The sequence below is a fragment of the Prenolepis imparis genome, unplaced genomic scaffold, assembly GCF_030444845.1.
Source record: "Prenolepis imparis isolate NDT839.2.m4 unplaced genomic scaffold, iyPreImpa1.0 SCAF_2, whole genome shotgun sequence".
In the NCBI taxonomy this organism is placed as follows: domain Eukaryota; kingdom Metazoa; phylum Arthropoda; class Insecta; order Hymenoptera; family Formicidae; genus Prenolepis; species Prenolepis imparis.
The window spans coordinates 7943729-7999387 of record NW_028141160.1 but is presented as its reverse complement, the minus strand read 5'-3'; the positions used below and the strand labels follow the sequence as shown (position 1 = coordinate 7999387).

At 35.4% G+C, this 55659-nt stretch overlaps 2 protein-coding genes across 10 annotated transcripts; both read right to left on the bottom strand.

The window, feature by feature from the left end:
- Positions 1-8756: 8756 nt before the first annotated feature.
- Galk (N-acetylgalactosamine kinase) lies at positions 8757-20327 on the bottom strand. Of its 8 annotated transcripts, none has more exons than XM_083056796.1 (11): positions 20182-20327; positions 17236-17416; positions 16919-17093; positions 16309-16476; positions 14899-15106; positions 13826-13934; positions 13444-13601; positions 12534-12674; positions 12018-12132; positions 10980-11184; positions 8757-9911 (listed from the first exon to the last, which is right to left on the bottom strand). In XM_083056796.1, exons 3-11 carry the CDS (start codon positions 17077-17079, stop codon positions 9734-9736), a joined length of 1443 nt encoding a protein of 480 aa, XP_082912922.1. In that variant the 5' UTR covers positions 17080-17093; positions 17236-17416; positions 20182-20327; the 3' UTR covers positions 8757-9733. The 8 variants fall into 8 exon arrangements, with proteins under 8 accessions (XP_082912922.1, XP_082912928.1, XP_082912932.1 ...); XM_083056802.1 differs by lacking the exon at positions 20182-20327 and adding an exon at positions 19855-20077; XM_083056806.1 differs by lacking the exon at positions 20182-20327 and adding an exon at positions 17798-18052.
- Positions 20328-29161: 8834 nt separating this feature from the next.
- On the bottom strand, positions 29162-51691 carry Exex (motor neuron and pancreas homeobox extra-extra). Of its 2 annotated transcripts, none has more exons than XM_083058473.1 (3): positions 49957-51691; positions 35060-35244; positions 29162-30726 (listed from the first exon to the last, which is right to left on the bottom strand). In XM_083058473.1, the coding sequence occupies exons 1-3, from the start codon at positions 51191-51193 to the stop codon at positions 30484-30486; spliced, it is 1665 nt and encodes a 554-aa protein (XP_082914599.1). In that variant the 5' UTR covers positions 51194-51691; the 3' UTR covers positions 29162-30483. The 2 variants fall into 2 exon arrangements, with proteins under 2 accessions (XP_082914599.1, XP_082914600.1); XM_083058474.1 differs by having other exon boundaries at positions 35060-35223.
- Between the last annotated feature and the right edge of the window lie 3968 nt (positions 51692-55659).

Here is a 55659-nt window from a genome sequence, read left to right as displayed (position 1 = left end):
GTCCGGCAGTCCGACACTCGACGTCAGTATTGCTGTTGCTAGGTACATTTTCGATTGTTCGCGATCGACGTTTGCGCGCTCATCGCCAGTCCGTGACAGTACGAGCGTGAATTTAGTGTTGTTTAAGTGCTTAATTATCATATAAATCCGATCGCGTCGCGAAATGGTGTACCGACATCGTGGTCGCGATCGCACGAGCGAGTCTATTACATGGGCGAGTTTACTACACGGGCGGATCGAATTATCTGCTGCGACGCTTTCGACGCGAATTTCCCGAGGTTTTTCGGCGTTGGCGATCCGCGATTTCTACGTCGTTGAATTGTGAAATATCAAAACTCTTGGAATATCGACGACTCTTGACATAACCTAACCTAACCTAAGTGCGTCGTGAAGTAGTCGCCGCTTCATTGTCGTTCGATGAGGCCTTCCGATAAGTGGGCCTAGAAAAAAACGGCGACGCGAAAACAGAGCATCGGTTCTATTCGCGTGCGAATAAGCTCTCGCGATTCTCACGTTTTAGCGAAACGCGTGGAAAATGTGACATCTAAAATCCGGGCGTCGCCGCGCGTTGCAAACGCAAAAAAGTACGAAGCTTCTTCTACGAGAAGGAGACCCGGGGGGCATCGGGCGACACTGGGGCAACTGGTGAGGTTAAGCAAAATAATATTATATAATAACATTTTTTTAAGAAACAATTCTTGTTTAAGTATCTCTATATATATGCGTATATATTTTATTTGTTACAGATATAGCATTGCTGATAAGCTGCACGCGAGTTTGACGTTGATTCGTATACGATTATTATTTTCGCATCGTATTTTTCTCATTGTGCAATGTACGCGAAATACGCGTCGCGTCGGGAGTGCCGTGTAAAGTGTCGGGCGATCGTAATTATTCGTGTTTTCGCGAGTGCTACCATGGACCAAGAGAGGAGGAGGAGGTCTGGAGGCATCGGGCGACAGCGAGGCATCTGTGAGGTAAAAACAAAATAGAAACACTTTCTTCTAAATTGTATTGTTTATGAAATATTCAATCGTTTCCAGATTTTCAAAACGCTCTGTACACACACGCACATACACATAATATATATGTATATACATATATATATATATATAATTTGAATATTTTGTTTTCAGATCGATGAGTCGTGTACTACAACTCCGTTATTGCAGATATCGGTGAGTCAGAAATTGTGTATTTTATAACATTTCAGTAGTGATAATAGCGATATGTGTGAAGCATCTCATATTTCGTGGAAACTCATACATATTAATTAAGAGTTCTGGGTTTATTTTCAATAGTTGTAGAACTATTGAAAATAAAGTTAGAACTCACCTATTTATGATCTTCTACGAAATGGTGTGCTAGCTTTACACACACGAAAAATACGCGAATATAAATCTCGCGAAATATACGTATTATTATTATCAAATTTTTATGTATTTTGAATTTTTCCATTACTTAAATTACTCGATCTGGCGAGCCATCCTTTTAAACCAAAAAATGACGAGCGTATTATATACTTAAATAGATGAAAAATTTAAAGCGCGATACGAAAATTTATATTTGACTTCAATGTCATATTTATAATTTCTATTTCTGTCGCATCGATTCCTACATTAAATAATTATATCTTCTTTGAGATCAATAATTATCTCCGCGATAATTAATCGCGTGAGTCGATAACTTTTAATTTTAATTGTTGGTGAGAATAATTACGTTTGACATCTAACATTTGTCGATTATATTTTAAGAGATAAATGGGACGATACACAAAACTACTCGTATCGTTACCCGCCTGTTCGAACCTATCGTGCGAATGACAACAAAGTGTTTATTTATAAACAATATACGCTATATGTACATATACGTGCTACTACCTCTCTTCTCCTCTTACAGAGAAAATATTTAACACACTACAAAATAAATACGAAATATTGATAGACTTTGAGGAGAGCCAAAAAGTTGTTCGTGCATATAATTAAAAGTAAAATTAAAAGTAATGAGTAATTATTCATATTTTAATCAATTATAGAAATTAATTACTAAGACTTTAATAAGATTCTTAGTGTGACAATTATATTTAAATTTAAACGCCAAATAAAAGCCAGACGCGGATGATAAAGCGTCGATTTCAAGAAAAAAATAATTTTCATGATCTGATATCGAGAAATAAATAAATCTCATTTCAAGATTTTTATTTATTTTTTGATATCAGACCAAGAAAAATCAGCACTCTATGCACGAATAATCAGTTTCGACGAAAATGATTTCTTTCTTGAAACCGACGTATATTATCATCCACACTATCATTTTGATTCTTGTTTGAATCCTCTTTAGTTAAAATTTGTAATAGAAATAAGCGAAATATATACAGAGAAAATCAATTTATTACAAAGCGACAAAGAATTAAAGTCTTGCTGATGGAAATTCCTGGGATGTCACGAGTATAATTCAAAGGCTATCAATTTTATTATTTAATAATTCTGTTCTTTGAAAATTTCAAATTAATATTAATAAACGATAATACATCACGATTTTTCATTACTTAAATCTCTCGATTCGATGATTCATCGATCAATATAAAATTAATTATTTCCCGCATTCAATCCGAAAGTATAATTGGCAACTTACATTTAGATTGGCGAAAGTTTTAAAGCGAGATGAGTGATAAGTTTGAATCCAAATATCGAACAAATAATTATCTTCTTAAATAGAACTGGAATAAAGTAGTAATTTTTATATCGAATTCTATTTCGAATGAATATATACATATATGTGTATTGCGTGAAATAAATAATCTTGCTTTAATATATATAATCGTCACAATTAAAAATTGCTCTTATCAAAATTAATTAATCGCGCGGATCGATAATAATTGTTAATAATTATAATAATTATAATTGTAGGAAATGATCACAAATTTTTGATATTTCTTTCAATATTTATGCAATCGCATTTCTCGAAAAAATGTAATAAAGCAAAAATACACAAAGTGTTTCTTGCTCGAGTCTCATCCCGCGAATGGCAATAATAGCGTGTTTATACGCCGCAGAGAAAATAAGCTACGAAAAATTATTACATGGTATTTTTTACGCTTATCATAATTATAAGCATGATAGAAACAATTCTTTATTACAACGTAATACTGCTTTTATTCCGAAATAATTATTTATATCTTTTTCTCGTATAGTTAATTTACGGTTTCTTTATGAGGTACATATTTCAATGGAAACTTCCTTTTCCGCATTGCGTTTTCTTCCCCATTTTGACCATAATAAGACAAGGTATTAAGTCTTCGAGATAAATAAACGATATTTTTCAGTGTCGCATCTTCCAGGCTGTACAGGTTTTTCATGCTCTCATTATTTACACAGTTTTCTTTCTATTTTTCATGTTTATATGTTTGTACTACATTAACCCTACGATAATAAATCGTTATTTTGAAATATATCAAGGTAACGATTTTTGAAATATGATAGTATTTCAGAGAAATGTGTGATTATTATAAATTATTTTGTCAAAGATAAAAGAAACATATTCTTGTAATTATTTGTTGTATTTGAGAAATTCCTCTTTTCCAAAATTTCTTATAAATAGCTACACAAATGTTTTATTTTAGTTGATTGACTTGAAAACCTTTCACATGAAATTCAAAGATTATTCTAACAATTCGATTGTCATAATAAAATTTACTTTTTTGAATTTGACGTACGCTCTTTCAGTAATGATTGATTCATTCAATTATAAATATAAAAGCATATCTATCGTATATTGAATCGTTATTTTATTTTTTCCCTTTCTCTCTCTCTCTCTCTCTCTCTCTCTCTCTCTCTCTCTCTCTCTCTCTTTCTCTTTGCGATATTATCTAGCGATTTTCTTACAACTATGTTAAAGACAATTTTTGGAAGCTTAAAACTTAAAACTTAGAATGTATAGAATTATCTTATACTTAAAACAATTAAAAGAATTCTTGTCTTATTGTTAATTTTTTTTTAAATTTTGAGTGTATATATTTTATGTGAATTTTGATGAAATTTAAAATTTTTTTAAGAGAGAGAAAGAGAGAGAAAGAGAGAGAGAGAGAGAGAGAGAGAGAGAGAGAGAGAGAGAGAGAGAGAGAGAGAGAGAGAGAGAGAGAGAGAGAGAGAGAAAATTGTAAAATTGTATATGGCAAAATAAATGCACGAAATTTTTCAAGTTTTACGTAAAAAAATTTATATAATGAATAAATATCTTGCAAGCTACTTTCAGAATATGTGAGTCTGAAACTTTAAAAGTTTGTATTCTTAGTTTCTTAGAGAAGTCTCGCGAAAGTAGCGAGACGATTGAATAGAGTATTAAACATCTTACTAGCTTTGTACTTTCCCAACAAAAGCTTGCTCTCCATTTATTTCTTTTATGTTGAGGCATTTCACTAAGTTTAAAGCCTTCAAACGCGATCATTGGCAAGCTATTCATATAAAAATAAATTGTACTTTCTTAATTAGTTACTTAGTAGTTTTTCAATACATATCAAAAACTTATAAATTTATCATCTATATAGAAAAAAAGATAGGTATGTGAAAAGTATTGAATATTGAATTACTTTACATAATAATAATAATAATCACAAAAACATATAGTTATTAGGATTAGTTTGAACGATAAAAAATATTTAAATTATAATATTAAGAAATTATTCATATAGAAAAATTTTATTTGCTTTTCTTAGAGAAACTTTCTTTTCTTAGGGAAACTTTACGACGCTTAACGTATTTGTCAAGAAGACACATCCGACTTCTTTTTTATTTAGGGACACATAATACCAGTGAACTCATAAACGCGGTGAGAACATGAATCCTTACAATATGCATTTCAGGGGCAGAGGTCTTTTGAATAAATTGACTGAATCTTTCGCGACAGACGCGTGACAAATGCTGACATATCAAGCTGTGATATATGCATAGAGAGAATTTTTTTTTAGAATTTACCTTGAAAATTATAGTAATACAACAATATGATATGGAAAGAATTTTATGAGAATTTCTATGATTAATATTTTTATCACAATAAAAAATAATAACATCTATCACAATAAAATATAAAATTGTTTGATTAATTTTACTAAAAGTATGGTAAAATTAATCAAACATATTTTTAAAAATTCTTTCCATACTATATTGTTCCACGATTACCATGATTTTCAGGGTAAATAAGAGAAAATTCTCTCTGTGTAGTATAAATAACCGTGATATATAGAGTGTTAAATTTTCGGGAAACAAAATGCCACGTGGCAGGCTAAGTTTTAATTCTTCCGGATCGCGATCTTTCACGTTGATATACGTACGTGCGGAATATATATTCACACCGAGATGATTCTTGAGTCTTCTTTAGGATTAAATCTGTCACTTTGGCATCGTTTATACATATAGTCGTGCTTCTCCCTTTAATTCCAACAAATAAGGGTTCAATATAATAACCTGAAAGCGGTCTACGTGTTTAGCACTCCGTGATATCAATAGCCACGCGTGTTATCGTTAACGATGTTGATCTGCCGAGGGATATATATTGTATGGTCGGACGTGTATAGGCGAGGCAGGATACATTCTGGAAATGGATTCGATCTGGTTTCTGTCCCTCATCTTCTCTTCCCTTATAATATTAGGATTTAAAATAAGCTGCTGTTCGTTTCTATAGCTTTCAATCGCTCTAAAAGAATACACGTATATACATATATATATGTATGTATATCACCCCATGTAAGCGATAGCGCGCATTTTCCACCATGTTATCGAGAAAAATGGAATAAAATTCGCCTCTGTTTAGATGGAACGGGTGGTTGGCATGAAATATTCATATCTTCCGTTCTATCGAACACAATAAAATCTGCAAAAAACACAATAGAGTGGTATTTCTACCAAAAAGAAAAAAGAACTGATTTTATTCATCACTATTTATGCTAGAAATAATAGCGAGAATTTTGGGATAGAAAAATGGAAAATCGACGTTATATCGTGAATAGCGTGCACGTACTTCTAGAAACCTGATCTATATATCGATGAAAAAGATAAAAAAAGAACAAACTATCCCCTCTCCCTCCCCCCCTTTCTCCCGAAGTGTGAACAATGGACAAAACGTGTGGTGCGATGCGTGGTTTAAAGGTGCTGTATCGAGATGTCGAACTTTCCTCTCGTATATTCAGACGTGATTCTTGTCGATATCAGCTGCTGACATTCAATAGTCATCGATATATTTGAATTCTTATATTTGCGTCGTAATAAAGCAAATATAGTTTCTGACATGTTATTATGCAGGAGATGAAAAGTCGATGATGTGTGTCAAATTTATATATATAATTGTATTAGCATCGTTAAATAAAAAATAGCAAACTGATTAGCTTTGTTCTTTCTGTTAGAAGATTTGAAACATATATATTTAATTAATTATATCCTTTTTAATGTACATTTATGCTAAATATATTTCTGTAATATAGGAGAGGGAAGAAGATTGATGAAATGTGATGTATAAAAATATATAAATGACCACTGAAGAATTCTGAGTCATATATTGGAGTAAATTCATAATTTATAGAAAGCCCACTTTATATAGGATTCTCTTTTTATTCTTATTCGTATAAATTATGAACTTTAACCTTCTCAATTGCAACGGATACCCGCTGATCGATATTCGAATAAAATTGAAGAAAAATAAATGTCAAGTTTCTTTTGCCAGAGCGCGATGGTTCTTATATAGATCGCAACGTCTCAATATTCTGCTCTAATGGAACAGTCGCTCCGACTTTAACTTTGGTTACTCTATGGGACTGGTCAAATGCACGCTTGTCTGACCATTTTGTCGCATCTATAGAGATAAACAGGATAAACCGGCAAGTTTAATTCAACTCTGCGAATAAACGAGAAAGTGCAGATAACTGCGAAATAATTTACGCGAATATTTTATCTGTCTATCGATTATTCTCTCTCTTTCGCGCGCGCGTGTGAAATATTAATTCAAATTAATTGACTCTCTTTCCGAAGATAGAACTGGAAAAGAGATAGACGATTGGTCGAGCTTAACTGATACTGACTAATATAATCGCGCATATACAAATACAAAATGGAGAGCAAAAGGTTAAAAATGTGGGAGAAAAGTCTGTTAAAAGAGCTTCACACACACATACATACACATTTTAGTTTGTAATTTGACTTCTGACTTTGATCTATCTGCGCAAACCGAACTTGTCTCTGGTAAGAGCCCATGTCTTGAGATAAAAATATTGTGATATCTCTTTTTAAGCAACTATATGATTTAGTAAAACTGTATCTTCGTCGTCATTCTTTCGTTCCTTTTTCTTTGTGTACGACAGTAATATCACAGGTATAATTTGCAAGTATGCGGTACATGTCGCGCCATTATACCACCTTCACTACTACATGCGTGCTCTCGTTGCATGGTTGACCTTAAGTAGAACTAGTATTCACGCTACAACAGTCATTAAAGCTACGTATTAATGTCTGACGCGAAATTACGGGCGTAATGAGCGTGAATGTGAAACAAACGTGGAGTTTCTAGTATAATAGATATTACTACGTCGTACATATATGTATAGTTCATTTATATTAAATGTTACATTTGCGTTAAATTAGAATTGCGCAACAAAATTTTCGCATTTAAATATTTACGATTTTAATAGATACTGAGAAGTAGGTATTTCTCTTTAATATCGTTAAAACATTGCAAAATATCTGTTTAAAATGTAATATTTTTATAATTAAATATTTTTCATATTTTTTTCGAACCTTGTTAGACATTTTTCCGCTGCAAAAGAGAGTGCATAGCTGAGATCTTGCATATCACACATTTCATTAAAATAGTGTTATGTAAAGGATATATTAGGAAAATGAAGTCTAGGTATGCTCGTTAACTATTCTTGGAATTTTCAGAGAGACACGTTTTCTCTGAGAAAATGTATAAGGAGACCTGGCTGAAAAAGCATATTCTAAATATATTCAATATATTTTACAATAATGACAATAAACACATTTATGTTTCAGAAAAACATAAAAATTTATTTTTCTAATTAGTTATTAAGAGAAATTATTTTACTAAAAAGCTATAAAAATTAATCTAAATTTAAATAATTAAAAACTTTTAAAAATTTAACTGTTTTGATTGATATATACATATATGTATATCAAATATATCGATTTACTTATAATATGATTTAAATAACAATTCTGTAATTTGAATATCTCGTAAAATAAATAGATATAATCATATTGCAATTACGAGTGTAAAATTGCTATATCAATATATGTATATTGTTTGACGCAAAGTTTTATTCGATACCTCTAGTTAGGATTTTGATTTCTATCGAATATCTTCCTCATCCGGGGTTGATCGTTTTATTGAAGCAATAACAACGCGATTGAAGTCGAAAGTAACTTCTGAAGGAGCGGTATGCCGATGATTACTTGTCGTAAAATTTATCGACATGGACAGACGGTGGAAAATCAATATCCGTGTTGGACTTTAGGACGGTATAGGTGCAGCATCCCATCTCGCGAATAGAAATTTCTTATACGTTTTTTTTTAAACACAGTTATGTATACTAAAGTAATGCACATATTTAATGACAATTTCATTATTTTATATTTTTATGTAATAGTAATTGCTAGTAAAGTTATTAAAAAAAACAATATTTTACGTTATACTTTATCATACTCGTCGCATATTATGATTAGATACAACGTAGAACGTGATAAAATAATGAGTATAAGTTATGATCATATATTTTATAAATATATTAGACTATACACTTTAGTATGCAACACGCAATGGTGGCAATTTAACGTGAGAGTTTCAGTGAAATTTTGCTGCGATATATTCCACTTTATCTCTCGTTATTCATTAGCTTAACTTTCGCCGTATATCTCATTAGAAAGTTTATTAGAGATTTTTATCTTAAAGTTTGACGTAGAAAAAAATATAATCAAAAAAAGAAAAAATTAATAAATTATTTATACATTCAAAATTTTTAACTTGTGTTATTACCTCTTTATTGGTTTGAAATTACATATTCGCTAAGAGTAATATATTTCACTGCAAATTGTTTATTCATTATTATCTCATGTAAAAACTGTTACAATATATAATTATCATATATAAATAATTATTTATATTAATTATTAAATATTGCATATCTCGAGGCATATCTTTATTAGAATAGTAATAGACTTCTCATATTTATACAATAGTGATTTATATAATTCTTTTCACATATTATAATTATGTTTTCATATGCAATATAGCTGTAGAAAAGAGATAAAAATCAATATGTTAATTTTTGACATAATTATGTTGAAGGATCAGTCTTCGAGAATGTAGTATGCTATTATAAAACACTACATTTGGAGATTTAATTTATATTATAATTGATAAATAGAATTCATATATGTACAGTAATTAAAACAAGAGGCAAGAGGTTTTAAAATAAATTCTATTTGTTTGGTAGCTGATTTAGGCTCGAACGCCAACAAAGGGACATTATGAATGGCACAAGTGGTATTCTTTTATCAATTAGAATTTGTGGTGAAAGACAAAAAAAGCAGGTCAGAGAGAGAGAGAGAGAAAGAGGCACGTAAAGTAAAGCGAGGTGAGGAGAAAATAATGGAATGTCAATAAAGGGACGGCGTAACGACGCGAGCCAAGGGAAGCCGCAATATTTATTATATACCGCGGGCTTTACGATTCAAAACGGTGTTGACATAGTGTAAATAACAGCACCCTGGTTCGGTGCCGTCGGAAATACCATATCCTTGAGCTCCGTCCGGTCCTTTGTGCTGTTCTGATAGAGATATGTTCGGAGAGCGTCCACGAATTGTTGAACTTCATTTTTATCAATGATTGCCACGATGCAACCGCCCCAGCTGTGTGCAACACGTGAATAGCAATTTGTTTTACTTTTCTTACGGAACGACGAAGAAAAAAAAATTAATTAATTAAATTGATACAATATATTATAAAATAATTTTTCAATAGAATTAATTTTTATATTATAAATTAATTCATATATTAATAATTATATATTAATTTAATATACGGAGAGAATTTTCTCTTAGAATTTACCCTGAAAATCATATGGTAATCGTGGGACAATATGGTACGGAAAAAATTTTATGAGAATTTCTCTATAAATCGGTAATAGATAGGCTATTCGAGCCGTACGCGGATGTCGGTGCGTCGATTCCAACGAAAATTAATTTTTCGTTGGAATTAACTAATTGTGCACGGGGCACACATTTTGCTTGGTACACCGCCAAGACTTTATTAAGGAACAATCTCAATTCGAGATTTTTAATTCCAAAAATCCCCTCTAACCCCTCTACAGAATTATAGGCGAGAAAAATATAGATCCGAAAGTCTCTGATTAATATTTATTACAATAAAATATAATAATATCTATCACAATAAAATATAAAACATGTTTGATTAATTTTACTAAATTGCATAGTAAAATTAATGAAATATGTTTCATATTTTATTATTTTATTATGATAGATATTATTTTTATTGTGATAAATATTAATCAGAGAAATTCTCATAAAATTCTTTCCATATACCATATATTGTCCCACGATTACCATGATTTTCAGCGTAAATTCTAAGAGAAAATTCTCTCTAAATTAATTATAAAATAATTTTTCAACAGAAATCTTAACACACTATTGTCTAATAAATTCTTTATTGTAAGAAGGATTTTGCATCTGATAGACTAGAGAATAGAGAATTTGATTTAAAGGGAGTTTCATATTTTCTCTACCGCCTGTGCAGATTATTATTGCTTTAACAGGGCATGTATTAATCATATCACGTTATATGTATAATGTATATGGTGTACGCGTCGATATTAGAGATAAGCGGGTGGAAGCTCCCGATGCCTTTGCAGCTCTATATTTATCTCGCACTTTCAGAGGTATTAAATACTATATACTTACCCAGCTCCCGTGAGTCTGGCACCGTATGCACCGCAACGCATAGCTCTTTCGACGAGCGAGTCCACGCTGGGATGGCTGCATTCGTACAATTTATGAAGACTGGCGTGGCTCTTTGACATCAGACTGCCCAGATGTTGAAGCTTCTCGAGTTCTATTATGCCGCTTTCCTCGTTTATACGGCGAAACGCGAGCACTCTGCTAGCCTCTGTAAAATCAAGTTGATCGGGGCGAGTTTACTGGCTGTCATAATAATAAAGACGCTTTTTAATCTGACGATGACGTAATGTGACAGCTAAGAGCGGAGTGTTTAATCAGACGCCAATAGATTTAATATTATTTAATATGTGGCGTCTTATCATAGAATTTGTTGTTGCATTGGAAAGACAAATAATTATAAAATATAAAGTTAACAACTATAATACTTATAAAGAGGAGAAAATTAAAAACTCGAATAAAAAATTATTTCGCAACTATAGAACGTCAATTTTTTTTCTTGTACGGTTAATTTTTTCTCTCTTTTCTGCAACATTTAATTTGAAAATGCGAGCTCAAATTGACTTCGAAATCATTTAAGAGGATATATGTCCATCGAGATCATTTATAGCTTCATAGAACAATGCACGCATATATGATTGATCACTATGGTATATTTTTACGTGCACAAAGCCGGATTGTACGCGGTGATTTCTACTTCGTATAGAACGATTATTCAATTTGTAACTTTTGATGCTTCTTTTTGCTAGCGATGATAACATCAAGAGATAGGACAAAAAAACGATTTACATACTTTTATAATTGGAACAATAAATGGAAACAGAATAACGCGCGCGCTTCTAACTTTTTTAATAGTGCACTTTCGAATGTTTCTTTTTTAACGAGCGTAAAGTTTGCAAAATTCAACTGTAGCGAGATCTTCGCTTGCGCGAAACAATTAAGTTAATGCATTAGGTTGGAAAACGAGAGGGTAAGCTCTCTTGATTTATCGGATTTAAACTGCGTTTTACGATTTACCAGCGCATGAAAATTGATGTTTTTTACCTTGAAAAACGTGCAAAGCCCGTTGCTGCAGCTTGAACGTTTGCGAGGTATTAAAGAAACTGATGAGAGACGTTTTCTTCAAGCGTTCATGGTCCGTACCAAGGCTCTCACAGATCTGTGGAAGAGAAGAATTTATTTCGTCGATAAAATATATAGACCTTTAATTCCATCGACGACGAGAATTTCGTTCAATAGCAAGTTATTTGGCACGATCGGACAGATTAATAATAATTATAATACTTGAAATGTGTGTGTGTGTGTGTGTATAGCTTTTTATTATTTTTTAAAAATTTCTTCAACAATGAGAAATTCGTTTAATAGAACGCTAATATGACTGAATAGCTTAATAAGTATACATTTGAAATATATGAATAGCCTTTTATCATTTTTTATAGGGAAGTTTATAAAGTTTATTTTGTCCCGATGTGCTTTTTTAATAATTTCTAGGAAGATTCATGTCAAGATATTGTGCAAAAGAGAAATCTCGGTTTCTTTTTATAGCGCAACAATGTATACCTCATCAAGAGTATACGGCTGCTCGTGCAGGTCTGTCATTACTACAGTAACCATCTCGTCCAAGTCAAAGGCGAGTCTCTCTTGAATGTCAATTAATCTTTGAACATGTTCCCAATCCTTATTTCGCTTCTTAGCTATCATCTAAATAAAAAAAAAGAAGTTTCATTGCTCATTTCTTTGGGTAATGATAGAGTAATATCGCGAAAGAAATAATTGCGTACTTTCGTAAAATTTATATCTCTCTGTTTTTGAGTAAAGAAGAATGTTTTCAGAAAGCGAAGGGAAAATAAAAGTAAGGAAGGCGTAAGAGAGAGAGAGAGAGAGAGAGAGAGAGAGAGAGAGAGAGAGAGAGAGAGAGAGAGAGAGAGAGAGAGTTAGAAAATATTCTGAATAAATGCATAAGGTGCATCGATCAATGTCAATCGACGAGAGCGTAGAAGCGTAATTGAAAAACGAGTTTTGTTACTCTTCTCGGAGAGTCTTTTTGCGAATATATTTACAGATCTTTAAAGAGTTCAACGTTGTTCAAACTAAAAAAGAGTTAAGTATTTGCGAATATTTACAGATCTTTAAAGAGTTCAAAATTATTTGAAAAGATAAATCGAATTGAGCCGTTTAACAATTACGTTTTATTTTAAATCGATATTCGCGGGTAATAATATATTTGCAAATGTAGTGAGCAAGTGTTAGAGATGCGTATAACGAGCAAAAGAGTATCAAGAGAAAGTCCGAGGTGGCTTATACAATTAGTGGTAACAGCAGTTGTCTGATAAATTGATAGACCCGAATTCGATTCTCGCTTTAATCATTTGTGTCTTGGTATTCTTCTAGCTCGTATTCTTCTCGTATTTTCGCCTTCGTAATAATTTTTTTTTTTTTTTTTTAAATACGGCATTAATGCTAACAATACCTGTGCAGCTAATCGGCATTCTGCGACTCTGAGATTGTAGTCGGTAGTCGAGACTTTGTTGTGATAAGCTTGACTGTGCGCTATTACGAAGACTGCGTTCTCTGGCAATGTTACATCGACGGCACGTAAAGGGTTAAATTCTATCAATTTAGCAGAACCTTTGCAAATAAATAAGAAATGAGATATTAAAGTTTTTATAACATTATTCGAGAATTTTAAATTTTATATTTTTATATTTATATATTTAATTTTACGGCTAAACAATTGCTATTAATTACTTTGAATAGATTTAATTTTATTATATATATAATTCAAAATTTTTTATAGTAGCTAGTTTGATTTACACAAAGCATCTAATAATAAATAATAAAATCGTAATCACCAGCTTTTCCGAGAAAAGCGATAGCTTGATCCATTCCTCCACCTTGAGTTCCGATATGTCTCTCTGCTCGAGCACTGATAGTAGCCAATTCATGCTTCGATAACTGATGCTACAATACCAATACGAATTACAGAATGGAATGATAATATCGGGGCGTGATTCTAATTTATGTCGATAAGTTATAAAACATGGCTAATAATATCCAGAATCTGAGTAAGATTAAAGGTAACTTTCTCTTTTTCTTGCGAAACAAACTTGAAGATGAAAACTGTCGAGCCGAGAAATATGAACATAACATCTACAAGAAGTTAAGAGAGACAAGATAATGACGCACAAAGACGAAGTATTAAAGAAGTATCTTAAAAATCTGCGGTGACTAACGTCGCGTCCGATATTCATTCGAGCAAATACGAAACTGTCCAAAGAAATAAGATCTATATTTGAAGACACCAACGAAGAAATGAAAAAGAATGTTTTTAAGGATAGTGATCGGTAGTTCTTGATCCACTTGGAAACACAATACACATATCTTCCTAGTCGATAACAAATACGTTATTTCATCTCTATCCCATTCGTACAAGTCCATAAAAGTCTGATTGGGAACTCGTACACAGAGAGAATTTTCTCTTAGAATTTACCCTGAAAATCATGGTAATCGTGGGACAATATGGTATGGAAAAAATTGTATGAGAATTTCTCTGATTAATATTTATCACAATAAAAATATCTAACATGTTTGAGATTGTAATAGATATTATTATTATTATTGTGATAAATATTAATCAGAGAAATTCTTATAAAATTCTATCTATACCATATTGTCCCACGATTGCCACGATTTTCAGAGTAAATTCTAAGAGAAAATTCTCTCTGTGTACTAGAGGAAATTTCGCATTGCAGTAAAAAAAAATCTAAAGATTAAAACTTTAATTTTTCAATATCCAAGCTTATTTCTCCTTAATTATTAGTCTTATTTTTTTTGTTTTATAAAATACGACTAATAAAATTAATATTGTAATGTAGTGTAAAGTGCGAAGTTTGATGATATTTAATATTCTGCGTAAGAGAAATACCTGACTGGCATGCACGATTGAAAGGAGCGCGGCTGAGACGAGCGCGCTAGAACTCGAGAGGCCAGAATTAGGAGGGATGTTGCCCCATACCGCAACCAGGATTCCCGTAGAAACTGACTCTGTCGGGATTACTTCCAGCGCTCCTTTTACACCGCACAGAAAATATTTGTACCAGGCCGGTCCGCTCTTGCTATCGCTAATACAAGATCTGCAAGATACGCGACTGCGTTACGCGGTTTAATATTTATAGAATTTCGACTGCGGCCGGAATTGAGAGATAAGCGAAAGAAAGAAATGTCAGCGTTGTCAGAGATTTAATCGGATTTCGTGAAATTCTATCTCTGCCTCTCGTTCTAGTTTTCCCCTCTTTTTTTATGACATATAATTAATTTACGCATAGTATAATAATACGCGTGTAGTATTAAAAAGTCAGAAAATCGATAATGAAATACGTTCGTTTAAGTTCCGCCAACTAACAATAAGGTATATCCTATCTGACGTGGTTACGCGACATTGAATAATGAATGAGATTAAGAAAGTTCGTATTATATTCCCGAGTATTATACCGGTGAGCAAAGAAAACGCGGAGGAGGTAATTTAATACAAACGAAGAGCACAGGGTTACGAGAGAGAGAGAGAGAGAGAGAGAGAGAGAGAGAGAGAGAGAGAGAGAGAGAAGGAGAGCACGATGTCATCTGCTTTTCTTATATTATTACAGGTAGCGCGTAGTCCGTTAGCCACATCCATAATTTTTTTCCTGAGAGTTTTTGCACCGTAAAATAACCATTTTAATTTTTATTTGATTTAATTACGCGAAATGAGAGGAGCCGTAGGGATGTTATCTCAATCACGAACGCGCACGTGCGCTGTGTGAGGGATAAAGCGCGTATAATTCTGGCTTCGGTGTCATAATCCAAGATGGCCGCGTGAGGGATCAAGAGGCTTAAATTGTTTAAGGGGCTATAAGTGCTTATAAGTGCTTGGAGATTGCAAACTGCAAGCACGACAGCATGTTATAGAAGAGATATTATATGCCACGTGCAGCACACTGCGCTATATTAACTATGTGTATACATATATTTAGCATAAGAGATTTTAGTAAAGCAAAGAAAAGTTTCGTAAAAAATAATGTGTCGCGTGTACAAGCTGTTAAAAAATTAATGAGTGTGTGAAGTTAGCCCTTCATTTTCTACATTTTGAAAAAATTATTAGACTTCTGGCTGCCCCCTTAAGAGTTATAGAGTTCTCTAATAATTTTTTCAAAATGTAAAAAATGGGAAGCTATATAACTTTACACACTCAAAATTAATTAATTCTCAAACTAACTTTCTTGTCTAAAGTAATTAACACTCTGATGTTGTATTTATACTTAACAGAAACTTAAACTCTCATTGAGAATTATATGCTCACCCTACGCTCTCGAAACTGCATCGAAATTCCTTGTATTTGGGATCGACATTGGTCAGATAAATGTCGTTATATTTCGACAATGCCACTGCAACTAGGATATCTTGTTCAATGGCCATTGGACAGACGGCATATCCGCAATAATCGATGTGCTCGCCTATCAGATTCACTCTGTAACAAACGCACGATACAGAATCGTTCATAAATGTATCCATCATTGCCAAAATTATAAAATAATTTACAAAATCTGTATAAACTTTCCATAAAATTTAAATAATGCTATATAACGTGTTTCACAAATTAGGATATAAATTTAATTGATAACTATGAGAGAATTTTATTATATTAATTTTATATAATATTCGATGCTTGAAAAATTATATGAAGCATTTGGTGCTTTGCGATGTACAATATTATATTAAAAATAATTTAAAATACATATGCCTAATAATAAAGCGATCCCCTGATTATCAGCAAGGTCAGATTCGATTTTGTCACTCTGCGGATTAAAGAAATTTACGTGGCAATCTAAATAAATTCCATTGTGATAAAAAACAAACAGTTGAAACTAAAGTAAAATAATCTCGTTGTGTGTAAACGAAAAATAACTCACCTTCCTGGCACTCGAGCGAAGAAGGAAGGTTCTATATTGTATTTGGAAGCGAAATGGGCGGCCAAGGTCTTTAATCGTGGTAAAATATCGGCGGTAGGTGTCAAGATGGGCACAAGGTCATCCGCTTCGACGACATAAGCCTCGTTAGCTTGATGGGACATTCCTAAAAGTCAAACTACGCAGAGGCGTAAGAAAACCTCTTAAAACTGATGTGTAGGATGTTTCGCCTAAATTAATTCGCATTATTTACGATCGATTATAAATTCTGGAAGTTTCATCATCATTTATGTTGCCCGATTAGCCTAATGAAATTATACCGTTACACGATGCGGTTGCACAATTTGTTGCACGATTGAATACTTTCCTTTAGCATTAACGGCAATTTTGTTGGTAATTACGGTACTATTTCAGGTATATCCACAGATACATTTGAGTAGGAGTATGCATGCAGCAATCCTGTGCTACGTAATCTCAATTTAAGCCTCTTATTCGATGTGACTGTGTGATTATATAATAAGAGACTCATATAGAAGACGTACATAGATATTACAATTATATAATAACGAATTATAAATATATAAATTCATATATATAGTATACAAAATGCATAACTTTTTATTTAAACATTTAACGGTATTTAAATTCTTTTCAAATTATTTTTATATTTTTAAAACATATTTAAACTGCACGAAATTACAGGAATTAATAATTTTTAAATTTTTCGTAATTTTTATCAAAGTAAAATATACACTTTTTAAAGAAAATAATTAACAGCCAACTCTCTTTGTGGAACCACGGCAATCTACAACACGATGCCTTTTACAAGATGAAAAACAAGCTCACAACAATAAATAATAATAATCTCGAATTTTTCATTACCTGGTAAAGCCGCTAGTTTTAGTGGCTCGCCGCGGTACTTTAATTTAAGCGCTCATTGAGGTCGCAAGGTATTAAACTTCTCTAATTCTAGGAATGGTATTTGATGGAAATGACGTTTAATATGTACACGCAGTTGGCTTGTTACGTGAACCGCATACAAATCTGCTTTATCGTTAAACTATTGACGAATTAATACCGCATCATGGACCGAATAAGATTTGCGAAGCTAATAAATGCATAGCGGTATAATTACATTTATGTATATACACACATTTACATTACGTCTTCACTGGAAATCGAACACACATAATCAGTTACACATTATTATTACTAAATTTTATTTTTACGATCACTCAGTCTTCTGTTAGAATAATTTAAAGATATTTACTTATGTGCCTTCGCTCGAGATACTGCAGACGTAATGAAAACTCCCTTGTTGTGCGACAAATGGAATCTTGTTTATATTATCAAGCTCGTAAGTCTCTTATTTCTTCGTTTCAAATGATAAGATATATAAATTTTATACACACGCGTACTTAAACGGAAATGATAAATTAAGCATGATAATAATTATCGACACGATCAAATGTTAATATTTTAGTACACACAGCAATTTTGCAGCAATTTTTAATGTCAGTAAACGTCACATATGGTCGAATTAATATTTGTCATAGTGCACATTGTATACGACGCATGAAAGGAATCGATCGTCTGGTGATTCATTAATAAAGAATAACTGCCGAGTTTTGATGATTGGCTACATTTTACGATTCACATTTTTTTAGAGAGAGAGATGTGCAAAGAAAATTGTACTGTATATCATAACAGAGTATCTCGTATTTTTTTATATAATACCGATTACCAACAATTGAAAATCTACATAAGATTTTTTGAAACACACACACATAGCTTACATTTATATTTGAATCATCATGCATCGATACAGTTGAATGATACAAGTTGACTTTATTCCTATCTTGTGAAACTTGTTACGTAGCTCGATAGAACATCTGTTGCTAATTCCACGCGATCGTAGATCACACAATTTTTTTATACACAAGAGAAAATTGAGACGATACGATAGATCGCGAAAGATAATTATTCTTTCGATAAAAATTATAATTCACATTTTTCTTTTCTGCTCTCTTGAAAAAACAATGAAACGCGCCAGAACAAACGATAAAGACGCGGTATCTCTTTCATTTAATTATAAATAATTCAAGTAACCAGTAAAAGTCAAAGAGATTCTCCTCACCTTTTTAAAATTCTCTTCGTTTAAAAATTCTATTAAAGTTTTGTGAATTGTGGACTTTCGTGGTACTAAGAAAGAGCTTTTATAAGAATCATTTATGGCGAAGAAAAATAAAACTTGATTTAGAAGTATGAGAAAAATGAGAAAGATTTAAAAATATAAAATATATAATAAATAAAGTAGATGTGATTTTTACAAATCCGGCCAATAGAGCCAAGCACGAAAATTAATTCTAATTTTTAGGAACTGTATCTCTTGGTTTGAGATTACATTTTCGAACCAATATTTTTTTCGCCTATTTTTCCCGTCGTAAGTTCGAGGATTGTTAATTGAAGGTACTTTGTAATCTCAAACCAAGAGATACAATTCCTAAAAATTAGAATTAATTTTCGTGCTTGGCTCTATTGGCCGGATTTGTAAAAATCACATCTACTTTATTTATTAAATACTGAGAGCCGTTAAAAATAAAAATATTTCTTAAAAATATTCTTAATTTATAAAATATATAATATATATATTTATTTTAACATCAATATAATACTAATATATATTAAAGATCAATGTAATATGTATTACATTATATAAAAATTATTTACTATAATTTTGTGCAGTTTAAATATGTTTTAAGTATATAAAAATAATTTGAAAAAATTTAAATACCATTAAATGTGTTTCTAAAAGTTATATGTGTATTTTATATATACTATATAATATATAATATTATATAAATATATATACATTTAATTTAATCTAAAAGCAAGTATAATATTATTATTTCATTTGTGCAAGTAAACAAGTGTCTGACAATAAAAAGCAAGTCTGATAAATACTGAGAATAATTGCGATAATATTATTTGCAATTATAATTTCTGGAGCATTGTTCGGATATCACAATCTTTATTAGACACATTGCACGCGCATTATCTCGCGATACACAATTCATAATAAAACCGCGCATGATACGAGCAAGCGCGCGCGTATATAGAACCATCCGCGTGTGACTATAGACTATAACTGCGCCGGTCGTGCTGCGTCAGCTGTTCGTGCGTCAAAAACACTACGACGTGGCGATGGATTTTAATAAAGCGTTTCAGAATGCGGGGAGAATTTGTGCAGATTTATAGGAACGTACCTCGGTTTGCGGCTGCTCGCGACGACCTGCTGAATGATACGAGACACGTTATCGCTGTTGATTAATCTTATCAACACGTGATGCGTTTTTTCTCGTCGTACGCTACGTCCGGACTACGGTCCATCAGTTATCGATCTGTATGTACATCTTACCAGGGTACGGAACGCCGTCGGATGAGTCGCTGTTGTGGGTGTATTATTCGCCATACTGACTATAGTTACACGTGGCGGGTTATTTGAACACGTTCGTGATAAGTGGGGAATAAATTTGAGATTTGGTATAATATTTATTAATAATCAAGCAGAACGTTAACTTTTATTTTCGCGCGAAAAATTTAAAAATTACAAATAACACTTGCAAATACTCCCAAGTTTATCAAATTTGCTTCTTAGATACTTGTTTAATTATAAATCTTACCAAATGTATGAGATAATAATATTAAACTTGCTTTTAGTTTAAAATATTTTTTTTAGTTTGAAATATTAATATATTTAATTGATTGTATATATTATATTAATTATTAATATCTCAATATTTCTTAATCTTATCCAAAACTTCTGTTTATTTTACGAAAAAATTCTATACAATATTTAATAGAATATTTTAATCTTTAATAAATAAATCTTTAATAAATATTTGTAAAATATTTTAATTTATGTCTCTTAAAATAATATTTAGAAAATCTTATCTATGATTTTTTTAAAATAATCAATGAATATTGCTCGTTACGAAAATATATTACGTGTTTTACAATATATAATTTTTAAAGAATGAACATTTATATGCGTATAAGCTTTTCACAACTGCTCTTGATTTTATGTCTCAACAGAAGTTATAGTATCGACTAAGCATTAATATCGTCAGTCAGTAAAATGCATAGTATTACAGTCAATTATCTTTAGCTCTAATTTTATTAATAATTATAATCAATAATATTATTACTAATAATTCATTTTAGGACGATATTAGGAGATATTTTACATAAATGCACTGGATATATTATTTTTGTTCAATTGATAAAGCAGAAGAATGGAGCATTGATGTTTCCATGTGGATAATCTCTTGCGTGATAACAGTTGTCTGTTTGATTATGTATATGTTTTATTATATGTCATTAAAAAGGATAAGTTATAAAAAATTATAATGATCAACAATTATATTAGATGCACATTTAGATCGTGATAATTTCAAAATTTTTTAAAATTAATACACAAAATGATATTAAAGAACTGTGAGGAATATAATTTCAAATATACAGTTAAGTTTTAAATTTATAAAGCACAAAAATGTCGCATTACAAAAGTTTTCTTTTCCATACAAAAATTCTACGTACTAATCTCGAGTTATATTGAAAAGGATTTTATCCAACTAGATTATTCTGTTCCATAATCTTCCAAGCTTTAGCGATACGACCATCTTGTAACAAAGTACTGCAGTCTCGGAAATTAGAAAACGCGTTTAAATCTTACTCGCGCAGTTCGCGCAATTTCGAAGAGAAAAGAGGAATACGTATTCCGGAAACGACGCGACTACAAAAGCGTTTCTTATACCATTCTCGGGATTAAATTGCGTTATCGAAGAAGATGGTAGGCAGTCAGCACACCATAATGTATGTTGCCCTCGAGGCTGAGTCGAACACGATCAGCCCGAATGAAATGAACCGTTCAGAAGGTACTTTCCTGAATTTTTATGTGATCTGCCGTGCGCAGGCAATCCGAATTACTCCGACTTTGTTGGCGACGAACGGATTCGAAATCACGCGAGGACTTGTTAATTAGCTGCGATCTTGAAAATGTTTCAAAGAACCAATTTTCATATCTTTTTTCTGAAAGAAACATGCTTGATTATATTAAAGAAAATACATATTTAATTTAATATTTAATATATTTTAATTTAATATTTAATTTTAATATTTAATATTTTTAAATATGAATGACTAAATGTAAGAGATGCCTAAATTACTGTACAATCAAGAATCATAATTGTCAAATTTATATTCCTATTTGTAAATAATGAACTACATATTCAAAGTTGTGAATCAAAAGCATTTATATTCAGTTCCATCGATATTCAATCATTCGAAATTGCACAATTCGCAAATTTCACCGAAAGATGTTGAATATTGGAGCATATAGGAAGCCGCGAATGTATGATTGAAATGTACTTCTACGTTGCAGTACGTTATAGCGTTTCCGTGTCGTCGAATCCGCAGCTTGAATCGCGAGCCGATTTCATTAGCGTCGCATTTGGCGGGCTCCCGTCAAAATTGCAGCAGCAGCAGCCGAGGCTGGCAGCGGGGTTTAAGTGAAACAGCCATCATGCAGGCGGTGGTGAAAAGGGGAGTGGTTGGTGGTGAAATAGGAGCCGGTGGCTGCTGCTGTGCGATGGTGGGAGAAACCGGGCCAGTAATCTCCGCTCACGGCTCCACTTCTGCGTAATTTATTACGACTTGCTGAGCATCCCGCAGGGTCGAATCCAACTTTGGACGGAGATGCGCGCTTTCTCTCGCCAGCGCGAACCGAGGATTTATCGTAAAATACAAAATAAACCGTAGAACAGCGAGAATGAGAGTCGGAGATCCTCCTCATCTCGAGGAACGAAAGGGTTTGCGGAAGTACTTGATGCAAAATCCAGCGACTGTATTGTGATACCTTTCATGATCTCTGTAAAGAGCAAAACTTAAAACATATTATTGAAATAATTTTTAGGTAGGAAAAAAATGGTAATAAAATTATAAAATTGATAATAAGAGTTAAAGAATGATAATGTTACGTATGTTTTATATAAGGATTTACGACAGGTTCGAGTTTTCTCACGCGTCACCACGAGCACTAAACGCGAAGTCTTAAATTACATTCCGAAATCTCGTTGTTACACCGTCGTAAAATATTTCTCACCCATTCAGGCGCGGTATAAATAAGCTCGAGTGATGTAAGAACTTCGGTGCCCGCGGAGGGTGCATCCCTGGGCGAACCGTATAGCACGTATTATACGAGGGTGAGGGTGATCAACAATGGCGGCACGACCTCAGGAGGCTCCTCCGTTCTCCGTTCCCTGTTTCCGACGCCATTTTACGTTGATTACGATGCGGTTAGCTCCTTCCAGCCCCCCCTCGAGTCCCTCACTCCATCGGTGGACTGCCTTCCCTTCCTTCTCACCCCTTTTCACCCCTCCGTCTCCCCGGCATCTCCTCTCTCGTTTTCAGTCCTATATCCTCCACCGTTCCTTCCGAGGCACTTACACACAATCGACTCGGCCAACGCAATCCATGCTCGCCGGTCGTCGTACTTAAACGTTGCGGTCCGTTCTGCCGGAGGTAAGAACAGCTCGGCAGCACGGATCAGCGACTGATCTATGAGTCTTCGTCATGTTTACCGAATGGCTGGCCGGACGTCTCGCTTTAGTCTCTTTTGCTCAGCAATATATCGCGCGAACAATATATGCGACTTACGTAGCAAAGAAAGTAGAAGTGTGAAGTGGAAGTTTTAAATTAATTTTTTAAAAATTATTTGTTTAGAAAAGCATCAAAATTTTATATACACGATGATTTGTATTGATACGTAGAAATTAAAAAAAAATCTCAAAGAGATTTTTTACAAACTTGATTTGGCTTTTCTTCAATTCCAAATGTTTTAAAATATATAGAAGGGCGAAAACGCAGCATGGATTATAATAGATGATAAAAGTAATTTCTTGCTTCGTCGGCAGATTCATTAAAAGCAACATTTCTAACTTTACTCGACATATCTATTCCGGAACATAAAAATGTATGTAATTTGCCTCGCTAACAACGACAATAACAATTCCACGTGAGTTATAGCTTTAATCCTAATAGATCCGATCTTTATGATTCCGACCTATCTTGTAATGGATAAGTTCGGTCCCTAGAAGACAAAGTAGAAATGAGAAACTCGGGAAAATATGAGAGATAGTAGATCAGTTTCTGACAGAAGCTGCGGATTGTATTCTTGCGCTAGTTTTTATGGGATTGGCTAATATCTTCCATATCACTGAACATAAGATATCACGGTTTATTCTCTCTCGTCATCGTTATTATCTGGTTTATTAAAACTTTCCAACTCCGATATAAATGAGATTGTTAATAATATGTTGCCTAAAGAATTAAATGTATTATATATTATTATTGGAAAGTTTTAAAATAAACTAGAAACTTTAATTGTTTGTTTTGTTAGAATTTTGTCAAATAAAATTTTTATTTATTTTGTACTTTATTTTATTTTAATAATTATCTTTTGCTTAATAATGTGATTTATAAAAAATCATTGTGCTATACTGAAAAAAATCATTGTCTTATACACTAATTCTTTATTCTTAATAATTACATTACAATGATATTTTTACAAATCATTATTAAGTAAAATATAATTGTTAAATTAAAATAAAATAAAAAATAAATAAAAATTCGACAAAATTCGAAGAGAAAACAAGTCATCTTATGATTATTATGATAATTCAATATATCGTTCGTCGAAAAATACTACGTTAAATGTGTCATCGTGTTTTTAGCAGTTTCCGAAATATTCAAGTTACATGATTTTATTGTACGTTGCTATTATTGGGATGTCCACAAAGGACGCTATTACAATCGCGCGTTTCGACAGTCGAGAGGAATTGTTGACGAATCGTGCCGGCAAAATGGTTGTGGAAACTGAATAGCTTCCTATTTCGGAGTACACACTGGTGAGAACAAGAGAAGCTTGTGGGAGAGGATAGAAACAGATGACAAGGGTGAGAGTCGGACAAGACTTCGAGCTACATAAGGATAAAGAGGGAAGATGAAGAACCAGAGAGAAGAGGAGAACCGGAAACGGAGACAGAAATAGATGTAGATGTGAAGATAAATAGAGGTAGATGTAGAAATCAAGATAGAGATAGAGACGCGGGAGGAAGGAAAGGGAGAGGAAGACGAAGTGCAACAGAGGGAAAGAGAATAGGAGAGAACACGAGATGTGGGAAGAGATGTGCACGTAACGTGACGGACGTCGCCTGAAAGCTCGTCCGAGAGAGCGTTAGACGCTCTGTCGGCAGCCTCGTCGTCGTCGTCATCGTTGGGGTTGATTGTCGCAGATCTTATTATCCCCCTCCCTCCCTACCCCCTTGTTCTAAGGAGACCACGGCAAGATTGTGTACGTGTACGTGTCTGTACACACACGCGCTCGCGCACGTGTCGTGCGCGCGCGCATGTTGCGAGCAAAGGGTAGGTCGGTCGGAGGAGGGTGGGTGGCATCTCCCTTCATTCTCCTCCACCGGCCTCTCCCTCCCCGGTCGTTCTCCACAGCCCCAGGCTAACCTTGTTAGCGCTAATGACGGACTCTGCCGCGAAATGCGCGCGAGCCAAGGCAGGGACGTATTCTCTCGTGATCCTCGCGGGGTGTCGTAAGTCGAAAATGGCGGCGATTGACACCCGAGATATCTCGTTACGTCGAAGTTAATACAAATTAAAAATCGTTTATAATTTTAACATCTAAGGAATTTTTAAACTCTTTTCCATATGTGTTGAATTATAAATTTCTGCAAATAATGCTGGATAATATAGAATAATAGTATAAATTATATTTTCCTGGATTTTGAGTAATTAGAAAATTCACATTTCAGGTACACAATTTATTATAGTAATTCTCTTTATATGATTACATAAAAGTATTGCTTAAAATTTAATATTATGTCAAAATAATTACAATGTGCAAACAATCGTGGAATCTCCATTTATTATCTGTAATGAAAATTTCAAGTTACTGTATCGGTCCATAATCGTATTCCGTCCTGTTGTAAGCGCGTTTTATTACCAACGTTCCGTTACACAGATCGTTGACATCATCAGAACAAGATTCTAAACCGGGGTCTGTATTCGAAAGGTGCTAAAAATGCCTGTAGATCGAGAGAGAGTGAGAGAGAGAGGGGCAGAGGGAGAGAGAGGAGAGAAAGAGGTAACGCGAGAAACTCTCGAAGCAACCCTCGACGGCCCCCAAAATCCATTAGACCGGAAAACGAGGTAGAATCGTAGAACGCAATGGCGTCTAGAAACAAACGACGGCCGATAGGAGTGAACAAGCAGTGAATCACCCAAGCACTTGTTTACCAAGAGAATCAGGGATTCAGGGATGCCGTTCTCCGACTCTTGGAATCCAGCCCCATCGCGCCCGTCCCCCGCCCTTCACCTCCCCCATCCATTCGGTCCACCAACCCCCTCACACCATCGCCCTCGCCATCAGCTCACCACCGTCGTCGTATGGGATCTTCCGAAGGCGGATGGAGTAGCTCTTCGCATACGTAGATACACGCCGCATCTCGAAACGAGTTGAAGAGAGATGGGAGATGGGCGAGATGAAACGAGATAGAGCGAGGAAAGCCGCAAAGAGAGAAAGAGAGAGAGAAATCGGGGAGAGGAGAGGAAGGGGGAAGTTACGCAGACATATAGAAGCGGCACTAGAATCGCTAAATGTAATTCGGTTAAAAGGGTTTTAGCAATACAATGCATATAAACATGAGTGCCCCACCCTCGTCGTCGCCACGTCCTTTCGAACTACCCCCCTTTTCCTCCCTCCCGCACGCTGTCTTCGCAATCCTCTCCTGCAACAACGACGACTCTCGACTTCCTTTTCGATGAGGACCAGCCTCCGTTAATAGATAGATACGAGCGAAATCAGTTAATCGAGATGTAACATTCATCAAACATTGCTGAGATTCTTGCAATTATTATAAGTAGGATCAAATTCGAAGAGTTTAAAACGATTTTAACTTGAAATGGGATGATTTCAAATCATCTTTCGAGCATTTTAAAAGTAAGATACCATGTGTTTTATAATTAAGAATCACCTCAAGATTTCTTCATGTTCTTCATCATGAATCCAATCCTCTCTTTTTTCGAATTTATACTCATTTAAATTATATATTTTTTATATTTTTTATACGGAAAATATAGATCAATTTTTGTGTGTGTGTATATATAATATACATATATTAAAAAATTAGCAAAACACTCTTTGACTCAAATAGTAATTTCGTCGACTTAGAGTGCTGCGAAAAAAAAAGACTAAATCACAGATAAATCACGAAGAACTAATACAATTATTCCAGATTGATCAAGATTGACGCGTACTATGTGTAATACGTTTTTCGCTAAATTGCCGTCCGCGAACGGGGTCCGCACGCAAATAAATCCACTTCCGTCCCCTTCATCCCTCTCAAACCGGAAGAAGGGAACACGCGGAAAACGCGAAGCGGGATTGGCCGTTATGCTAATTCTCTCTCTCTCTCGAGAGAGCGTCACGGTAACACGCCTTCGCGCTTCCTCGGGTCGTCGGCATATTCCTCGAGAAAGCTTTATGGCCATTCCCTTTTTCCGCCACGCCGCGCCATAGCGTAAACGGAGACGTGGCGCCATGCCAGAACGTTCCCGAGATCGTTCTGGCCTCTGCCTGTCCCGGGCACAATCCCGGAGATTTTTCCTCGCAAATAATCACGCCCGAGTAAAACTCGCTCGAGTTGCTCTCGCCACGGATTTTTCACGACCGAAAGATGAAGACGAAAAATTGGAATGGTACACGAGGACGAGCAGGGGGGAAGGAATTGGCAGTCTCGAATCGGTAATAAGAAGAACAACGAATAGATTGACGAAAAAAATCTGCGCGGCAGCGAAATTACGAGGAAAATATACGTATAAGCGAGAAAATTCGAACACTCGGACGAGGCGTGATCTCGATAATGTTTGGTGATCCGGAATTCGACTGGAATAATTTTTTCCTTTCAATTTTCGCGAATGGAAAGTGCTGCGAGAATCGTCTAAAATATTTCAACAAAATTCAGCAATATATTTCTTTTTTCAATAAATTAATTTTTTATTACCGTTTCATCAACTGCAAATATATATTTACACAAATTTTTTTTTTGCAAGTAACTATATATTTGCCCCGTTCCGAGTTGCAATATGTCAATTCGCGTTTACGATACTCTTCACACTCGTATCTCTCGTTTGATTGAAACTCCCAATCCATCGATATAGACACACATACTTTCGGTGTCCTCGATTTTCACGTGATTTTCGCGTTCTCGGGCTTTCAAAACGGAAAAAGGAAATGGCAGCGCGGGGAAGCGGTGACATCGATCCGCGTTCGTCAAATACGACTTTGCCTCCTTCTTGCGCCGGTCGCGTTGACGTTTTCCGAACGAGCGAACTCTCTCTCCGCCGTCGGATCCGCCGCGGAATGTCGCGGAATTCGTAACTGGGGATTAGCATATCATAAATACTGATGACGCGACGCGGCGCGGCTCCTTCGAGTGCCTTTCGAAACACGACGTTCGGTTCTCCATTCGAGCACCAACCAAACCAGTCGGGAGGGCCGTCCGCCGGGGGATGAAGCCTCTCATTTACAAGCCATATACCAATCAGCGGCCATCATGCAAATAACATGAGGAGATAACTCCCGGCTCCCTCGCACACGCGGTTCAATACAAGCGGACTCGCGTATTTATTGTTCCAAGTGTAAAGTAAAATTTAATATTCTGATAATTATGTAATTCCGGATTTTTAAAAATATATTTGACAGTGTTTCTGTCAAAACTAGGAAAAAAGCAAATTGATTTTATAAAATATTGAAATGTATAATTTTAACTCGAATTAAGTGTGTGCTAAATTAAATAAAAAATAATATAATTTAATTTGAAAAACGTCGACATATATGTATATATTTTTAGGTAATATTTTTACTGTTCCTTTTAATCTGAAAAGAAAATTTCAAATGTGTGTTTATTAATTATTATTTTTAAATCAAATGAGTAATCACAATTGAGTGTATTTTATTAGATAAATAATCCATATGCAAACGCATAAAACAATATCTTTTTACAAAGCGTTAAATTAAAACAATTAAAAATGGGAAAAAATTATTCGAGGGGGAAAAGAAAAAGACGCAGCGAGAGTTTGTTCGATTTCATAATTTATTTAGGAACTTCTCGCGATAATCATACCGTGTATCTGCATCGCATTCGCTAACTTAGAATCTATGCGGATAATATTTACACTCACATTGTATGCTATAAATACATGCTTCTCGCTCGTGCACTCATACAGGACAATACTCGAATAACGCTTATAACCCTGGACAGGATAGAGATCCTACTATCCTGTGTATGTGTCTCCTCTTTACATCGTTTATATTAACAACGTCGCGGTTTCAGCGTTTATCTGCCGTCTCTATTTTACAAGCCGAGCGAACACAGAATAAATAGTCCCTAGAACGTCTATGTACATGACGGATTTAGATTAAATGGCATCCGTCTCGAGGCTTTCGTAGATTTTCGAAGCAGACTTTGCTGTCACGTCGATATACCATTCAATTGTATGGTTACTCGACATATGGATCTTTTAGCAATTATCTATCTGCTTTTTTCTAGCAGATTGTAAAAGATTAATCCGATTATACCACCAATATCCAGTTATTTTGAGCTTCTCGAGAATCAGTAATGATGCTCGTATATGTCTAATAACCGTGATTAATAAGCGAGGTATCGTTAATGATCGTGTGTATGTGAATACTATCTCATTCACAATTATTTACATTAGATTTTTGGTGCAAAAAAATTATAGAGATGAGATATATGTATATATACACGAGATCAACTATTCTTTTTTTTTTTTTTTTTTTGTAAAAAATTATAGTCGATATAGTAAGCGGAAATCAAAATTGATAAAGACCGAGGTAATTTTGATGCACACAAAATAATTCTTACGTTTTTTCCTGACAAAAAATTGTGCTGATTTCAATTTCTCCTTTATAAATCATGGTTTTATCTGTTATAATTGATTATGAAAATTATATTGCGATCGATGATAAAGCGAAACATTCTTGCTTTTTACTACGAAAGTATCTATATAGAAACAATTGTGCGGTTTAATAAGCAAAACTTATATATTCGAATCTTTAAAGACTCTGAAATAATGATTTTCCTTAACAAATTGATTTTCCAAGAAGCACAATCATTGATGATATTTGCATTTTTCTAATCGTTGGAGGGCCAACAATATATAATATTTTCTTTTTTAATCTTTTTTAATCCTTCGAGAGTTTATCCTTCGAAAGAATATTTCTTTTTCCTGTTTTCTTTGCTTCTTTATTTTTTTTGTTAAATGAACGATAATTAACAGAGAAAAACATTTCGTGATCTGTTTACTATAAAATATTATTAATAAATAAAAACAGAACTATATCGGCAAAAATGCTTGCGGTTTATTTATTGAGAAATGTTGGTCTTCCAAAGATTAAACGTGCCCCTGGTGATCCTTTAAACCACGTAAGGCCGATACAAAGGTTCTTGAAGATCCGTCCCGGTTCTCTGACTTTCCTGGAGCGTTCCTCTGGGTTCCTCCGGTGTTCCAGGCGCGTTCACGCTAACGTCACTTCCGGTATCTCGCTCGGTGCTTCTCGCGCTTCCGGTCTCTTCGACTTTCCCGCTCGTGCGAGCCTCCTGCTGCGCCTTTTTGCTGCGCTTCCATTTCATTCGACGATTTTGAAACCAGATTTTCACCTGTAACGAAAGTGTACCGTGCAATTACTGATCGATGCGGGATAAAACTTATCGAAATTATATATTACGCATCAGTCGAAGCGTTCGCGACGCAGAGATTAAAGAAATTGCACGGCGATAAGCGATTTCGTGGAACTAATACGTGGAACTATAGCGGACGCGATATCTGCTCTGATAAAATATTTGGGCACTGAATATCATTTATATTTTATCGCATTTAATTTTAGATAATTTTATAAATAATTACAAAATAATTTTTACGTAAAAAAAAAGATTCTCTGTGTATTATAGCATCTCTGTTTGAATTTATTTATTACAAAATATAAATATTATTTAAAATATGGAGCAAAAAACATCAAATTTATCTATTTTAACATTATATCGTAATTAATTACATTTGAGAGAAGAAAGTGACGCATATATATTATCTTCATGTAATTTTTCAACACATCAAACTATTCTATCGCAAAGTAATCATTTCCTTCTTATTTACACAAGCGATTATCGATTATTCTATATGTAAATACCGATAAATACCAAAAAATAAACGATAATCTACTAAGTACCTTGGACTTTCTACACACATACATACACGCATACACACACCTGATTGTGATATTAAATGAGAACCCGATATTAAATGATAAAAATTTATTCGTAGATACGTTTACATAAATTGAAAGATTTGCTAGTTTGATTTCGAGTCGATATCAGTTTTGAAAAGTCCTAATTATCTGACGATGTATCGCGGAGACGCAAGTGTCTCAATCTCGACGCGTTCGATCCACGCCCGATTTAATTTGGCGAATGCGTACTCCATAAGCGCGAGTAACATTACGTGAGCCACCCCGCGAGACGCCGTAAATCAGGTAGACAGATACAGGGACTCGATTTTTCCTCCCCAATCGTAAGAAAACGATGTAAATCTTTCGGACAACATATCATGCGCCCGGGCCAATCCCCTCCAGGCACACCGACCGTATTATATCTTTACCCTCCGCATATAGGAGCGCAGTTTTCTCGTACGAATACGAATGGGAAAATCCGTGAACGTTTCACCGAATTCTCGCGATGCGAAGGCTCCTTCCGTGTGGCAAGATTAATCCTAAATTCCCAATCCTCGCAATAAAGTGTATAGTCTTTCTCTAATGATGCTCTCCGAAAATATATCTTTATATAATTAAAGTTTTAAAAGTACACACGACATACAAAATTTATAAAAAAAACGCATATTTTTACACCAAATCAAAAAATTAAAAAGAAATAATTATTAAATATTTTTAACATGATGTAATCGAATGTTTAAAGATCAAAAGCGTTTTTATGATGAAAATATTTATCTCTCTTAGTCTAGAATTTTATTATTGAGAAAAACAGCGAGTGCCATCGCTTCTCAATCAGCTGGATAATTTGATAGGCGAAACGCTACGACTTGCAGGGACTTACGTAAATCATTCGCGTCGCGTTAACAAATAATTCGGAGCGCGAGGTAAACAAGCGTGGGGGTCGAATACAGAGGGGGAGAGGGTGAGTATAGGGGAACGAGAAGGCGCGAGCGAGTCGGTCGAAAAAAAATGGATTAAAGGTGGGAAAAAAAGCGACGTGCGAAAATAAATATTTATTGTCGATAAATCGACGAGCGATGAAGAGCGAGCGGGCGAGAGAGCAAAAAAAAAAAAAAAAGAGAGACAGAGGAGAAATAGATCGTGCTGTAAATTATCTCACGAATCGAAATTAATCGACACTTTGTACACGGGAAACCGAACGACGAATGAATCATGGAACACCGAAAGCGCTCCGAATCGGCGATATCACTTCGATCGCAATCGCGCTAATTGCAATTCACGTGTTATTACAAATGATTACGATCGCGATTTCGCGATATCTTTTAATCGCGAGTATTATTAGCAGATCTTAATTAATTCCGGCGAGCAGGAAATCCCTGTCGCAAGTTAAACATCAAATTACTTTTGGTAAGAGTCCAAAGGCGAACGATCGTCTGGAGAAAACATTAAATGTATAATTCATCGAAAAAAATTCGCATTTAATCTTTTAAAGAGATAGTGCATTTTATGTAATTTCTCCGTTCAATGATAATGACATTAGACTCCTCTATTTCTTTAATATTTATTATTTCTTATCTTTGGGGAAATCTTTAGAAATTATGTGGCATTTATCTAACAAAATTGTTTGCCTTGATAACGCCAGATATTTGTATATATATAGAAAGAGGAAGAAAGAGAGAGATATATATCTATTGCAAGTAAGACCTTTGGTCTTTCTCAAATCTTTTTCAAATAAATGCACTCTTCGCCGGACATGGCGATACTTTTCCAAGCTCGCACCTGGACGGTAAATCGGCGGTAATCGCGTTTCTGCGAGCGCGGAAGTCAGACGAACTGTGAAATGGGTAACAGGATTCCGGGGTAGGAAGGAAGGAGGCCGAGATGGAGGCGAGGCAGAGAATCGGTAAAATATCGAAACAAATCAGCGACTGAGCCCGCCATAACTCAGACTTTCACGTCTGTTTGCCGAGCGATCCGTCAGGGCTCGTAAGCTTCGGAGTTATGTTTAAGTTGTTGAACTATGCGAGAGAGGATTCGCGCGTGCACACGGCCGGCTCCGGATGGAGGAAGGGCGGCGGACCGGATTATTCGGAGAGGGATTTTCTCTCCTTTTCGAAGAGGGTCTCTTCCTTTTTCCCCGTCGCGCTCGCGTGACCTCTCGCGAATTTCCATTTTCGCGCTATTTACAGACCGACGACGCGACGTCGCTCGACTCCTCCTCGTCGAAGCGACTCTTGACGAGCTAACTCGACTTCCAACTCTAACTCGGGAAATAACCGATTGGATTTCTTAACGCATCCTCCGCAAACTATCCTCTGTATCAATCGAGGAGATACGCTATTACGGAAAAATATTCTTTCATAGTTTTGAGAATAGATAGATGTGACGTAAAAAGGCCATAATTTTCTAATCTCTCGATGACAATTGTATGACAGCTGTTATAACGTCAAACGAAAATTACGACAAAATAATTGCTTCAGGTTTATTCCTTTTTTTTCCACGCTTTCTGCAGTGGGAACGGCCTTTTATTACATAGAGATATTTTATCGTGGAATTATATTAGGTGATTCACGATTCCGCGCGTTACGTTAAGTCTCTTTCTCTGTGACTAATAAAAATTGTTTATCGTGCGATACTTATCGCGCGTGAAAGACAGAGATGATTCATGAGCTTATGGCTGTCATTGAATTTCGGATATCGAAAGAGGTAATGGGCGATTTAACATTGCTAGAACAACACAAGCGCGCGCCATTCTTCAATTTTGTATTAAAAAGAATGATATTTAAAAAAAAAATAATATAGTTTGTTTAAACTCGATTAAAATATTTTTTCACAGAAATCAGCTGATTAAAGCGTTAATTTGCTAATTAAATTTAAAAATAATAATATGGTAAAAAATTAAAATAGTAATATGTTGTAAATAATATGTTATAATTTATAATACCTTATTCTTGATTAATATTTTTTGATAGAAATCAGCTGATAACTGTCAAAAATATTATAACATATTATTTAAAACATATTATTATTTTAATTTTTTTAACATATTTAAAAAATTAATTAGCAAATTAACGCTTTAATCAGCTGATTTCTGTCAAAAATACTAATAAAGCGAAAATTTGTTAAATTTTAAAATAATAATATGTTATAAAAATTAAAATAGTAATGTTTTATTTTATTTTATGTTACAGGCATTGCTGATAAGCTGCGCGCGAGTTTGACTGCGAGATTCGAGTGTCGAACGGACATTGATTCGTGCGATTATAGTTTTTGCATCGTTATTTCTCATTGCAAGTGCAATGTTCGCGAAATACGCGTGTGTCTCACGCGTCGTGTCGGGAGTGCCGTGTAAAGTTTCGCGTGTCGGGAATGCCATGTAAGTAAAGTATCGGACAATCGTAATTATTCGTGTTTTCGCGAGTGTCGTGAGTGCTACCATGAACTAAGAGAGGAGGAGGAGGCCCGGGGAGGCATCGGGCGACATCGGGGCAACTGTGAGGTAAAACCTAAAAATATTTTTTTTCTAAACTACCTACATAGAGATATTCGTTTCCAGATTTTCAAAACACTTGTACACACATATATACCCCCTTCCCCCCCCCCCCACACATGTATATACATAATTTGAATATTTTGTTTTCAGATCAATGAGCCGTGTACTACAACTCCGTTATTGCAGGTATCGGTGAGTCAGAAATTGTTGATTTCAATCGAATTAAGAAAATATTATAACATCCCTTTGTTAAAAAGGGATTATCTCGATTTACCTGCGTTTCCGTGAGCATCAGCGACGTTGCGACCTCGAACCTCTTCGGTCTGCTGAGGTATTTATTCTGTCGAAATTGCTTTTCCAATTCGAGGAGCTGCTGGGACGTGAAGGCCGTCCTTGGCCTTCTGGTCTTGCCCAACAATGCATGCTGTGCCGCGCAACCTATTGCAAAAAAATAATATTCTATTTAAAAAAGAAATGCAATTATACGACATGGATTGCGTTACAATTAATTCGAGTGACGATATTCGCGATAATAACCGATAAATTGAAATATTCCCTAATTAAGATACGTAATACGAAAATAGATCATGCTCTTATTATTTCGTACAGCATCAAAATCGTAAATAATTATACGAATGGTTATAATTTTTTTAACGAACGTTATGTTGACTCTTGCATAATACAAATTCGCAATAAAAAGAATTTTAAAAAAAATTGATTTGTTCGACGAAAGTCACAAATTGAATTGATGATTTTAGTCCGGCAAACAGTTCGGAGAGCGAAAATGATTCATTATCGCGATCCAATAAAAATCATTGAATGCTAATGCAATTATCGCGAGTGTAAATCCCTATGGATTACCGGGGGATGATTTGGGGTTAGACGATAGGGCGGAAAGCCGCCCCTGCAATTAGCCCCGTGAATGACTCTTGGTCAGGGGAGGATCGGCGACTTATAGCACCATGGGCGTAGGATCCTACAGAGTCTGATGAAATTATCAGCGATACAAACATGATAGTATTGCAATCATCGCGTCACACGATAGATACATGGACAAGTTAACAATTTATCACCCAGAGCTATTTTGCCTTTCTCTCTCGTTGCAATTTAAATATATTATTCCTTATATATTAACAAGATGCCAAATAATATATAAATTACAATCTATTTTCTTATCACTATAAATTTTTTAAAAAATTATTACAACTATTTAAAACGAATTATTTATTTTAAAACAAGCAGATAAGATGAGATAACATTCGAGATAACACAGAAGTTGTTGAAGTATAATTCCGGACTTCAAATTCACACGAAAGCTTAAAATTTGGTGTACGAGAGACGTCGTTATTTTTGTCACGTGTTTTTGTTGTTGCTGAGCGTTGTGTCCACGATGGGTTTCCACGATTAACAGCGGGGGTAGGCCTTGCGTCACTGGCTTAAGCACCCTCGTAACTTAACTAGCAAGTGCGTGACCGGCTGTCAGTGTTTGTACACATGGCGGCGTTTAGTCGAGCGCATTCGGATTACCGGTCGCGCGCGTGATTCACTAAGCTGCGTACGAGCAGGTATATACGCACGCTCTCGCTCTCCCTCGAATAGTGGAGACCCGCGTATTTTGATATAGGGCGATTTCATCCCCGACACACACAAATAGGCGGCAGTTTCCGATATCTCGATGTCGCATTAACGGGATCTTACGCGACGTGCTCTCGCAAATTTAACACAAGTATTATGAAAAATGAATAAGCATTGAGTGCATCTAGAAATTGAAAAATATAAAAGAGTCTGTATAGAGTATATAAAAATATATTAGAAGAAATTTATATAAGTTGTGGTATAATTAAAAATTCCAGTGATAATTGTTTAGATAATTTTTTCATGAAAATTTTCCTATCTCGTGCAAATTTAAACTCTTATTTTCAATGTTTTTTATTGTTACGAATTAAAAAAAAATTCTAAGCTCGCCGAGGATTTTTGACAGTTGTTCACGTGCGCGAGGGACGTGACAGACTACATTTGATAGTTGTTAGTATTTAGTGCTGTAGCACATTTATTGGGTTATTTATCGTTGAACGAAGTGGAGTTTGGCTCCCTCTCCCCTTTCCCCTGCTGAGCACATATGGCCTGACCGATGATTTCCCTCCCCGCTGATTTGTGACAATTATATTATTTGCACCATTGCACTCCTCGCTCGTCCTGTCATGATTTATTTTTATATCCCTTTTTCAATTTCATCGTCTGCGGACACCATCTACGCGGTGCCCATTAGATACTCGTGACACGCTGCATATATCATACGTTAAAATGCATTGTCCAAAAAATTTCAACATGCAGCAACGTATCGTTCTATCTCCATTGTACTTTGTTATAATATTTAAGATAAACATATCTTTCTTTACAGATCTTTCATATTCTTTCTTACTCTTCTTATTTTTAGTCACTGTGTCAAAAGATTGATAAAATAAAATTGAGTTCAAGATACTTATCAACTCTAAATAATATTTATCTAATAATCAATTTCAAGCAATTATGAAATGGTGTATTAGTAAGAATAACAATATTGAAACAGATTTCATTGTGGAGACATATCTGAAATCTAGCATTTCCTTAAAAGTTCTGGATAGCTCTTTAAGAGTTCTGACGATTAAATTTAATACTCGAAACAATAAAAATAGAGGTAAAGAGATTTTCTGGCGATTTGCAAGCTCTTTCAATGACAGTTTTCTAAGTTTTCGTAAAAATTTCTTTCGGCATTCTCTTGCAAGTTTTAGATAGCGTAATTATAACTAGAATTAATTCTAATTGAAATGAAAAAGTTGTCATCGATTGTTGCATATAAAAATGCCTGAACTTGTCACTTCATATGTTTGAAACTTTGCATTTTAATTGCCAAAATAATTTTTTTAAGCATATCAAGAATTATAGAATTCTTTGTGGATGATCAGAACTTTATTGATTATATCAAAATTCTGAATAGTAATTGTTTGCTAAGATCGTAAAATTTGAATTTGTTTGGGATGAAAACAAACAACACCGGTCGAGTTTCAGACATTTAAGTGTCGCATCCACTATCCTTTAAAAGTTTAAGAAATGACAAACAGCCGTCATAAATTATCGCACCCTTCGTTATCAAAATTGGTCGGCTCATCGCGATAATTATTCATTGAGCCATCGTCGCATTAATCGGCAAAACACGTTGCAGACGTACCAAAGAAATTGTTCGCCATGCGAGATCGAGGGGGTTGGCACCTAACATACGGTATGTGCCCCTTCATCATAGGGACGCTACGTTAACTATAGCGCTAACTAACTGCAAATAGTCCCTCTCCCTCGTTTCGATAAATAAACTCAATCAGGTGCAATCGCAAAGTCGATAAAAATAATCGAGAAGCAAAATGGTACGAACGATAACTGTACACATTTATATTATAAAAATTAAAAAAAAAAATTAAAATTATGTATATATTGTACATTATTAAAGATCATTTTCCTTTACATGTAACGTTTTCCCTTTTCACTATTATTATGCACTGTTATGAACAGTTGCATCAACTTTACATAAATCCGAAAAGCATATATATCGTTTTGTAATGAATTTCCACCATTAATTCCTGTGCAGTTCTTCGCGCGATACATTTGCGCTCGAATTGGCCTAATTTCATTGACACGCGAATGCACCGTGTCCCGCCAAAATTGATCATTTGGCACACTGTGCGTCCGATCGGGATCGGGAAATGCGCAAACTGTGACAGATGTCTGTAAACATGAGGAGGGCGACTTTATCGAGTGGACAATCACCATTCGCGCTCTTATATCGAGGGGGGGTGTCGCGGAGAGGGACGATAGAAGGGGCCTTTATCATGATAATTTAATTTATTTGGGGTCCCATCGGCCGCTTCATGCCGGGCCACCCTTAAATAGTGCCGATCATCGCGGCGGTAAACACCACCTATTATCTGTACTTAAAGCGGCTACTCTTTCTCGCTCCATCCCCTCTGTAGCTTATACCTCCCCGAAAAAATTACACTCTACCGGTCGCATGAATACCCTTGCGCCTCAATGAAGGGCGACGATGTGGTAGCGTATTTTTCTTTTGCATCGTTAACGGATACTGGATAGAATAAGATGAACCAGCACATCCTTGAGATTTTATTATAATTTTAATTATATTCTTAAATTAATTAAAAATATCATTAAAATATAATTTACTTTACCATTTCGTTAATTTTATATTACTTGATTGTCTTTTAATAATAACAATAATGTATGCAAATGCAAGAATTCAAGATATCGCGAGTATAAAAATTTAATTCTTTTGCACGGTGATTGTTATGTAATACTTACAGAATTAATCATCCGAATGTAACTTTTTTTCTTGTCGAGCCGAGATCCGATCTCGTGCGCCGTTTTTTTTTTATAGGGTCGCACGGTATCTCGGGCTAACGAGTAACTACCCTCGTTAACTCTCGAGCGAAAGGTACGCTTAATTAAAACTGATTACTCGATCCGAGCTTCCGCAGAAACTTCACCTTCGTTTTTAGTCCTTTTTGTGCGTCGGCCGCCCCGAACGGTGGCGCGTTACTCAAATGAATGACCCAAATGCTTCATATATCACGATAGAAAAGTAACACGACATTATATTTTCTCCGTGGTAAAATATTTTGATTACATATTATATCATATAATATTATCATATATTTTATTTTTTAAAAATATTTTAATATTGCGAAAAGATTACATCTTATCTATTATTTTAATTTTCTTTATTATAATGGATAGAATCTTGAATCACGTGTACTTTGTATGAATCACGTTCTTTTGATTTCTGAGATATCACTTCAAAAATTTCCACTTTTTAAACTTAAAAATAACATATCTTAAGTGTAATGTATATAAACAGTTCGATTATCAGCTTTAATAATTTTGACATATTATGTTACAAAATGTAAGTACTTCCACTGTTAATTATAAAATAATTATATAATTTCATATAAGTTTATATAACTTTATTAAAAACAAAGATTACACGGTTAGAGAACAAAGTAAACTTCTCTAATTTATTCTATCCATTATAATATATAAAAATCAAAATGATTGATGAGGTATAACCTTTTACCATATTTTCTATTTGAATTAATTACTCATTTAAGTTTCTGGCAGCATTCCTTTCATTATCATCAAAGATAAAATAAAAAATTAAAAACAAAATAAAGATATAGAAAAAATTAATATCTAGATAAGAGAGATATTTTTGTCTCTTTTGTCATCGAATTAGAGGGACATTATTTTAATTCAAGATCCTATTTTTTATCAAAAATAATTGACGGTTCGTATTTTACTCGAAGGTGCATCGATCTGCGCTTAGTCCGCTCTCACATAGAATACATAGCTGTCGTGGACGCGGTTCTACGCTGGTCTACGTTGGCAGCCGAAAATGGCCTCCCTCTAATGGGCAGCAATTACCCAATAGCGAATTGCAAATTGGAATTAGCGTCCTAAATCGGCGTGTATACCTCTAACCGTGCCGCTGTACCCTCCGTCCGGCTTGCATCGCGCGCGCTCGTCGTCTCGAACAGAGGAGAGGAAGACAGGGATGAATAGGACACAAGAGAGACAGAGAGAGAGAGAGAGAGAGAGAGAGAGAGAGAGAGAGAGAGAGAGAGAGAGAGAGAGAGAGAGAGAGAGAGAGAGAGAGAGAGAGAGAGAGAGAGAGAGTGGGAGGATGGCGAGCGAGCGAAGGGGTTGGTAACGACTTCGTCGGTGGTGCGTTCTCTCAGCTTTTGCTTCCGTGGCTGTGTTATAACCTGTCCGTTTACGTGTGTATGTGTATGAAAGAGCATAGTGATGTGTTTGTCTATGTCGTGCGCGCGTGTGTGAGTCGCCGGCAAGCTCCGCCCGCGGTCCCCGGGGCCCCTTCGCCGTGTTCCGCCCCCCGAATTATCTGCCCCTCAGATCCGAGCTAAACGAATCTAGGCGAGTCGCTATCCGCCACCCTTTCGCCGTCCGATAGCCACCCCCGACGTGGGTGCCGGGGATGGTCGTAGACAGGGATGGAGCCGGACGAGCGCAGGAGCAAGTGAGAAATGGCGATGGATAGATAAAGAGAGTGAGGGAATCAGAGAGAGAGAGAGAGAGAGAGAGAGAGAGAGAGAGAGAAAGCAGGAGAAGGAGAGAAAGGGTGGAAAAGTTGGGCAAGTTTTATCAGGCTATTTTCCTTACCCGAAATGGCTGAATTTAATCCCGAACTCGGGCTCGCGAGCTCGCCACAAATCACGCCATAAACATCCGCGATGTTACTTCTTATTCTTGCCACACGCATTCCTACCCTACTCGCCCGATTCGCCATCTTCTCGCGCATCGTCGCCGAATAGATGCAAGCTTCTTTCCGGATGGAATTGTCGCGTCGAGTACCTGTTTTAACACTTACAATTAGACAATTGTACTGAAGAAGATTGATTCTTAGAAGCGTTATACTTTGACTGTAATTTAACCATCGCTCTGGAAGATCAATCTTTAGCATAACAATTAATCTTTGGTTGCGATCTTTGGTCCTAGTCGTCACGATAGGTTGTTTGTCACGGCTAGTCTTTTTTACCATCAAAACAGTATTTTTTTTCACTTGGACAAGGTTGAAAGAACTGGTCCGCTGCATGGAAAATTAAACCGGTTCCCCGGTGAAGCTCGCAAAGAGTTGTCAAAGGTGTTTTGCGGGCGAAAGGAGCTTTCGTATGCATCACGTATCCGACGCACGCATACACATACATATTCGCATACACGCACACGCACACGTAGCTACGCGAATAGTATTACCAACAAGATCGTATATAGACACGGGATGGCGCGTTTGAGCGAGCGCGCGGGATGTTACACATCGGGTAACCAAGATCTGTTTGCTTGTGGACGGCCAAACTAGCTGGCAGCTAATTCAGAAACGCCATTACCACCTATACGCTTATAGGCGGACCTGATGCTGCCGCTGCCGCCGCCGCCACCGCTTTCCAATGTATACAGCCAGCCGTATATATACATTCTCTATACGTATACATGCGGTTGCAAAAGCGAGCGAGCGAGTGTGCATCGGTTTTCCCCAATTCTCTCTCCCGCCTACGACTATCCGCGCTCGTCGTCCGTGCTTCCTGCCACTCTCTCGCCGAGCTTTAATTCCGATCCGGAAACAACATCGACATCAGGCTTGTCCTCGTTGCGACCCGAGATCGAACGAGAAGGCCGCTCGCTAACGACACTGATTCGACCAACGCCGACTCCTCGCCTATACGGAGAGCCTATCGTACGTTCAAACTACTACCAATTACGATGAATCCGATATTACGCGTGAAAAAAAAATTATTAGGATCGCTTTCTGTCGGGCAAATCTATTTCGCTCTTTTCAGACACACAAATCATTTTTTTCTACTATATATAATTATTATTATATGCGATAGATATGTTTATGAAAGAAATAATTTTTATTGATCATGCAAATATGAGATATTGATCAAGAAAAAAATATTTTTAACGCATCTAGATATAAAAAATAATAGTACTATATAAAATAACTAATAGTCTCTTATGGGTTATTTATATAACATAAATAATACTTATAATACATGTATATTATAAGTAATTAATAGATTGTGAGATATACAAACTTCTAACTACAACTAATACAAATTATTTCAATAATTACATTTTGCTACTTTTCAAAGTCATAATTATGTGTAGAAATGACTATTTTTATTGCGAAATTCTAACATTATTTTAAAAATAATTAGACAATGATAAATTAATCTGCAATCCTGGATTTTGTAAACTTTGTACACCCTCTTTCCTTCTCTTATCTCTCATAAAAATTTCTTATCGCGTAATTTTAAATGAATACCCGATTAAATCTCCCTGGAAGTAGATAACGCGGCGATATCTCGTCCAATCAGCCTCGCAAACCTAGTTATCTGGAACACCATAAGCGCTGCGGTCGAATTAATAGGAATGCTGTAAATCCCGAATAAATAGGATTAATCCCCCGCAATCGGCGCGCCATATGTTAGAGTATAAAGTACAAAGGGCGACAATAACGACGTGGTAAGAGGTTCCTTCCGTTGTTTCGCGCGATTTAATTAGTCTGCTTTAATATTATTTTTTATCATTTCTCCTCTTATTACACAAATTATTAGACGTCTCACATATATTATTTTTATCATATATATATATTATATTATATATTATAATATATATTTATTATTTTATTATTATATATATAATATATTTTGTAATTATTATATATTATATTATTATTATATATAATGTTATATATGTGTATAATATTATAAGAGACAAAGTATGCAAAACGGGTGGTTTTCTCTCGCGGGTCTCCGTCGAAAACGCGAAATTGGCCGTTTAAACGGACTATAAGTCCGCGGAGTTACCATGGGAACGGTATGGTGACAGAAGAGAGAGGTGGCAGCGGCGTGCCGGGACGCGGGAGGCTGCGAAGGGGATGAATAGACGGATGAATGACGCACAATTAACTAATTAAATCATCCGCCAACCCCTCACGCGCGCGCGCTCTCTGTCTCCCGAGTATCATCCCCCTTTTGTTGGTACAGTTTCCGCCGCCATCTCCTCGTCATTGTTTCTCCCCGTTCGTATGGACGGCGGGACCAGTTCGAAAAAAAGAGGAAAAAAAGAGAAGAGAATAAAAAAACGAGATTCCGGCCGTATCGTCACGCCGCTACCCTCACGGTTCGTCAAGTCGATTTAAGCCAAATTGCCGATCGAAATACCCGTGAAGAAACGAATCCTCCTTAATTGCGGTTCCTCGAGGGGAATCTTCCAGTTTTCTTTGACCGAACGTTGTCGATTTCGTGAAAATTCGACGGCGCACATTCTAGGTCCACGAATATCGAATTAATAATACAGATGTAAGCTTTATATATACAATAGATTTGAATATATTCGGCTGATTGCAAACGAAGCGATTGAAAGGATAAATGTATGATCAACTTTTTTTTTTTTTTAAGAAAATAGCCGAAGATTAAATATAACAAAATACTCTACACATTTTACTTTAAGAAATAAATTATCATCACAATTATTTAACGTTATATCACAAGACTACATTTCAATTTATGACAATCCATAATTGAGCAATATATTTTGTATAAAGGAAAGATAGCATGTCTGATAGAATTTATTTCAAAATAAAAAAAATATATACTAAAATTAATGAACTCTAAACATGATTTTTTGTTTTCTACTGTTTTATCTTATATTATTAATTTAATTATATCGTGGAAGTAGAACAAATTGTTTGTTTTATTGATTTTTGGTGAACAATTTTCTACAAGCAAATGAAGTTCTCAAATAAAATTTACCGATAAAGTACAGAAGTGCTCATATAATTAGTATAAAAAGGTTTGTCGAACCATATAGCGTTCATTTTCATAAGATATTTAATTTTGCTGTGCGATATCTCATTGCGGCATCAAAAAGAAATGGCAATGCTGTTTTTTCTTCGACACCCTTCGACGGCAAATACCTTTAATTTCGTTTGCGCCCTCTGCCCTAAGAGCCTCCCCATTAACTTGAAAAAATATCTTCACAAACCATCGGCCATTAAAAAGGAATTCATAACTCTATTTACATTTCACGAAAAAGAGATTTTGCGAAAAAAGAAACTAGTGTGAACGCTTCTATGCAAATATTATTACTCGATCGACGTTGTTGCGCTAATGAAAAAAATAGAATCGAATCACATAACTTATACCACGCACGTTTATATTTATTTAACATTTATATTTTAAATGCCATAACTCGCTATCATATTGAAAATTATAATGTAACAGGCAATATTGCGAAATAAGAAACGCCCAGACGCATAAAATAAAACGTCAGCTCGAAAATTTTACATTTTCATAATCGTTAAATTAAACATTCGCCATCATTAAATTATTGTCGTAAAATATGTAAAGTACAGTGTCGAAAATAAAAATCACCGCGCTCTACCAGTTTTATCGAACGCGAGATTTATCGCGCCCTCCGCTATTATTTATGTATTTACCGTTGATATCGATACCTGCAATTAATATTGTTAAAACGCTTAAGGATTTTCTCAGCGCGCGCTCATATCATGTAAAAAGGCTATAAATTTACAATGAATAATTTATTCCTTTCCGTTATGTTCTCGGCGGGGGGACAGTAATTATTACAATTGCATTTCAACTCGCACGAATAATTAATCATCGTCGGGGTGTCCATGTGACTGTCACTATTGGAAAATCGATGATTATTTTACACACGTTAATCCAAAAAGCCAACTATCGACTGATGTCGATCGTCGCTGATTGACGATTATATATGTGCCGATTTAAAAAAAATGTATAACTGAATTGAAGAGAAGAGTTATCTTTATTAATTTTATTCCATCCTATTATTTTTTTAAGATAAATATGCGAATGCATATTTTTGAATATTTTAGATATCTCTTGCCCATCATAAAATTTTAAATAATAAAATTTATCAATCTGAAGTTATTTTTGTGTAATATTGAATATAGCTTATAATGTAAAAGAGCAGTTTGTTCCTGTGAGTATCAGAATAGAAATAACACTTCTCATCTAACAAGAGATGATAGATGTGTGAGATCTTTATAAATCAGGTTCTTTATATTTTTCGCAAATTTTCTTTCTCTTGGACCAGATAATTTTTGAATTAACATTGAATATTTTTCTGTAGTACCCAATTAAAATTACTTGAAATAATTTTTCAGTAATATTCAGTACAATCCGAGGGGTGTCTTACTGTCGCAATACATGTACATTTTTTTCTGGAATTACGCATTACTTTGCATTGATTTACAAGCATAAAACAATAATAACCCAGACAAGTTTAAAACGTCTTAAAAAGTAAAAACAATATTGTTATGACGTTTTTTTAAAAATATATTTTTAAATATTATAATTTATGAAATCATTAATATTTGATATTTAATTTGTTCAGATCTAATTTAATTTTATTTGTATAATATGTTGTGTGTGTGTTCAAGTTTATATAAAAGAAATTTTTATTAAAAATGGTTTTTTAAGTTAATTTTTAAAAATTTCTGAATCTTTTAATCACGAAGTTTAAAACAAGACATTTTTTTGAACTTATAATTGGGAACACGTAACTTTTCGTTACATCTTTATTATAATATAATATTTTAATTTAGGCGTTCCAACTATAAATATTTGCAATATTAATTTAAAAACAATATTAATTTTAACATTGTTGCATAATACATTGGTACTATATGATTTACAATATCTCATACATTTATTTTTCTTAACATTTCTTTTTATAATCATTCTAATTACATTTTTCTTACTAAATTAAACAGTACTAATATTTAAATATTGTATTTTATTTTAAAAAAAGAATTAACATAATTACATGCGGAATTACTTAGAATTCTCGGTAATTTGCAATACATGTACAAATTTTTGATAAGTGAGACACCCCTCGGTACAATCCTTAATTAAGAAACGATATGCAAACAATATCCAAAGTTGAAATGATTTGTTCCTCAAGATATGCTGTTCGCATACATATATATATATGTATATATTGTATATACACATTTCCAGTGCAATTTTAGTAATACAATTGTCACAATAACGACGATGTTTTGCTGTGTCTCAATGACCATTTCCATTCGAGGGCGGCAATCGATGGCCGCAGAATCGCGCTAATTAGAGCGGCCGCGATGCGGGCCATCCATTCGTAACGCGATATGGATAACTATCTGGCGACCGGGCGCCGACGTGGGGTTTGGGGTGGGTCGGCGGCGGTACCGCTCGGGCACACCGGGGGTACACCGTGCAATACGCGGGCCCCCGACACGTGCACACACCCCGTTTATAGCGCGCTAGTTAAATTTCGATACGCCGTTACGCGCGGCTTGGGATAGATGAAACATGATGTTGTCGTTGCGTCGCCGCGCGCGGGCATAACGCGCGACAAATATTCGGCAAATAAAAGCCGGCGTTCCTCCCCCCCCCCTCTCCCCCCGGGGTTCCCCCTCGTTATTTACAAAACGTCGCGCGCGGGGCGGCCGCCGGCAATTTTTAACAAGTCGAGCCGTGTATCCCACCGACTCGATGGCCTCCATCGAGCACGCGAGGGGGCGGAAGGAACAAGGGGGTTGGGGAAGGGGGGGGTCGATGTATTCGAAGCGCGTTTTATTTCGTGCCACGCGCATGTGCGCTCTCTCTCTGTCTCTTTTTTTTTCGTTTTCCTTTTTTTTGCGCTTGTTTTACGCCACCGCTCGATTTTTTTTTTTTCGTCTTTTTTGGTCGACGCTGGATTGCTCGGCAACTACCAATCAGGATCATCTGACAGGAAATACCCCGCGCACCCGCCACTTGTGTCCGCGGCATCCTCGCCGCCCTTCCGCCTCTCATTTTTGCTTCCCTTCGTCTCTCCCCCGTCAACCCTTCCCCCCCGGATCTGCCACTCCCCCCCTCGCCCCACCTCCTTCTGCCACCGCCGCCATCGCCATACGTTCACTGACCAATTTGTTCGATAAAAGCCCTCGACTGATTGGCCTGACAACGCGGCCACGGCTCTTTTTTCCGAGCGTGAAATTTACCGTGGTAACCAAGTCCCTTGTTGCACTTCCTCCCCCTCTTCCCACCCCCCTTTTCGAACCCCTTGCTTTTGAAGTTCCTCTGTCGTCACTTAGCACTCTTTTCTTCCCTCTCGTCTTCGTCTTTTCCTTCTTTGTATTTTTGAGACAGTTCTGTGATTCGTGGCAAGGTTTGCGAATTAGTTGGCAGGGGATGCAGTTCTTCTTCCTCGTGAGTAAGGATTCTATGGGCAAGGAGCGAAGAGACTTACATTTTAGACCTCTTTCCATTCGTTCCCTTTCAGAAAGAATCGCAAATGATTAATTAAAAATTGTAAAATTATCTTAGATAAAATATAATTCGGATCAAAATTAGGATCAATATAAAAAACATTGAGATTTTCTATTTAAAATAGAAGATTGGAAGATTTGTTGTGTTGAAAGTAGTTGGTTTAAAGAATACGAGATTATCTTTTAATAAAAAAATTTTTTTTAATAAAAATGTTTAAGATTTTATTTACGCAAAATTAGATATCTAATTTTAAACAGCTGATGTCTCATTTTGTGGTACTCTTATAATATTTTGCATTAAATATTTCTATTACAAATTAGGAAGAAGCCGTGTTATCAAAATCATGAGTATGCGAACACACCGTGTTATCGAGATCATAAAATTTGAGTTGTCGGCCAATATGGCTTAGTGGAGCGGTACATTAGACACGTAAACATGTACTATCTGCTCATCGCAGCGGCAATCTGTCTTTCGACGTTGCCTCTCACTTTCGAGTTAATAGCTGGTAATAGCCGTCGAGAGCTAACATAACACGACCTCCCACGCATGAGTTACCGTCGATCGACGATATCATCCGACGCGATCATCCACTCACCTACGCAAAGAGGATTTCGATTTTGCGCAATATACGCATTTCCCTTCGGATTCTTCGAATAAAAATTCGAATATATATATATATATATTTTATTCACAAAGTACTCTTGATTGCGAAGTCATTAATCAATGTCATTTGATATTTTGTTATACTAATCAAATCGCGAATTAAATTTGGTAAATTAAAAATTCGTTCAAATAAATCCTACTTGAAAAATTCTCAGAAAAAAATTAATCTGTCATCTGTTTAATTCGCAGACAATTCGTTTAATTCTGCGATGCATTAAGAAACTCGATAATTAAGAGTCGCTTTAAATTCTTATTGTTAGGAGATTCGTGACTTAAAAATCGATTATAAACATTTTTTATAATCGGGTTTTCTCGCCTCTATTCTTGCGCTATCTCGCTCGCTGTTTGTTACCGATCCGCGATCGGCGATAAAATCGTAATCGACATATTTTGTTGGGGATTGGCATCACGTCACTGTCGACTTAGGAATGAGCGATTTATGAGGATTATTATCGACTGTAATGATTTTTATCGATTGTATACTCGATTTCCTCGCAAATTATTATCAAATCATTAATTTATCAGATATTGAAAATGGATTGATGGTTTTAACGTGAAGGTCGAGTCGTGCTTCTTACAAAAGCATATATACTCTAGTTGTATTGATGTGCTTGCGATTTTTGCGATCTTATTCACCATTATGACTAAAATAGCCCGCAAATCGAATTTGGAAATTTGCATTTTTTAAAATTGAATTCGCATTTGTTATTTTTCTCATAAATAATATCTAATATGTATTACATAAACATATCATGATGTTGACGTAAAAAAATGATCTGTGTAATTAATTGTATTTCTTTTCTTTTTGTTTTGACATACATTGTAAAAAATTTACAGAAGTATTATACGTATACAAAATTAAATTTTTTTTACTTTATTATGTATTTTCACAAAGAGAAATTTAAAATGTATTATGTCCTTATATAAACTTGCTTGTTTTATAGTGATGATAATTATTGTGATCTTTACCACAGATATCGCGGGATTAATTGCTTGTATCGTTATTTAGTGCGGCGATCGTAATAATATTATTTAATTAATTACACGCATCAGCATTTCGCTTTTGATTGATAAGCCTAATTCGAATGATTTATGCTTATAATTAGAAATGATAAATGCGAAGAAAATAATTCCTATTCCGACACGTGTTTAATCAGATTTATCCATTTATATATAACAGTTGTACACATATATCTTTTAATTATTACTATACTAAATGATCGTTATCTTATTTAAAAAAATCCAGACAAAGTTAATTTATATTATTACAATCGAATTATCCTAATAATAATTCAATTTTTTAATTATTTTTTAATTTTATCAATATTATTATCAAATTAAATTCTTATCAAGTATATACATTTCGAATATGCTTTTCTTTTAAAAAGTACAATGAGATCTTTAAAATGTATATTCACGAAATTTCAAACAACGTAAAACAAAACTTGACAAAACTTTTATTACTTTCACGAAATGCATCTCTTTTCCTCATACTTATCAAGAGCTGCAATAGCTGCGTCATATTTGATGCGTAACCAGATTAAGATATTATAAAGATTAAGATATCCGAAAGAGCCGTCGTAATTAATCAGATTAATCGTGTCAATCCACTCACCGGCTAAATCCGCGGGCAATCTGGGATACAACATGCCGGTCCGGGCGAACCACTCGAGCTGAAGTGGATGAATGTGATGCTGCTGAGGATGAGGCCCTCCGGATTGGGGATGGCCGATTGGCTGACCCTCCTTGTGTATCGAGTGGAAAGCGCTGCCGCTGGCCGGATGATAGTACAATCCTCCTGGATGGATAAGTGGTCCCGCGGGATGCAGTAGAAGGCCCTGATTCTGCCTGACCACTGCCGCGCTCACGCCGTAAGGCCCGGATGCGAGACTCTGATGGCCCAGGACGCCATTACTGGACGGATCCTCCGAGCCGGGGGATATAGGAGGGCTGGAAGCGGCACTGCGACTCGCGTTGCTTCCGGGACTGGCGCTTCCGGTCCGCGTCGGATCCACGTCGACAGACGTGTCATCCTCGACGTTCTCCAGTCGGTCGTTCCGATAGTTGCTGGTCCCCGTTTCAGGCCTGAACTGGCCCCTCTGAACAGATACGCCGGTTTCGCCGGTATGAAGACCGAGAACGGTTTCGCGACTGGTGGAGTGTCTCTCTCGAGCCTCCAGACCGGGCGACTCGGATTCGTGATGCTGAACGAAAGGATTCAAGGGATTTCCCAGGGTTGTTCTTTGCTCTCCAGGGCATCTTATGGCGCTGGGAGATTCTCGTTCCTGAATGCCGCTAAGGTTCAGACTGTCGGATTGGACCCCGTGGCTTCTGGAGAACGCTTTCTGTCGATCGGCCGATGATTGATCTATTATTTCATTCTGCTTCGTGGCTCGACCTAGAAGCGCGTCGATGCAGAAGGATGTTTTGCCGATGGAGCTGCTGTGCTGATTGGACGAGCTGAGAATGTAGTTTTGCGGCGAGGACGTTCTTCCGGGGGAGCTTTCCGACTCGCGGCAACGATTTGTCGCTATTTCGTCGCTGAAACATTTTCTAGCGGGGTTTTCCGAGTCCTGGAAGAAACCAGGGCTCGCGTGGTCCTTGGAGAAACGTTTGCTCCCAGTGTCGTCGTGGTACCTAATTACTCTATCTTCCGTCACGTCCGGTGATCTAGCATCTACGAAACGCACTTCCTCGAGCGATCTCACTCGACTGTTCAGCGGCGATCTAGCGTCTTCCGATCTAGGCGAAGATCCGGGATCCTGGAGTCTCTGTTGAAGATTGTAGAGATGTCGCGGATGCTGATGCAAATCTTCCGAAACCATCTGCGCGTTGTAATGCATAGCTGCCATATCCTGCGATCACTGTAAATCTCTTAACACATACTTCCTGGTGAGATTAAGTCTTTTTAATATCAACACTAATCAAAACTAGATGCTTTATTGTCCACTTGTAATCGGTATGATGATCTATATGCTACCGACACTGATTCGAACGAGTCGTAGAATAAAACTGCTTAAAAGATCGATGACAATTGAGCGATGAAGATGTATCAGAATGATTCTTGAAACAAACACTGATTGAAACTATCTTTAATTACGAATAAAGTCTTCATCCGGTCGAGACGATTCCTCAAACCGATCGATTATTTACTGCAGATGATGCATCTGCGTGTATCTCAACGACGTTTCTCACAGTTTCAAAAATGTATCACATGAATGTCATCGGAGTGATCGGTAACCGATTCATAGATCGGCCATCCGCACTCGGTGATCGATAACCGCCTCTCGATCGATCCCGCGATTATATCACGATCTTCACACGAGGCCGACGACACGAGCAGGCGGCTCGGCGTCGCATCGCAAAGTGACGTTGCGGATGACCGCGTGTCCGCCGAAAAAGCTTCCCCACTAGACGGAACCGTTGCAGTTGGCTCTGACTACGCCCATCGCGGATCGGGCGTGTCCGAGAGCTACACCCACCGGATCCTTGCGGCGGGAATGAGACAGAGCGAGGCACTTCCGTCGGATGCGACGGGGATGGTGATGCCACCCTAGAGTTTCCCCCTCGACCAATCAGAAGTCGTTCGAGGCACCGACGTGAGACAGAGACGCACCGATGCTCGCCACGTGACCGTGGAAGTCGGAAGAAGAAGCAAATAGACGTGAAGATGTGTGGCGGGGGTGCGAGCGGATGGACGATTCCGCGGCGTCTTCTTGGGAATTCTTGATGCGCCTCGCGGTGGATACCGGAGACGGTATTGTAATCGATATTATCGCATCATTAATTTAATTGTAACTCAAGTCCGATGATTACCCACTGAGTCTGACTCCGTTCAGCTGAAAGATGGTGGTAAAATTGGCCAAATTGTCAACGAGACATTTCGTTTTCTTCGCCGAGATCCTATTATCTTCCTGCGTCACGTAATCTGCAATACGATAACTCATAATGCAGTATTTTATTTATAATTCATTGTCCTTTTTTGAATTTGTCTTTTTAACAGTTCCTATATAATATTAAGAAAATAAAATGAAATTGAGATCCAAGATTACGGGCAAATTATCTGTAATTATCTGTAATTATCTGTAATTATCTGTAAATCTTATTGAACTGATATATTTCTTTTGTGTCGTTCAAATCTTCTTCTCAAAATATTTTTGAGAAACTCAACCCTCTGAATCTATCTTATTCGATGATTGCTAATAATCCATTATCTCTTGCAAATTTTTTTATTTTATAAATTAGTATATCTCTAATTACGACAGATTTTTTTTGGTTACATTTATCTTTCTTAGTTATTGACTAACCCCACGTAATGAATTATATAAAACGAAGAATAAAGGTTTAAAATTTCTATACTCGTGTGTATACTCAGCTGCATTTACAATATATCAAGAATTTCTTAATATTATTTATATTCCTCGATTATAAGTTTTTTAAATAATTAACTACATACCGTAAGTAATCCAAATAACTTGTGTAAATATATATATAGTCATTGGGATTACTTATAGTATGCGATAATATCGATTATCTAAAAAATGTGATCGACAGATCAGAGATATGCGTATTAGTATAGATGTCCGTTACACAGATAGCATTGCACAATACAATGAAGTATTATATCAATAATACGTGTGGCGTTATCAGGCACCTAATAGTCGCCTAATAGATCACACCCCGTTTGTAATCGTTCCTCTTATCGGTTATTTCTCGTATCGAAATGTATATTTGGCTTTCAGAGGGGGTGACATAAAGCGCCTGATGTTAAGAAATATCTCTTCCGTTCAAAATATTCCACGATTAGTAATGTGTTTAATTTCAACAATCACACACAGAACAAAAAATTAATTTATTATAAAATAAAATATTTATAATAGATTAATTATATATAGTAAAGTTAAAATTATAAAATATCTATTATTTTCTGAATTGATATATTAAGTATTTTATCAAGTACTTTACAAAGTAGATCTTGTGAGTTTTACATGCTGTTCAATGATGTAATAATGTGGAAATGAAAATTATATAACGGGATGCTTCTTTTTTACATTTCTATTTTATTTTATATTTCCATCATTTCTCATGAATATTATTTTTATTATCATTGGACACCTAAATTTTTATAATATACAATAATTATATATTGATACACAAGTATAAAAAATTATTTAACGGCGTAAAAGAGTTATTAAAAATTATTAATAATACGATATGAATATAAATATGCATGGAAGGTATCGCAGATACACTCTAACAGTCGAAAAATGATGGATCACCTGCGTCGTGGTTCTACCACGAACGACTACGGTGCCTGGAAGGTAAATGGTCCGCTCTCCTCGTTTGCCCGTATGTAGCCAAATAAGAGACGAAAGAATGTTTGCTTAAGGGTCGAGGCACGTCCAGCACACTCACGAGATACTCGTTTTCACTCGTCTCTCGATACGTTTCTACGTACTCCTGTATAGTAATGCTATCGCGCGCATTACAGTGTCGTGGAGCTCCTTCCTTGGCGAGGCATATTTTGAAATTTTATTGCGACACTTAGTTTGACCCACTCTTCTAAGAATTCGAGAAAATAGGGGTTAGGTATTTTTCCCAAGTTTTTCAAAGAATAAATCATGCCTTTGTTGCACAGAATTCTTCATTTTATGAAATCTTTTCAGCCAACGAAATAATTTATATTAAATATGTATGTAATTATTATTTCTGTTAAAGTGTCCTAGTTTATTATAAATCTCTTTTATTTTATTTATTTTTATAAATAATAAAAATACTTGAAAGCGAAAGAAAATGCAAGTCTAGATACATTGAAAAGTATTAAAATAGCTATCGCAAAACATCATTTTACGTGATTATTTTACATGTCATTTTTTCAATATCTTTTAATCACATCTACGTGAGAAAAAAATAGATTTCTCGAATAATAATAAGTTTGTAAACTATATTTTGAAATTTTCTCTTCCTATTTTTATCTATTCTCTTTTTATTACAAACTCTGATAATATACGCGATTACGTTTCTTTATAATATGAATTAATCCTTGACGTGTATAGATTCTACGCCACTGACGACATATCAGGGTCCATGCAGGTAGTAAACATATATGTATATCGTATTGTGGATCGCTGGCACGTACAAACAGGTAGCTTTCTGTCACCTTTGGTTACCGAGTAAACATCAAACGATTTTTAACCACCGATTATGCTCCGTCACGATAAGCGAGAGAACTTCTCCACTATCCTCCGCCATGTCTTTATTCGATTGAACAAAACTCTGTTCAAGAATGCCCGTTAAAAACAAATTTTTGGGATCATGTATTTAAAAAAATATTATTCATAATCAGAAAATAATATTCCATTGCAAATAAATCGCGTTTTTTTACTAACGATAAATATATATTATTATAGTATATGTGTGTGTCATTTGTTTAATCATTAAAAATTATATTGTTGCAAGAATTTGAGTAAATGCCTTTTGCATAAATAACAATGTCCGCATTAAATCGATAACGTTAGACATTTTTAATAATGTATACGTGGCGCGATAGTACAAAGTCCTGATAATTATCCCTTCACTTGATAATGTTAATTAGCAAGCGATTAGATTTCGCGGCTTTTTTGATAATCAAGAATTCGCGAACGTATTAGCGGGCGTAGATATGAGTGCGAGAAAGAAGAAAACATTGTATGCGCTATTGTGTCTCTTTTTGGCGAAAGTAATTAACAATTTGATAATACTTAATTCGCACGTCGCGCTCCTTATCCGATACGATAAGGAGCGCGACGTGCGAATTAAGTATTATCAAGATTGCTGTTTCGATTAGCTATCGCCGACCACTGATAAGTCTTAATTGATGTCGCATATTCGCTTATCGCGAATTGTCTATATTTATGTAAATATCGTTAATTGCGTCTTATCAAAAATCGTGTGATACTTTTATCAGTCTAATTTCAATTTGCTCACTTACATGTTGCAAAAGTGACACTTAGGATATTTCATACTTTTTTTTATGTAACGTAAAGCAAACAATGTGATAGGCGAGATAAAAAACCCTTTCACAGTTCTCTAGCAGAGATGCAATATTCCGGAACTTCTCCAATTATTTATTACTCGTGTGATACATGATATTTCATAAGCTGATGTGATATGAAAATATTATTAAAAAGTTATTTAATGTAGACTATCATATGAGATATATTTACTTTATTTTATCTTCCATTTTATATAATAATTTTTAATTCTGTTTATTAAATCTTTGTGCAAATTATGAACAAAATTTTATAAAAAATTAATTAATATTATAGACACTTTCATT

Coding starts and splice junctions, on each gene's coding strand:
- Exex (XM_083058473.1), bottom strand. CDS start 51,193: ATGGCAGCTATGCATTACAACGCGCAGATGGTTTCGGAAGATTTGCAT. Junction 35,245..49,956: donor ATTGCCCGCGGATTTAGCCG/GTGAGTGGATTG, acceptor TTTTTTAAATAG/AATATTATTTTTTTGCAATA. Junction 30,727..35,059: donor TGATGCTCACGGAAACGCAG/GTAAATCGAGAT, acceptor CTTTCGTTACAG/GTGAAAATCTGGTTTCAAAA.
- Galk (XM_083056796.1), bottom strand. CDS start 17,079: ATGTCCCATCAAGCTAACGAGGCTTATGTCGTCGAAGCGGATGACCTT. Junction 16,477..16,918: donor TTCGCTCGAGTGCCAGGAAG/GTGAGTTATTTT, acceptor CGTTTGTTACAG/AGTGAATCTGATAGGCGAGC. Junction 13,935..14,898: donor CAATCGTGCATGCCAGTCAG/GTATTTCTCTTA, acceptor TTGGTATTGTAG/CATCAGTTATCGAAGCATGA.